A 72,089-nucleotide genomic window follows, 5' to 3' on the forward strand; every position below is an offset into this window, starting at 1 on the left:
AGTTGACATATTGCATTACCCAGTTTGTCGAAAAGGATTACAAGCTGGCAGATACTGTTATTAGAGGATTATTGAAGTATTGGCCACTGACGAATTGTCAGAAAGAGGTTCTTTTTCTAGGGGAACTAGAGGAAGTGCTGGAAGCAACACAATCTTCAGAGTTTCAACGCTGCACAGGTCCTCTATTCAGACAAATTGGTCGCTGCCTCAATAGTTCGCATTTCCAGGTTTGATACCAACTTATGCTGTCGTACTGCTCGTACGGTATCATGTACTTTTATGCACCATACCTTGGATATTTAGCGTTCACAGTACTCTATAGTCAATACGCGTTGTCATCTAACCAGTAACTTTGAGGTCTCTTTCCGTAGATTACATTTCCTGTCAGTAAATTAGCCAATGGATGAGCTCTTGTTTTTGAAATTGTGCTACCTCGCTGTTATAACGCGGCAGTAGTTTTTAGATTTATGTGCTTCCGCAGTTGTGAATGATCCCGTTTTCTAGTCTTGTGTGCTTGGCTGCCTTCAATTTTTCTAATATAGGATTTTATTAAGTATGAACTTGAATCAGACATGATTAATGGTTGTTCTACTTTTTGTCTGAGGGATCTACATTTTCATCATTTTGGCTTCTGTATCTTGAAAAGTAGAAAATGGTCTCAATCCAGCTCGGTTGCAAGGAAGAGGCAGCCACAGAGGCCACTAAATTTAGATACTCTAGGGAATAGTGCTTATAAAATTGAACCCGCTATATACATTCCAGTTATTGAAGCTAATCTTGTGCACACATGGTTGACTAGGACGTATATGGTTGGTGCCCAAAACCTTTAGATATGCTTAGGATTACGTGACCTTTTCAAAACTTAAGCTACCTTAGGTTTTTCCTCATCACCCTTCAGAGATACCAATGACTTCTGTCAATAACCACTGCACAGTAATTCCGTTTTCATATATTCCTTGGTTCCATCTAGCTTCTGCTGCATATAATGAATAAATTGCCTCGTACATATCATATTATCTCTAAAATTATTCATTTCGTTAAACTTAGCAAATATAACTGACAGTACTTCTACAGCGTTCAATAAATTCCCGAAACATTATGAAGGGGGCGTATAGGAAGTTGTAGTTTCTTAAGGAAATAAGGAAATGAAGAAATTACAGACTTCTATCTGAACATTACCTTTTTCATATTTTCTGTCAACCAGTAGCTAATCTGAAGCTATCCTTGTGTAGGTTGCAGAACGTGCACTCTTTCTTTGGAACAACGACCATATTGTGGGATTGATTGCACAGAATCGAAGAGCAGTGCTGCCAATTATCTTTGAAGCACTGGAGAGAAACATACAGGGGCACTGGAACCAAGCTGTCCACGGGTTGAGTGGAAATGTCAGGAAGATGTTCCTGGAGATGGACTCGGAGCTGTTTGAAGAGTGTCAGAGGCAGTACCAAGAGAAAGAAGATCAAGCAGAAGGATTAGAAGAGCAACGTGAATTAACATGGAAGAGACTGGAAGAGATGGCAGGAATCGAGGTAGAGGAGGTAGAAGATGATGATGACGTTGATAATTGTGTTAATGATGATGAGAGTGATGGTGATGTCGATGTTGATATGGTTAACTGATTAAAATCATGGCTATGGTTTAATTAGTTGGTCGGGTAGGTTCAGCCATCCGAGTAATGTAGGATGATGAGGAGGCCTATTTTGTATCTCCATGACCGAATCATTGCCGAGTCTTACTCTGCTTTTTGATGGTAGTTCTTTTGTTTCCTTCTTTTTATCTGCCCGTCCACATCATGGAAGACGAGAAACTCGAAAGGCGGATGAAAAGATAGATCCCGAGAGAGACAGAGACAGAGGAAATCAAAGATGTAATCTAGAATTATCTGAAAATCAGAAAATCATGTGGATAATTATGTTTGCTTGTGAAGATTATTTTTTCCTGCTAAAGAAAAAAGCGTTAATTTGTTTATTCTGTGCCTCTCTCTTTTTTTTCCTTCGAACAACCGAAACAGCCTAAGCACTCAAGCAGGCAGGTAAAGAAGGTTGCATGACTTGTACAAGTTGTACTATCTTGTGTGCATGTAATGTAGCTAGAAATTTGGATTTATACATAAAAATGTAAGCCGATGTCTCCCAATAAATCCTATTATCAACCAATGAAGAACTTTTTGTACTTGGACTTTGAATTTATACATAAAAATGTAAGCCGATGTCTCCCAATAAATACTATTATCAACCAATGAAGAACTTTTTGTACTTGGACTCCTTGCCAGTAGTGGATTAAATCAACAAGAAAATAAAATTCCAAGCAACGAGAAAAAGAAAAGAGTCAAAGTAATGTTTTCGTTGCTCAGATTCATAGCACCTGAGGTGAGGTGCCGTAGCATTAAAAATATATATAAAAAAATGCGGTGAGCGTGGATCGAACACGCGAACTTCAGATCTTCAGTCTGACGCTCTCCCAACTGAGCTATCCCGGCTTAGTTGCTGTGATTTGTAGACTAAGAGAAAACATCAAGTTGTTCCTTTATAAACCGGACTGCGGAAACTCGGAACGAAACGGAAAACTCAACAAACACAAAATCCGGTTAGGGATTAGGAAATTCAAACTTTCTCAGCCTCTAAAATCACCCCCCTCCCACCCCACCCCCCTCACTATTAAAGATTAGAAATTAAGATTTGTGAACAATATTATAATTTTGAGATATAGAGAGAGTAACTAGAGAGCAGATAGAGTTAAGAGATGTCAAAGAAAGGAGCACTACAGAAAGATGTACCATGGAGAGCAAACCCAAATGGTGGAAAACCAATTCCTAAAATCCATCACTCCCCACTTCTTCGTATTCAACAAAACCCTAATTCTTATTATGCTCTTGCTGTCATGAAGCATCCTGACCCAATTGGGAAAGGTTTTGCAAGTGAAGCTACAGTTGAAGCTGCTGGTCCTGATTGTCTTGTTCCTGGTCAGATTACTCCGATCAGATTACTTGGTCTCAAGGTATATCTCTAACTTTCTCTCTTTAGAATTTTTGTATATTCATTGTAAAAATTCTCACGGCCTTTTGATATTAACAGGTTTGGCCTATTGAAATTAACATGAAGTTTATGGAACCTGTGGATAAAGAACTTAAAAACCTCGGCAGGGTATGTATATTCTTTTGTCTTTCTCTATTTTTCACTACTACTTCAGTTCTTATGCTATGGTTGAACTGAATTGCATGTTTAAATTTGAATGTATGTTGAGAACGCCCGGTGTACATTAACATGGTTTGTTTTGGAATAGTGAAGTTGTTTAAAGTAGCTAAATCCATTTTGTTCTGGTCAATTGAAATGATAATCATGATAGTGTTATTTACTGATTAGGGGCAAGAATAAACAGAACCCTTGTTTTTTTGGGGGATCTTTTTGTTAACGTTAGTCCTGATTGGGAATGAAAATGCGGGGTTTTCCCCTATGGTAATTGCACTAGTAGATTTAGTGAATGACAGATCTTACTTGCTTCTTGTGGAGTGGACTAGTTAATGGTAATCCTTTGCTAACCGGTGAAGGAAAAAGTGGTTTCTTGTGCTCTTGGTAGTAACATACTAGTGGAGGGTATAATCGTTGTTGGAGACAAGCTGTTTGCTGTGAAACTTATCAATCTTTGTGATTTCTATCGACAAAACACTAGTGCCATCTGCATTTGAAATTCTGGTTTCAACTTGTACAACTCTTGCTAGTAGGGTTATTTAACTTCGCAGTTTTCACCATTATTTTTTTCTATATAATGTGAAGCAACCTTCCAAGTTCAATAGCATCGTCAATCTTCTTCATCGCAATTTTTGACCAGTTCTCTATTTATGTGACCTGTAAACTTTTGTTCTTGTTGCAGTTTATGGATTCAGCTCTCAACCTTATGAATGCATCATTTCAAGATCGTTAGGATCTTATGTCTTTCTTCTGTCAAAAAGCCGGAGCCTCATCAATAACTTGTTCATATAAGAAGAGTAATACTTATCGAGAAGATCTCCTTGTAGTGTTGTTTTTTGGCCCCAAAACTTTATACATCCATGACGGCCTTGAAATCTGAATGTTAGTTCTGCTGCGTAATTCGATGTTCTGCACAACTTTTCTATAAAGCTTTTTTTTCCTAATAATGAACTTCTACTCTCTTTCATGTGAAATACTCTGTCATTCCTGGTTGACTACTGCAATTGTTTGCTTAAATTATAGATGTTATGCTACTCCACATTCATATTGAAGATTAATCGTGAATACGAGTCTGGACGGTATCCTTGTGTTGCTCATAACTTGGTCAAGTTCTCTTTACCGGATAATCGCTTGGTATTTGCAGAGGGAGTCAGGAGAAGTGCAGCTGGCATCATTTTTAGAGGTCACTTGGGTGCTGTGCTGCGTGCTGTATAGGTAAGGAAGCCCAGTTACTAACTTCACAGCTAAAAATAATGCCTATCATATTGAGTCTGGATTGGGTAATCCTGCAAGGATGGAGAAACGCGAGTCCTAGATTGAAATGGTGAAGGGTATTACCAATATCTTATATTTTCAGAGGTCAGGAGAAGTGCAGCTGGCATCATTTTCAGAGGTCACTTGGGTGCTGTGCTGCGTGCTGTATAGGTACGGAAGCCCAGTTACTAACTTCACAGCTAAAAATAATGCCTATCATATTGAGTCTGGATTGGGTAATCCTGTAAGGATTGAGAAACGCGAGTCCTAGATTGAAATGGTGAAGGGTATTCGCAGAGGGATAGGAGTCAGGAGAAGTGCAGCTGGCATCATTTTCAGAGGTCACTTGGGTGCTGTGCTCCGTGCTGTATAGGTACGGAAGCCCAGTTACTAACTTCACAGCTAAAAATAATGCCTATCATATTGAGTCTGGATTGGGTAATCCTGCAAGGATGGAGAAACGCGAGTCCTGGATTGAAATGGTGAAGGGTATCACCAATATCTTATATTTTCATTTCGTTTTCTTCTCAACCTAGTGTAGAGAAGCTGATTTCCCTGATGACTGCAAATTGAGGCAGCTCTTCGAAGTTGGAGAATGTTGAAAAAGAATACTTAACGTATAGTCCTTTCCCTTTTAACCATTATAAAGTTACTGGTATAAGCTTATGATTTGTTGCTTCCCTTTTTTGCCACAAAAAGAGGTTGTTTTAGGCCAATTCCAGTGGGAGTGAAAATTAAATCTAATGAGTTACATGAATAGGCAATACTGGTTTAGCTAAGCCAAATGGAGAAAATATATCCCATCATTACAATCTTCATATCATGAGCTTTGCTTCGTTATCCTGACGTAATCACTCTTTCTCCCTTTCATGTTCCCTGAGTTTCAAATTCTGAGTATACAGATTGCTAGCATTCATCAACTAGTTCTTCTCCTTGTAATCATCATTGGATGTTTTTCAGTACATCTTTCATTCAAAAGAAGTTCACATACAAGTTTCAACTCACTAAGTTCAGTTACACAGAGACATTCAACAACTTCCAGATCAACAGTAAACAGTTCATTAAATTCTACTCAAAAAGTTTCAAAACAAGCATCCATCATTACATCTCAATTTACTCGGACCAAAAAACACTGGACTACTTTCCCAATTTCCTGTACCACCTTAAACATCTTCTTCAACACCAAAATACTAAAACTGAAACCAATAGTACCACTTATCAAATTAACACACAGAACATCACTGTCTATTCACATCAACATCACCACCAAACTAGAAAAGAAACCGGCCGAAAAAGGGAGAAGGAAAACAAAATACTCACCAACATCTGCAACAAAACAAAGAAGAGAATAAGCAAGATCAAGCACCGGAAAAGCTGTTTTGCTAAAAACTTGTTGATCGTTTTCAGAATCTATTCGAAATATGAAAATCTAGCTTTTTCCGACGCCTGCGAAGAGACTACCAAAAGTCTTCCTCATCAGTGCCCCATTCGTCCTCTTCAAATCTCTCACTATCATCACTGTCAGATGATGCTGGTGAAGTATCACTTGATGATGCAGAACTCCCATCTTCTGTATCCTCGTCAGTCCCTCCATCCATAATCTCAGCATCTCCATATCCCTCTCCTCGGGATCACCCTCTTGCATGGTCCTTGCTAGAATCTTTGGATTGGAAAGTTCATACTCAAAACGGCTTCTCAACCTGCGCTCATGATATTTCTCCATTACCCTCTGATCCTCAGCACCATCAGAATCATGATCACTGGTGTCGTCCTCCTCCACAGCATACTCATAACCTTCATCATCAGAAGCTTCAGAATCACTCTGTCGCACTCCCATACTTTGGTTCCTTGGAATGCTTCTCAGCCCATTCCTCATCCTTTCTGTTTCTCCTCTCTAAGTACTTTGGTTTCCATGCGGCATACAAGTTCTCGATCCTTTCCTCTCTATCTGACGTAACCTCTCTTGCTCTTCTCTCTGTCGGATTATTTCGAGTGCACGACGATCAATCTATGCTTGAATTTCAGTTCTCAATTTCTGAAGATCTTCTGTGCTTAATCCTAGAACAAGGGATTTGGCTTGCTCATATTCTGATGATGATGGATTAATTGGCGGTCTATTCTCACCGACATTTGGAGGATTTTGATCAACCATTTCCTAAAATTTTTCTTTCTCTCTTAATTCTTTCCTTTTCTGTGAAAAAGCCTAAAGAAAATTACCCTGGCTATGATAATCTCTCGGCTAAACACCCATTTAAAGACCCAATTGTACCCATTAAATCCCATTTATAGCGCTTGGTTAACCGTCATGTCACTTTTTTTACTACGCCCATTCAAAACCATGCGTATTCTTTTCACCCTAACGATCATAATTACCTTATCAAGACCTATTTTCAACACCTAATCTTTACTATTACCATTACTCCATTTGGAACTGCCATTAAGGGAGGTCTTGGCAGGTCACCAAACTTTGATGTCTTCTTTTGGGGTTTAATTAAAATTTTATGTTTTATGCAGATTAGAAGAATGCAACACCAGTTGAGAGGCACCATTGTGGTCTAGGGCATGTCTGCCAGATGGGTTACTAGCTCTACCATCAAACCTATGCGTATCACCCAAATACAATCTCAAAATCAAAACCATCTACCTCCACAGAATTTTTCCCTCCATTTCTATATCCACCACCTATTTTGCAATTTCACTACAATTATTACCTTTGGAAGTTTGTACTATCCTACCCATGTCAATCTAGCAAAACACAAACCCATTAAATATCCACCAACCCCAAATTGCGCCATGCTTACGTATCAAACTCTTACATCCCAGGAAAGACTACAATAGGTCATTGGATTTACCCTTACTAGGACCTCTTATCGTCAAAAACACGTGAATGTTGATATCTCCAGACTGATGTTAGGCATAAAGTACGAGAGTATCCTTATGATAAACCATACGCCCAAAACAGAAATAGCAGAATAGCAACAGCTACCTTACACCAAATTTCTCCTGAAAATTTTCCTATCTTTATTCAACAGTCTACTCATTTCTTTTTTAAGGTTCAAAAACATAAACAAATAAAACCCCATGCCATCTCACCATCCACATAGGCCATGCACAATATCAGTGTAGTACAAAAAAGAGATTCCTCTCTATACACCTACATATTATATTGGTTTTCAGTAACCCTCTTTTATATCAGTCTCAATTCATATACATCCAGTCTCTCTACCTAATTGAGCTACCAAATTCCACAGAAAACCATCAAAAATTAAATCAAAATATTCAAAATCTGTCTGCTCAAATGGCTAACAATTTAACTTTACCATCCACCCTTTCAGAACCTGTGTTCATAGACAAAAAATTAATTCTAGCTGAGTCTGATAATAATTGGAAATGGTGCATGGCAGGATATTTATGTTGTGAAACCCTGGTTCCCACCTCCTCTATTCGTTTCTACATCTGTAACCATTGGCCTCTAGTCCAATCACTTACTGTCACAACTTTTAATGGATTATGCAACAAAGTCCTTATTCGTTTTTTAGCTGAAGATGATTTCAACATAATAAACTCTCAGAGACCTTGGTTTGTTTGTGGTTATCTGATGGTGTTAAAAGTTGTTCCAGCTGAGGGATGGCCAGCAAATCATCAGCTCTACTTTACTGAAGAACTAATGTGGTTTATCATATGCAACATTCCAAAAGAATGTACTAAGTTTTAAGACCTTCATAGACTTCCTTTCAATATGGAAGAACTCATTGAAGCTCTAGATCCTCATGGAAATCATCCTCTTAAGAAGAATGTCAAGGTGTGTGTTAGAATTCCAGTGCAGAAGGCGTTACCAGTAGGAATACCCCTTTTCACTAGTGGATAAACTCACCATTCTTGATTGAATGCATAAATGTCAAAGTTCCAAGATACTTTTGTGCTTTCTGCCGTGTGCTTGATCATAAAGACAAAAAGTGTCCAGCTTGGAAATTAAAATAGAAAGCTATAAAAGAAGCTGCGTCCTCTAGTAGTACCCATGTTCTTCCTGCTGTCTCAAGGTTGATGATGCCATCAGTACCAGAAAACAAACAAGCTGTCTCCACTGCCAACTGCTATTTTGGATACTATTATGCAACAAAATGAGATGGTTCCAAATACTCAAGTAGAGTCTATTGATGCTCCTGTGTGCGATAAAGGAAAATCCAAAGATAATGATCAAAAGATGGATAACATCATTCAGAAGGGTTTATCTAATACTTTTCAAATGGGTCCGTTTGTCAACCGATCCACTGCATTGAAGATTTTTGATGTTGGACTAATTCAACAAAACTCGACTCAGCAGAACAACGGATTACCAATCATTTTCAAATAGGTTACCACTCAAAATGTCATAGTTGAAGCTTCTATCTCTGGAAATGAACCAACTATTAGTGGTCCGATTCGAACATCTAACTCTTCAAGAAGATTCAAAACAGCTGCTGTCCCCAGTACTACCCAATTTTCACCAGTGAAACTTTTATCTCAGCTGAGCAAGAGGCTCTATCAAACCTCAAACGGAAAATTAGTCCTAGAGATGATCTAGGTAAAAGAACCAGAGCCAGTTCTAGCTTAACTAGTCTAGTTGTCATTCCAGAAGATCAGGTTAACACTGAACCTGATTATGCTCAACTATGTCCTCCTATTACCAAATTAGGGGACTTACCTTCTATCAACCTCTCCAACTGTTCTCTCAACACCCAATCTCTGATTGATTCTTATGGGAGCTAAAATGTACATGCCGATACTACTCCAAACAACAATGGTGTCCGCAATAATTCTCATCTCAATGCTGCTACTTCTAATATCGATTCAACCCAAAATTATTCTCAAAGTGGTGATTCTACCAGTGCTGCTCTTGGTGGTGGATCTGACTCCACCACTCAGGTAAATTCAACTCCCTCACCCCCCTTTAATCAATAATACCAATAATGCTAGTAATCAATCCCATGTCAATAACATCAACCTGATTGCTTGGAACATTAGAGGACTGGAAAAAAAATCTGCTAATAAGGAGCTTAGCTTATTATGTAGGAATGTTAATCCGGATATTATCTTTCTCTATGAAACAAAAATGAACAAAGATTTGGCTGCTAGGAAGTTAAAAAACATGGGATTCCCTTGCACTTTTAATGTTTCTAGTGTTGGTAGAAGTGGTGGTCTTATTCTGGCTTGAAAAAGGAAATTCAACTCAACATTATTTCATCCAGTATGAGGGGCATCTATGTTACATCTCCTGACATCATTCACTCCAAAACCTTTCATATCCATTTTATGTATGGTGAACCTAATAGTAGTTTGAGAAATGCTTTATGGGAACAACAATATAATGAACCAGTCTTCTTTATATGTGATTTTAATGCTAAGAACTGAAGATAAAAATGAGGGCTAGAGGTTGATGATTCTGATTTCTTAAATATTAGAAATTTATGTTATGTTTTCAAGTTACATGATCCTGGTTTTCCTTGTCCTAGATTTACTTTGTCTAATATGCAACAAGGTCCTGATTTAATTCTTGAAAGATTAGATAGATGTCTTTTAAACCAAATTGCTAAAGACCTCTGCCCCAAACTGTGTGTCAAAAATCTACCTAGAGATTCTTCTTATCATTTCCCCATGCATATTGGTTTCAGCTATGAGAAGTCTGCATACCTAGGCATTTCCACTTTATGGCCATGTGGATTGAAGATCCTACCGGTAGAGATATCATTGTTAACTCTTCATCTGTGAATGTTGTAGGCTCTCCTTCCTATAAATTAAAAGCTAAGCTTTTAAATAGTAAAAGAGGTCTTAGAGACTGGAATAAATCTTCTTTTGGTAATATTCAAAATAATATATCTGCCATTAGGAAATATTTGGCCGAGGTTCAGGTCTCTAATCCTACTGATACCAGTACCACCTCTAGACTCAAAGCTAGACTAGAGTACCTCTACAATTTAGAGGAACTTTATTGGAAGGATAAGTCCAGGGAGGTCTGGCTCATGTAAGGTGACAAAAATTCACCCTATTTTCATAGAGTCACTCTCTTTAGGAGAAAAATAAATGCTATTAGCTGGATAAAAGACTCTACTAATACTATTCTAACTGATAGAGATAGTATTGGAACTTCTCTTAAAAATCTGTATTCTTCTCATTCTCAACAATTTCAAGATGAAATTCTTGCTGATCTCCCCATTCAATTCTCTCTTGAAGACAACTCCCTTCTGAATTTACCTCTAACTGCAGAGGAAATAAAGAATGTTGTTTTCCAAATGGGGGAAAAAAAGGCTTCAGGCCCTGATGGTTTTACTGGTTTGTTTTACCAAAACAATTGAGATATTGTGGGTGAAGTTGTTATTGACATGACCCAAACTTGTTTTAGGACAGGTCACATTGCTAAAGTCTTTAATCATACTAATATATCTCTTATTCCTAAAGTGCCTCTGGCTGAACTTGTTTCCCAGTATAGGCCAATAGGACTTTGCAACTTCATTTACAAAATCCTTTCCAAAACTCTGGATAATATACTAAAACCTTTTATGAATAACATTATTTCTCAAAACCAAAGTGCCTTTATTCCTAAGAGGAGTATTTCTGATAATATTATTCTAGCTAATGAGGCTATATTTGCTATCAATCACTGTGGAAAAATTGAAGGCATTGCTGCCATTAAACTTGACATGTCCAAAGCTTATGATAAGCTTGAGTGGTCTTTTCTTGAAAGGGCTCTGACTAGAATGGGTCTCTCTAACCACTGTATCAAACTCATTAACCAGTGTGTTTCCAGAGTTTCATATTCTGTTCTTCTCAATGCTAGCCCAACTGGTTATTTCCATCCTGAAAGAGGCCTCAGATAGGGGGACCCTCTTTCCCTCTATCTCTACATTATCTTCTCTAAAGCCCTTTCTTCTTACATTGATAGTCTTCAAAAGAAAGGAATCTTAGAAGGTATCAAGGTATGTAAAGATGCTCCTGAAATGACAAATCCGTTATTTGCTGATGATTCCCTTTTTTTTTCTAAAGCCACTACCCAAAATTTTCAAGTTATCAAAGATTGTCTTCAAAAATATTGTTTAGCCTCTGGGCAAGAAATAAATTTTGATAAGTCAGGTATTTTTTCAGTAGGAAAATTCCTGAATATAGGAAAGCTCTTTTAGCTAATATTCTACAGATTAGTAGCAGAGATTTGGGAGAAAAATATCTTGGCACTCCTACTGTGTTTCAAGCCTCTAAAATTCAAACCCATATGGGTATTCTCCAAGATGTGGATGCTATAATTACTATCTGGCTTCATAAGCTCCTATCTCAAGCTGATATAACTACTTTGATTAAACACATTGGCCAGGCTATCCCCCTATTCCAAATGGGTGCCTTTCTTATTCCGAAACATATGTGTAAACAGGTGGACTCCCATCTCTGTAAATTCTGGTGGGGAGAAACCTTGGATCCTAAAGACAGGAAACTACATCTTTTAGGATGGGATATTCTTTGTTCCCCTAAGGCTGAAAGTGGTCTAGGATTTAGAAAGGCTGAGCTAAATAATATTGCTATGCTAGCTATAAATGCATGGAGAAATCTTGATAATCCCTCTTGCATGCTAGCTACTGTGCTCAAAGCTAAGTATTTCCCTAAAACTGGTTTCTTGAATGCTAAATGCACTGGTAAATGCTCTTGGACTTGGAAGTGCTTGCATGCTATTAAAGATCTTATCAAGCCTTTTATCTCCTGGATTGTAGGGGATGGTTAATTTATTGACCCATGGTGTGATAAATGGATCCCGTCCTTGGGTTCTGCTACACCCAACCCTCTAGTCACACCTGATCCTAGCATTAAAGTTTCTTATTTCATTGACACTCATACCAGATCCTGGAATTTGTCAAGACTTAACACCCACTTTGATAATGCTTCTGTTGAGAAGATTATCACTATTCCCTTAATCCAGATTTGCACTCCTGACAGGAGAGCTTGGGATCTTTCAAAGGATGGCAAGTTTTCCTCAAAATCTGCCTACATGGGGCTCTGAGGTTTTAGACCCTCCCATTCTAAAAATATTTGGAAGCGCATTTGTAAAATTAGAATTCCTTACAGAATTCAAGTTTTTGCTTGGAGAGCAGCTAAAAATGCTTTCCCTTCTAGAACTGTATTACACACCACAATTCCTAAGTGTAATGACCCTCATGAAACCATTTTGCATACTTTGGTTCTCTGCCCTTTTGCTAGCAGAGTCTGGTTTCTTTATGATTTTAACATAAACACTCAGTTTTTTCAAAATAAATCTTTCATTGACTGGCTACTGTTCTGGTTAACTAATCCTCTGTCAAAACTTGCTGATGAAGCTCAAAGTCTTTTTGTAGCCATCTTGTGGTCTATTTGGACTAGTAAAATCAATCTCATTTTCCAAAACCAAAATGAAAACCATACTATTGTCTTAGGTAGGGCTAGAGATATGCTCCTCACTAGGAAAACTAGCATTACTTTTTCCACTACTACTCCTGTCAGTATTTGTGATAAATGGATGCCCCCTCCTTGGGATGAATTAAATGTAATATTGATGGTGCTTTTGATGAAACTATTGGAGCTAATGGTGCAGGGTATGTGATGAGAGACTTCTCTAAGAAAGCTACCTTTTGTGCCTCCCTGGTCTTTGATGTTCAATCTGCTGAAGAAGCTGAAGACAGAGCCATCTGGGCTGTCTTGAAGAAAGCCTTGGAGCAGCAGTTAACCCATCTCATTGTTGAAAGTGATGTGAAGTCTCTCATTGATCAATTTTCTACTATAAAGTTCGATGGAGACCCACCCGCGTACGGATGCTATTTTCAAGGATATTCAGTTTTTCTCTTCTAAATTAGTAGCTTGTATTTTTAATTTCCAACCCCGTACTTGTAATTTTGTTGCTCATGAGTTAGCTCAATGGGCTAAGACAAACAAAACCTCTATGTACTGGTTTGTTCCTCCTGTTTGGCTCATACCAACAATTGAGGGGGATCATTAGCCTTTTTGAAGGTCGTTGCTTATTAAAAAAAAAACTGGTTTATTATACTGTCACATGTCCAATTCACGAATTTCATTTTTTTTTTTTGGGATATGACAGGAAATGCTTTGTGGTTAGGTGAATTAACTTCAAGCATAAATATTCAGCCTTGCACACTTACATTAAAATATGCATATGCCTTCACTCATTTCACTACAGAGTCTTTATTCCTTTCTCTTAATCTCTTAATGTGTCCCATACCATATTGGAAGCCTACCATGCATTAAACTAACCGACAAACTCACCAGAACAATAACATAATGAACACATAAAAGTAGCACAATAATTATCTTATTGCAAGGAAGATTACATAAACCAGTTCATCACATGAACTATACAAGCAATTCACGCTCTTTGGTGAATGCTAACTCTCTCTAGTAATAGTGGGTTTTATACAATCCAACACCACCAAACTTATTGATCTCTAGCTTATTTATACTTGCTAGGATCAGGTTAAAGTCGTGTGCAACCGTTTTCATAGCTTATGGGCAGCCATCTGTCCATAAGTAGTTTTCCTAACTGTCAATATCCTTTTCAACTGGCGAGTTTTGTGCTTTCATGCCAATTGATGCATCACCTGTACTTGGTGGTTAGGCTTTGCCAAACAAGGTTATAAACCCATTTATTCCCATTTCAATCCGTCTGGCATCTGTGTGATGCGCATAACTAACTTGTAACCACTTTCATAAGCCAATATGGCGCCACCCTGCACAATAACCATCTTGACCCTGCATATTACTCATTTGGGTAAAGTCATGCCACTGATCACATCTAATGATGCTTCACTCCGCTACATCTTCCATATGCATCACTTGCACTCTTTCGTCCGAGTAACTAACTACAATGGCGTGTTTGGCGATGCCACTGCTGCACTTGCATTAGCCAGGCCTTGGCCAAGCCTTAAACCTATCTATCATCCTTAGTACATTCCTTGAGCTAGGCTAACTCTGGATCATGTTTATGCAACGCTGTCGCATAAATGTTGCATGGTCAAATGGTATTGTCTTGCCTTTTGCTAGGAAGCTTCATTTTTCCGAACAATGCGCTTCATAGTTGTGTCACTGTCTTACCAATATTTCACCATTATTTTGCATCATTGACTAGGCTGGTTATAGACCTCCCCCACTCATCCTGTTCAACATGGTTGTTGAACGCACCAGAAGTTGTAAACTCTTATCTTTCTTTTTTTCTTTTTTTTTTCCCCGGTTTTGATGTATACATCAGCAACAGTAGGTCAGGACCTCCTAACCCACTTGGCTTCGAATGCTTCTGAAATTCAAAAACTTAGATGGCTCTTGTAAACATCCTTAGCCAAATTCTATAATTTATCATCAGCATCATTTAGCTTACTGACTTGCGGTTGTCATGTTGGTATACGCTCCGATTCGAACTTCATTTGTATATCAATACCCAAATACAAACTAAAATTTTTATTGCAAATTCCCTGAATTAGACTTGAATTTCGCATAAATCAATTGCGCCTAAGTGTATGCAATAAATGATTCGTCCCAACTGATCTCACTGATCATTGTCATTGTTTTTTTCCTTCATTTTCCGATGACATGACTTATATAAGACTTGACATACTTCTTCAATTATGTTGTGCCATCAACGGTTTGTTGCATTCCTGTAATTAGCGAACAAACTTTTTCCAAATCATGCGATGCCTTAAGGTATACATGTTATGATTTCATACCACTGTGGTATGCGTCACAACCCACATACTTTGCTGACTTCAACAATACAACAAGACTTACACTAGATTTGGCCTCTGAATTATATTGCAATCTTTACCTTTTGGACTTGTATTATTTGCATGCCAAAGAACCAACACCTTGTTCGTTGGTTGCGTTATCGCAACATCGTGATTGAAATGCATAACTTATGTTCAATCATGACTTAGGACACCTTCGACATCCCAGTTTATTCAAACATGTCCTCTTCACACGCCTTTGAAATTAACATGCCTCACTTGTTTTTTCAAACTGTTGTGCTTTAATGTATTAGAAAACAACATGGTGGTTAATCTTAACTCATTTATCTTGATGTGCTTACTTCTGTTAGATCACCAAGCGTGGTTGTTAATGTTAGTGATCAAAACTATAAGTCTTGATTTCTAGCATATTTATAGATGTCTCGGACTAGGACATAGATTGTGTAGTTGAGCACTAGACTTCACGACGCTCATCATTTGAAGACTAAGAACTACTAAGGGGAAGTGGAACTTCATCAACAAAAGGTATGTGGAGACTGAAACTCATCTATCACTTGGAAAGTCTATTTCTACTCTATCTCCTATATTGAGACATAAGTCGTGTTACGATATAGTTTTCAATTATATACATTTGAGATTTCGAGCTGAGTTTAACTCGCTTACATATTTATCGGAATATGTGTTGGCAAGCTTTCGCTTCGACCAAGCTCATCTTACATTCTTAAAGAAAGTCAGAATATGATCATGTGAAAATTGCCGAGTAACATCTTATATGGTTTGTGTGATACAATCATTTGGTAAAACTTGGAATGTTTCATTATTATAATTTCAATAACTTGAAAATCTCTTTGATGCTAATAGTATGTGAAAACGACTATTGTCATCCTCTAAGAAAGTTTCAATGATTGAAATAAATAGTTTAGAATCAAGTAACCATGTTCGGATATAAACATAGTGTGTTATCACACTTGTGTGTAAGTTCAAAACCGGGAGCCTGAAGTATACGTACCCATACGCATACTGGCGGAAGTCTCACGTCCGTGAATTTCTGCTGGAGTTTGGAAGTGTGAATTAGTTTTCGCACCCGTACGCATACTGGTGTAACCAAACTCGGCCCGGATACTTAAGTATGCATACCCGTTTGCGTACTTGAGTGGGTTACTTTCTAAAATCGGTTGTGTACATGAACTTAAACATTTATATAATAAGGAACGCAATCTTTGCAAACCGTGGTTATAATGTTCATGAATTGATACGAGTGAATCAATCCGATTTTGTTTCAATTGTGTTCTTGTATACTTCTATTAGAATATAACAATTTAACGACTCTTTAACTAGTTTTATTTGAGTCATTTGAACTAGTTATGGTTAAGATGAATAAGGTTGATATGAGAGTAATCATATGGTTAAATTCGGTTAACTATAATTGAGTCAACATGGTGTACATGTTTGGGTACGGTTACACAAACCTAAATGAGGGTATATTTCATTTGTGTAACAAGCTAAGTTCGATCGGTTGAAACATATTATCATGGTTGAATTAGGTATTTCATCTAACGGTGAGTATTGAATGATTTTTTACCAAGATAACTTGGATTGCAAACCCTGGTTTGAAAAATATATAATGGAGAACTCTAGCAACTGAGAAATATAATCCCCACACCTCCTGTGTGTTAATAGTTGAATCAACTAAGTCGATTCTGCTTTAACCTTAGGTTTCTATCGGGACCCTGTAGGTTAACGACTTGAAAGACTTCATTGGGATTGTGAAGCCAGATCCAACTATTTTCTTTGTAGTTGCGTGTTCTGATCTTTCCCGATTCTATCGTTTGAGTACTATCTTCTCTAAGATTTGATCGAGATTAATTTCTCTGATAGACAAGATAAAAAGTAATCATAAACATCTTCGTCTCATCGTTTGTGATTCCAAAATATCCACTTTCGCCATCAAACGATTTAGATTATTGTGAGGTGATTGATAATACTAGGCTGTTCTTCGAGAATATAAGTCTGGTTTATGAATTGGTTCCTGTTCACCTTGATTTATCCAAAGACGGAACAAAAACTCATAGGTATTTCCATGGGAGACAGATTTATCTATTCCAATAGACTTTTCTGTGTTAGACAGATTTATTTATCAAGTCTCCGACTTTGGGTCGTAGCAACTCTTAGTTGTGGGTGAGATCAGCTATGAGAATCAAGTAGTATCCTGCTAGGATCAGAGACGTAAGGAGCGCAACTGTACCTTGCATCAATGTGAGATTTATTAGGGTTCAACTACAGTCCATTCCGAAGTTCATTGGTAGTAGGCTAGTGTCTGTAGCGGGTTAATACAGTATGGTGTTCAAACTGGATTAGGTCTCGGGGTTTTTCTGAATTTGCGGTTTTCTCATTAACAAAACTTCTGGTGTCTGTGTTATTTGTTTTCCGCATTATATTTTGTTATATAATTGAAATATCACAGGTTGTGCGTTGAATCGATCAATTGGGAAATCCAAACTTTAGTTGTTGATTGAAATTGATTAATCCTTGAACATTGGTCTTTGGTATCGTTGAAGTTACTCCTCTTATATTTAATCGGGCTCGCAGATTTCTATTTGCTGATTGCGGATTGAATTAAGAGTTAGAGATATAAAACTCTTGTATATACTTTCCTCTAGATTGAGTCTGACTGTCTAGTTGATTCTCTAGAAAGTATATTAGAGTAAGTCCTCTCAGATTAACAAACGAATTGTTGGGTGTGGTTGTTAGACCCTCACATTTTCAATTGGTATCAGAGCATGCAAACAGTTTAGGACCTCATAAGTCTGTGTTTGTAGAAATCTGATTCCTGTGGACCTACGTAGTATCTCTCAAACTATGCACACTTATATGTCTTCCAAAGTTTCTGATCGTGTCAAAAATCTTGGGTTTCCCTCAAAGGATAATTCCTTAACAGATTCTTCCGAATCCAGAAGAAAAAACAAGAAGATTGACGTCGTTTTAGAATCAGAAGTGGAACTCACCAGATCATTACAAAATTATGCTGAAATCATCAAGACTCTTGAAGAAAAGAATGATCGGCTTATTGATGAATTTTAGAAATATCTTGAAAGGGAACGTGAACTCGACAGCTTCATTGAATCTCTCTCTAACAGTATCGAAAAACTGGTTCAATATACTACTCTACAGCTCGAAAAGGTTAGTATGCTTGAAAATACTGTTAAAGAATACTCAATTAGAGAAGAATGTCTTGTCATGTCTCATTCATCATAAATAAACAGTTATCGTGTTGAAAAAGAGAAACTCATTGCATCCCTTCTTTCTGCCAGAGAATAGTGTAACACCTTGAAAAAGGAAAACTTTATTTTGATACTCACAAGGCTTTACCTAGCGTGAAGAAAAGTTCTTCCAAACAATTACCCTCTGTGAATCACTTGCAAAATTTGCATGTGCCGGAAGAAGTTATTGGTCAAGGCAAGCAGACCTCTATTCCACGATGTTGTTTCTTTTGCGGGAAAAAGAATCACTACGCTCTTCATTGCTTTGTTAGAAAGAAACAAATCTCACATCTTCGTAAGTTACTTATTTCCACCGTCAATGGAGTAAGTCGTCCGACATCCTCTTCAGTGAATTTCTTCCATACAGAAAACCATAATTCTTTTAAGGATGATCGCTCTTCTAGAAATAATCAGAGGATGGAAGTTCCTCTGTTTTGTATAAACTCTTGTGCCACTAATGAACGTAGTTCCCGCGCTTATAAGAATGTGTTTGGCAAGTCTAAGTCAAGAATATGGAAACCTTTTTTCTTTTCTCCTCTGGAACCTGTTTCTAGAGGACCTAGACTTAGTCCTCAGAAAAATCCTTCTGGTGGATATCTAAAAAGGTTTATGAAAAATTCTCCTGGAATAAGTTATAACCGATGGAAAGAAGGGAATACACGTTTTAAACACTCTAAAGACTTGTACAACTATTCCCATAATTCATAGTGAGATTACTTCTCACACCATTACCTGATTCCAGGTAATCTCATTCTTGCATCCTTCTTGAGAGTTGCAAGGATGATAATCGTGGGAGTCTCAAGATATGTTGTATGTCTTTGTGCGTTTTTATGTTAACATTCTGAGTTTTCAGTTCTGCTATCGGTCTCAGGATCTAATTCGAGGCTTTATCTCTAAATTATTGAGCTATGTTAACTAATTTAGTGTTTTCTCTTATTGGATTTTCTTTTAATCCATATTTTTCATGTAACCGTTCCACGAACGTCTGTGACCCTCTTGTGTAAGTTCATAGGGTTTTCTTAAAGAGAAGTCTATTCTCTTATTCACAACCACATATATATGTTCTATATTGTAGTAATCCATTCCTAACTAAAATTTATATGGAGAACTCTGCAAAATCTCAACAGATTGTGCATCTTGATATAGAGGAAGATACTCAAGGACGTGATTCGGTTCAAGAACAGGTTCTGAAGAAGATTCTTGCAAAGAAAGATAACAACTCCTGTATTGATGAATTTGTTAACGATTTAACTCGTTTTCAGGATGATTCCAAACGAGTTTGCAAATCTTCAACTGCAAATAAACCAACTCTTAGATGGCCAGGGCAGAATCCTTGCTAATCAAAATATGCTGATACGAAATCAGAAGAAGCTCATCGTGGACTTTTTCAAGGCTAGAAAACTTGCTCGGGTTGTTGATCGTAAGGTTTGTGTTCTAAATCATGAACATGGAGTATCTACGGTCAAGAGAATCAAGTAAATCAGTTATACCTTCTACGATGGCTTCATTGAAAGGTATGAGGTTCTCAAAGAGCTTTGATTTTGTCTAAGAAACTTCTTATGAGAATTTATTTCTTGCGTTTTTAGAAGAATTACTAGGGTTTGGAATAGCCATTATTGTGAGTACACGTATCTATTTCCAACGTTTTCATATTGAATGTTTTTAGATTTATTAGTTTAGATTCTAAGCATTTAGAAGATGATTTTTGCAGTATTAATCTTTATGATTTCATATATTGCAATTCGTTATGTGATATGTTGTTTACGTACGTGAACCTTGATTGTCCCATACTTGTTCAAAAGTTATCTCTATTATATGTCGATATGAAAGTGTTGATAAAATATAGAATAGACTTTTGACAAAACAAAAGTTAAGCCTTTGATGTCATTATGCAAATATTGATGGAAGAAAGGATGCACTCGTGTTTACAAGGATTAAGTCTATTATATGTCATTATGCAAATAGTGATGAAAAATAGAATGAATCCTTGTTTATTCCGCAGTATTGGTCAATCTCCGATCTGCATCTTTGTGTATATACTGTGTTGCTCCGTAAGTTTTCTTATGTCGAGCATGACTAATTGAATTGATCATTTTTGTGGTTGATTCAATTGAGATTTTTGGATACAAATTCATGTTCTCATGTGATTTGAGCATATCCAAAGAAATCCTTCTTTTCTTGTAAGAGTAAGGTCTCCTTTGTTGTTATTTCGGGAATGACATTTTATGGGGGAGAGTTCTTTTTGAACTTATGCTTAATCACCATATATTTGTGGGGAGTGCGGCCGTGGAATATTATAGGGGTTATCTTGTACTTTATGAACTCCTTTATGAATGCATTTAGCTTCGGCTTTATGATTGCATCTAAATTTGTTAATATGTTATTCTCTTTTGGTCATGAAGAATCTCTATGGAAATTTCATGAGGATCCCACTAGTTTTCGTACCTTTGCCAATTTTTATTGACAAAAAGGGGGAGAATTAATGTGTAGTTTCATACTACAAATATATATGGTTTACGGATCATTATGTAAGGGGGAGTGGTTTTCATATTGGGATGAAGTATTGACCAAGGGGGAGTGATACATATCACCATACTATTGTTGTCAAAGTTGTGATATAATTTAACTTTGATGATGTGTAATAATACTATGACACTGTATAACAATGATTGAGAGCACCTATTTTCTCATTGTTATCGCTAAGGATCTTCAACAACTATGGTGCTGAGTTGAACACGTTTAGAATCATGGAGTACTTGGAAGTGACGAAGATTTCGAGTTATGTTGAAGATGCCAAGGAGATCAAGCATTTGGATGAGAAGCTACAAAGTTTCAATTATTTTGTAATCCATATGTATTAATAGTTTTGTCACTAAAATTGACAAAGGGGGAGATTAGTAGAGCACTGCTTGGTCGAACTTGCATGCGTTGCTATCTCAAGCATGTTTGTTAATGTTAGTGATCAAAACTATAAGTCTTTATTTCTAGCCTATTTATAGATATCTCGGACTAGGACATAGATTGTGTAGTTGAGAATTAGACTTCATGGCGTTTATTATTTGAAGACGAAGAACTACTAAGGGGAGCTTGTGGAACTTCATCAACAAAAGGTATATGCAGACTGAAACTCATCTATCACTTGGAAAGTCTATTTCTACTCTATCTCCTATATTGAGACATAAGTCGTGTTACGATATAGTTTTCAATTATACACATTTGTGATTTCGAGCTGAGTTTAACTCGCTTACATATTTCTCAGAATATGTGTCGGCAAGCTTTCGCTTCAACCAAGTTCATCTTACATTCTTGATGAAAGTCAGAATATGATCATGTGAAAATTGCCGAGTAACATCTCACGTGGTTTGTGTGATACAATCATTTGGTGTAAACTTGGAATGTTTCATTATGATAATTTCAATAACTTGAAAATCGTTTTGATGCTAATAGTATGTGAAAACGACTATTGTCATCCTCTAAGAAAGTTTCAATGATTGAAATAAAGAGTTTAGAATCAAGTAACCATGTTTGGATATAACCATGTTTCAATAATTGATATAAACATAGTGTGAAAAGAGTTCACATTTGTGTGTAAGTCCAAAACCGAGAGCCTGAAGTATGCGTACCCGTACACGTACTGGTGGTTGCTGATGTCTGGGCAAATATGCGTACCCGTGCGCATACTGGCGGAAGTCTCACGTCCGTGAATTTCTGCCGGAGTTTGGAAGTGTGAATTAGTTTGCGCACCCGTACGCGTACTGGCGTAACCAAACTCGGTCCGGCTACTTAAGTATGCATACCCGTTTGCGTACTTGAGTGGGTTACTTTCTAAAATCGGTTCTGTACATGAACTTAAACATTTATATAATAAGGAATCCAATCTTTGCAAACCGTGGCTATTAATGTTCATGAATTGATTCGAGTGAATCAAACCGATTTTGTTTCGGTTGTGTTCTTGTATACTTTTATGAGAATATAGCAATTGAACGACTCTTTAACTAGTTTTATTTGAGTCGTTTGAAATAGTTATGGTTAAGATGAATAAGGTTGGTATGAGATTAATCATATGGCTAACTTCGGTTAACTATTATTGAGTCAACATGGTGTACACATTTGGGTACGGTTACACAAACCTAAATGAGGGTACATTTCATTTGTGTAACAAGCTAAGTTTGATCTAACGGTTGAAAGATATTAGCTTGGTTGAATCAGGTTTTTCATCTAACGATGATTATTGAATGCTTTTGTTATCAAGGTAACTTGGATTGCAAACCCTGGTTAGAAAACTATATAAAGGAGAACTCTAGCAACTGGGAAATCTAATCCCTACACCTCCTGTGCGTTACTAGTTGCATCAACTAGAGTCGATTCTCCTTTAACCTTATATTTCTGTCGAGACCCTGTAGGTTAACGACTTGAAAGACTTATTAATTTCTCCGATAGGAAAGATAAAAAGTAATCACAAACATCTTCGTCTCATCATTTGTGATTCCACAATATCTAGTTTCGCCATCATACGATTTAGATTATTTTGAGGTGATTGATAATACTAGGATGTTCTTCGGGAATATAAGTTCGGTTTATCAATTGGTTCATGTTCACCTTGATTTATAAAAAGACGAAACAAAAACTCATAGGTATTTTTGTGGGATACATATTTATCTATTCCAATAGACTTTTCTGTGTGAGACAGATTTTTTTATTAAGTTTTCGACTTTGAGTCGTAGCAACTCTTAGTTGTGGGTGAGATCAGCTAAGAGAATCAAGTGCGCAGTATCCTGCTTGGATCAGAGACGTAAGGAGCGTGACTGTACCTTGAATCAGTGTGAGATTGATTAGGATTCAACTATAGTCCAGTCCGAAGTTCATTGGTAGTAGGCTAGTGTCTGTAGCGGATTAATACAATGTGGTGTTCAAACTGGACTAGGTCCCGGGGTTTTTCTGCATTTGCGGTTTCCTAGTTAACAAAACTTCTGGTGTCTGTGTTATTTCTTATCCGCATTATATTTTGTCATGTAATTGAAATATCACAGGTTGTGCGTTGAATCAATCAATTGGGAAATCCAACCTTTGGTTGTTGATTGAAATTGATTGATACTTGAACATTTTTCTTTGGTACTGTTCAAGTTACTCTTCTTATATTTAACCGGCTCGCAGATTTCTATTTGATGATTGCGGATTGAATAAATAGTTAGAGATATAAAACTCTTGTATATACTTTTCTCTAGATTGAGTCTGACTGTCTAGTTGATTATCTAGAAAGTATATTAGAGTAAGTCCTCTCAGATTTCCAAACGAATTGTTGGGTGTGGTTGTTAGACCCCCGCATTTTCAACTTCTACACTCTTGATGCGTTACTTCATGCCGTCGTTTCCAATATGTTGTCGCAGTTCAACAGAACTCTCAATAGAAAACTCTTCTATGCCACCAATGCTTTTTTTTTTTTTTGACTTTCAGCGTCTTCTATTACATATTTTGGCTTTATTATGCTATGTAGCATTTTTTTCACATGAACTAGCTTTACTTTGAACGAAAGAGACAAGAACTCTCGTCCCAAATACCCTCATTCACAATATAGAGAGACAATTCTTAACACCAAGGTCCGCACGACCCTGAACCGAAAGTATACTCAAACTTAAGTATATACTCATTAACTGATTGCAAACTCATAAAACCCAACAATTCTTAGAATACTGACTTAAGCTTTGCAATTAAGCAACAAACAAGGAAAAGAGACAATACCTACTGCCTTCAATTTTGCAATTCACTTTTCCACATCTACTTTTTAAGAACCAACGTTCTTATGCTGTTCCCATAACGAAGCACAATATAATTGGCACAGTTGAATACTCCTTCAAACTGGGGCACCTTATGACGATTGCAGAAAAATTTCCTAACTTGGACAGTTCTAAACAAGGCAAAAAATCCTGCAAACGAGACACCACTGCCTCCGTTCCATGAAGCAAGAATAACGCATTCTTCTTCAAACTTATAACTCACTTTACTACCATGCACTATCTGAGATCTCTTGTTTCCCCCTTCTCCAAAATCAGCTTTAGTAGCAACAATTGTTGATTTGCAGTCGACAAAAACATCTGTTGTGGTTATGATCGAATGCATGTATTTAAACACCCTTATCCTAACATATCGATCCCACTCTTACAAACCAAGTGCAAGCACAATCCTTATGCGCATCTAACATTAACGAAGAACACTTTGGTGAATGCCTAACTCTCTTTACAAACATTAGTTCTTATACAGTATAAAAACACCAAATTTATTAGCCTCTAACCTATTTGTAATTGCTAGGATCATGAGAAAATCATTTGCAACCGTGTGCAAATCCTATGGGAAGCCATATGTCCATAAGAAGCTTCCCTAACCATCACTATGCTTTTTAAGTGCCGAATTTTGTATTGTCATGCAAATTTATTATGTACCTGTACTTGGTGGTTAGGCTTTTCCAAACGAGATCATCAACCCACTTTACAACCATTCCAATTCATCCCTTTACTCTGGCATGTGTTTGACGCGCATAACTAACTTATAACCGCTTGCATAAGCCAGTTATGGCGCCACTTTGCACTATAACCGTCTTGGCCATGCCATTTAATCCTTTGGATGTTAACAATTAAGTAAATTCGTGCCACTGATCACATCCAATGATGCTTGGCTTTGTTGCATCTTCTATGTGCATCACTTGCATTCTTTTGGCCGAGTAACTCATTATGATAACGCATTTGGCGACACTACTGCTGCACTTAGGCCAATGCATAAGCCATCTCATGACCTAGATAGCATGATTAATCCATTTCTCGATCTTGGCTAACTCTGAATCATGAATATGCAACACTTTCGCATCAATGCTGCCTGGTAAAATGACACCATGTTGCCTTTATCTATGAAGTATCATTTTTCCGGCCAACAGGCTTCATTGTTGTGCCACTGGTTTACGAATGTTGCACCATTATTGTACATCACGACTAGACCAGTTATATTTACCATCATGGGTAAATAAGCAAACTAGTCAAAGGATGATCGTGCAGTCATCTTATGACCGCCAAGCTTTATAAAGACTATTTTTGAATGTTTACCCCCTTAAAAATATAGGGTGGTGGGACTCTTTAACCACCATTCCCAATCCAAATGTCAGAACTTTTTTCTATTTGTACTATTAGAATCGCATTCCTTACTATACATTGTGTCTCTTACGATACTTGGTTGCAGTGTCAGCCGTAAAGTGATGGTTTTTACTTAGATAATCAACTCTAGTAAATTAAAACGAATCCAAGATAAAATTACAATCATCTAAAATTGATCTACTAAACCAACACAACTGATTGTTTTTATTCTTAAAGATATGTAATAATATTTCTCTGCGTAGCTATAGGGACAAATTATGTAAATGTTCTTATCTTTTCATCCATTTGGTAGTTTGTAGAACAGTAAGACGTTGTGCCTCCAGCTAACTCCATTGTATTCATGTGCTAAGTTAGTCATGAAGAGACCAAACCAATTTGTTTAATAATATCATCGGAAGAAGCATCATAATGACAACATATAATTATTGAATCAGATCCATAGTGCTAAACTGATTGGCATCCTGGTAAACAGTATCATGAATGTTTATATATCTTAATTGATGGAGAGTTCAAAATCAGCAACCAACTTTAAGGCAAATCTGACAGTATATTGAGGAATTAAGCTTTTCTCTTGAAAAACCTGAAAACACCTACCTCTCTAAATATTCATTGCAATAGAAAAGATTGCACTGGATTGAGTCGACTTTTGATTGTTTAAAAGCTAATTCTTGATCCAATCTTGAATAGTTATATTTTTTCCTGAATTTTGAAGTACAACATATCCAAAAGAAGTGGCAGCCTATACTTCTCTAGAAAAGGGACAAAGCAAAATTAAATGCTATGAAGTTTCCATGCTACCATCGTCACACATACAACAAGAAGATTCATGATTGCTAATATATTGGGATAGCCTATTTTTGTTGGCAGAATGTTTTCCAAGCATCCATATGAACAACTAGACTATAGATATTGGACTTCTACGATGATCTGTAGGTAAGAAACATACTGTGGATTTGGGGAATGAGGATCCTCACATGAAAAAAATGCTTGCATATATATGATATCTTGACAGAAAAAGGCTAACTTGACTTCTTTACTATAACCTTTTCCCTTCGGATATTTTTTTGGGACAATATTCTTCTCGTTGCTAACTGCACTTTCATATTAAAAAGAAGTACGTGTCAAGATATATAATAAGTATCTACCGTTCATAACTGATAGTTGAAATTCGACCAGGTAGATGATGGAATTGTATGTAGCAAAATCCACTCAGTTTTTATGGAAATATAGTATATCTTTCAAAGAACATTACACAAAAATTAACATTAATGCCAAAATTGTAAGATAATTTTATTAGAGCACCGCTCGGTCGAACTTACAAGTTTTGCTATCTCAAGCTTGTTGTCAATGTTAATTGAACAAAACTATATATTTATTTCTAGTCTACTAAGTCAAATCTCAGACTAGGTACAAAAGTTGGTAGTTGAGTATCAAACATCACTGAATAACCCTCGAGGACTGAAGATCGACGAAGACGTTTGGAGAACTTCATCAACAAGATATGTGAAGACTGAACAATTCTATTTACCCACAAGCTTTGCTATTCTATCTATATGAGACTATGTCGTATGACTTAGTAGATTTATTCAAAGAAGAAATTTCGAGTTAAGCTTGTCTTGTTAAACATCTCTAAATATGATTCAAGCAATGGATGTTCATTGGTCCTTAACAATATTAGTTTGAAATAATTTATTGTTCAAGAATTAATGTTGTGGATCATTTGAAAATTTCCCAAGCAATGATATTTATATCATGTGGGAAGCTTTCAAACATCAAAGAGAGAAATTTAGAACTACTGTAATTTGGACTCAGGGTAGGTTGGAGAACCATCTCGCAAACCATACATATCTGAGTATATGGAATATAGAAAGGTCCGCGAACTAGTTCTCAAACCGTAAGTTCAGAATGACACAGTTCACCAACCAGGTTCACGAACTGTGCTGATCTGAAACTGGTGAAGGGCCAATGGTTGGCAAACCCAGTTCACGAACCATTGATATCTGAGTTCACGAGTCGCTTAACGGTTGGCGAACCCGGTTCACGAACAGTTTAACGGACGTTCCCAGTGAATATTTAACAGATGCTTGGAGAGTTATTTCTTAAATATGTTTAACATTGCTATGACTCTCATAAACACCTCTAAGACATCATTGATCACTAGAACACCTTGTGTATGTTCATCATGATTAAAGTCTTAAGTGTTTAAATGTACATGATTATGCCTTTTGAACTATTATCGGTTTTAAGTGCATATTTGCCAGAACGGTCATTATACACGGTTCCGTAACCGAAACACTGCGTATATTTTTCTATGTGATTTCAAGACAAACTTCTCACATGCTTACATGAAACAATAATTGGAGTTTCAATAGAGAAAGTGTTTACTTGAATCTCAAGTTATCTTACCTTAAAATTTAATTAACCCTCAGTCGTGAGCATCTATAAGTAGAGACACTCTTTCAACTGGGAAATTCAATCCCTGACACTTACTGTCCTAGTTGATTGCTAGAGTCGTCCTATATTGACCTAGGTTTCCTATGAGAAACATAATTAGGTCTACGACTTAAAGACTTCACTTGGGGATTCGTGAATCCAGGTCCGACTATGTGACGGATCGAGAAAGTACGCATAGCACGCCTGGGCGTGCAGACCATAACTTCCCCGAAGCGCCATGATGATGCTACATACCAGCCCTTAAAACTAGGCTAATGCACTTTCATCTGTCCTTGCAAGCATGTTCGTGGAGCATGATGCAGCCAAACTTAGATTCCATACTATTCTAACTTACCCTTGTTATGCAAAAGGTTTTAAACCCATTGAGGCTGATGCTGATGCATTATTTCATGCATCACTAGCATTCAAGTCCTCTTTTAGGCATAGAGCATGCCTTGAACCTGAGGCCATTTGAGCCTATTCCCACCTCTTTACTAGCTTAGGCATTGCTGAGAGCATGCACTTGTATTGCTTGTGCCAATGGTACATCAATCAGACTCATGCCATAATTTCATTAAGCTTATGCAAGCTCTGCTAACTTGCATACCAATATAGTTTACTTTCTTGGCCATGCCCAATTTACAATTGGTGCATATGCCAACTCAGTGTAGCTTGATAGGCAGTATTGATTGATGATTTTCTGGGGTTGTATTAAATAGGATTTGTTTCAGACTTGTGAAGGAAATGGAATTTTTAGATTTGATAAAAATATATATACAAAAATATTAACAATGGTGAGAGGTACCGGGACTAATGATTCGGCCAATCTTCATAATATAGGGCTCAATGATTTATTTTCAACAATAATCGCTCAAAACATATATGGACTCTTATTTTGCCAAAGTAGATTCTCAAAACATTGATTGTAAATGTTAAGCATGGAACATCAAATCACCTAAGCTAAGCATGACCCATCTAATCAAATAACACTCAATTTAATCAAATCATATTTCAATTAATTTTTAATGCAAAAGTCTTAAAAATAATTAATAAAATTACCCATGTATGAAGCTCGGCCTCCTCCGTCGTCCCAGTGTTGGGGTTTAACTCATCATAGTAAAAATGCTCTCAAAATAATTTATTATGGCTCAAAAATGGTTTACAAATGATGAGAATATGAGAAATACAATAAAACCAGAGAACTACGACCCTCAGTGACAAAATAAGACTGTTGAAGCCCTGTCGCAAACGCTGTGGAAAATAAGACTTCCTGATTACGACCCACAGGTGTTAGTCGTTACTACTGTAGAAAAACGACTGCTGTTGCAGGTCCGTTCTTCGCGTTCTTCATGTTCATCATCATCAACAGCAGCAGAAACCGAGTTTGGGAAAACTCGAATTTCTTCTTCTCTGGCTCTCCTCAGCCCCCCCAGACTCTCGACACCGCTTCTACATCACCCTAAGAGACTATTTATACCCATATCACGCATTGAATCTCGTCATAACTCCAAATAATCTTGATTGAACACAAATATTTTCCACGGGCAATAATTTCTATATTTTCTTTCTCCACGCGTTTCTGAGATGTTTCGATCATTCCAATATCTTCTAAATATGTATATGAATCCTCAGAATTATTTTTCTTGCCTTTAGTCTCCTTTAATTTCCATAAATCAACTTGAAACCCTATTTTCTTTTTTAACTGTTGTGAAAAATATCCGGCGATTGGGCCCAACTCAGGCCATTCCAACAATCAAAATATATTCATATACCCATAAGGAGTCCCTTGAATTTCAGCTCTTTAGTCTACTCATAACCCTTTCAAATCATGCCCGTAAAATCTGCCAATGTATGAAATAATTTTCCCGCCAAAAATATTTTCAAATTCTGGGAAGAAAGTGACCTCCCCCTAATCCATTCCTGGGGTCCCTTTAGCAATTGGGGCGGAAATAGTAATTTTTGGGGATGAAACAATAATTTTCTGGGGTTCCTCCGGGACATTTCTGGGGTTCTTCCGGTGCATTTCTGGAGTGTCTTTATTACTTTATCCTAGGGTGTAAAACACCACTTTTTGAGTCAATTTTTGCCGCAAGAGCTTATTTCTCTAAAAATACCTATAAAGACATAAAATAACAAAATAAATAGAAAATCGAGTACTAACAATACATACAATTGAGACATATTAGACACATAAATGTGTCTATCAACACCCCCAAACTTATTATTTGCTAGTCCTCGAGCAAAACTAATATTGAAAATAAAATCTTAACTCACTAGGTGTCCCTAGTGACCGAGTTAATCTCGGGAGGGTTTACCAGAGGTGTACCCACAAAACCAATACTCCAGACCCTAGCTATCTACAACGAACCTTGTAAGGCACTAAAGAATCTCCTTGGTTGGCATACTTATTGACTACAAGAGGAAGTACCCTGATGCGAAATTCCAATTGATGTACACGAGTTTGCACTCAAGCATACTAAAATTCATATATAAGTGACAGAGCTCTACTCAGATAGTTGCATTATGGACATCATATTCGGAGTCAGACTAATCACATGGAAAGATTAAGAGATGGATATAGAAAAACATAGATGGTTTTGATGTTTACTAAGTGAACGGCGTTTCCCATATCTGTCTGAAGGCCTCCGCCAAAATGAACCTATCCTAATGGATTGAGATACTAGTCTGACTAATATCAACACACTGGCATATACAAGGGTACCAGTGGTCGATAACCTAACTCTAGGTCAACACAACTGGCATATACAAGGGTACCAGTGGTCGAATTTATTGAATTTTCCTTTTGGTCGAATGGTCTGGTCTCAATTTTATTTATTTTTTTTCAACTTTTTTTTTTCAACTTTTTTTTTTTCAACTTTTTTTTGTAACTCAATCACTCTAATTCATCATAGCATTGGTAACAACTTGAATCGTGGGCCCCACTTATCACTTAGAGAAACATGGTTTAAAAACAAAATAAAATAAAAATAGAAGTGAAAAGGACTCAACGAGATATGGTGAAACTATCATGTTATTTCTAACACCTGAGCTCTGTGCTTTTATGAATAGACTCTTTAGATGTTTCCATCTATTCATATTGGTTCCTCAACTCCTACAACCAAAATGCTTCCATCCACTTAGATTGGTTAGTGCCATCCTAAATACGCATAAATTTCTAGGCTCTGGAGTTTATTTATTCATACTGCAACTAAAAAGTTTCTCCCATACCCCCAAACTTAAATCTAACATTGTCCTCAATATTCTAAAGATGAAATTAAAAGCATGAACAAGGAGAAACTGTTACCATTTGAAGCAAAAGAGATAAGGAAAGATATTACCGTGTTGCATGAGATTGGGTTACCTCCCAAGAAGTGCTAAGTTTAAAGTCTTCATCCAGACATCGGAAGGAATTAGTCACCTCATAGAATCAAAAAGTAACAGCCGAAATAACTGTGGGTCTTCAAAACCAAAAAGAACTGACCAAAGGAAACTACAATAACCCAAGAAAGTGAACAAGGATAACATGCCCTTATCTAGTTTCCTGATTAAGATATTTATATCTAATTTTGGTTCAGGTTCTAAGAAAGGGTCTAATAAAATATTTTCATAGGTTGCGTTTCTTCATAGGTGGGATCCGAATCATTAGGTCCTAGAGTCTGGAAAAACTCAGATATGATCTTAGAAGCGCACAATAATAACCTAAATAACTGAGGATCCTCTAAGTCAATAAGATTTGACTTACAATATTGACCAAAATGAGAGTAGTGGTCATTCTTAAGCAAATGTGTCGATTCTAATTTCCTAAAGCATTTAGGTTTAGTCTCACAACTTAATATTCGACACATTTGAAATATAAACGTTCCCACATTTGGAAGAAAACTATTTGGTGGGAAAACAAAATCAATCTGGGTATCATAGCCTGGGCAAACCACATCAACCATAGGATGGGTTTCTAACGACTGAACTTCTTCCTGGACATCATTAGGTTCGGGAAAACGAGTATGAAGGTAATCTTGCAAAATGGTCGAGGCAGAGATATCAAGTCCTAAGTGTGGGGACTTTCTGAGAGTTAAAGGTAAGGCACTAGGAAAGTGATAATCACCCCCAAACTTAGAGTTTTCAGTGTCTCTAGATAGACCTCTAATTATTTCTTGAATTTCCGTATCTTCAGAGTCCTTAAAATATTCAAGAGATTCTTCTAAGTTATTATCAGGTAGTGCATCTTTACTCATCTCTACGGGTCTATCTTCTTCTTCCAAGACTATTGTTTCTAAGTCGCTAGACTCTAAAACAGTATTTTCGAAATGAACCCGTTCCTCTAAACCACTATCGGCTTCGTAATCAAAAGGAAAAACTGTATCGTCTAAAACGGTGGTATCCCTAATAAAATCCTCGTCCTTTTGAATAGGTGAATAATCATAAAAATTATTTGGATTTGAACTAGAAATAATATAATCACTATACATCTCAATTGGATTACTAGACTCCTGATCACTATGCCTACATATTTCAGATTCTTCATTACTGCTATCCTCATCATAGTACGAAGATGATTGAACCTTATCTAAATAAGTAGTGTCTTTTATTCTAACCTCGTCCTCTAGATTAGGCAAATATTCACTATTTACATCAAGGGTAAAATTGGAAGCACTATTTTGGAAATTTAGATCTTTTAAAGAAGTTCTATTCTGGGTCTCTAACAAAAGCTTTTGGGCCGACTCACATGAATTCCTGACGTAATCTAGGAAATCAGGTAAAGAAAGTTCACTCATTGCATTATTTTCGTCCATAACTAAGTTATTCATTTCAGCGAACTTACGTGTTGTCTCAGCTAACTTACGTGTCGACTCAAGTAAAGAGGAATTAGCAGAATTTTTCTCGTATGACTGATGGTTGTGAGGATAGTGATTGGGCTCACCATGGTATGAACCATAACCTTGAAAAGTTTGGCGTTCCCATTTACTATTCCCACCATGGTAATAAAACTGATGATGTCCATATTCAAATTCAGGTCGATATTCATTGTATTGGCTTCTATCATACCAGCTCGACATTCTTAATTGCAAGGGAATTCTACACAATCACAAACAAGGCTGACTCGACCAAATCAAACCTATAAAATCTAGCAAACAAAAAGCATGATGGCTCCACTTAGATTGTTTCTAGACCAGCTTCTATCTTTCGAAAGGGAATTCGTTACAATTTAAGCAAACCCATCTGGAATCAATCTGAGTCAAAGTAAGTTTAATTGAGGCGAGGGAAGCTCAGTGGAGCTTTGATACCCAAGGCCTCACCGCTATCACAAGGCGGCGCAGTCACGCGTTCAACTCACACAAACCATCATGAACTTTGGAGTGTGCTTAAAGAGCAACCAATATTTTTCGAACGAGTTTCCTATTAAGCTCGTTACCCTATCGGTCTCGTTCTATTCCAAATTTTAAGCTTGGGTTCGCGTTAGGTTTCGTTTTCCTAAGGCGGGCAAGAAGGGAGCGGTGATGAAATCCGAACCCTTATCTTGTATTGGCCAGGACTTGGCCTTTACTAGGAATTTAAAAACAGTCCAAATTCGTCCCCAATCAATGAATCACCTTAAGGAATACAGTAAACCCACTGACAGGAGATTCGCGAGTGTTTCGATGGACTTACCTCCCGTACCAGACGGGGGATGAACCGTTGAAGTCGACTCGGGCCACGACTCCTATGTCATGTACGAACCCGAGGGGCCGAGATGATATAGTAATCGTCGTCCTTCCCTGCACACAATTTATATAATTTTTTTTTTTAATAATAATACCCTTCCGTAGGGTTAAAAAAAAGAATAAAGTCCAATTGTCCAGAATAAAGTCCAAATAAAAAGTCCAAAAATTATGAAAAAGAAAGCCTATTTACAAATCCTAAAAAAAAATTATGTCTTTTTTTTCTTCTCTTTTAGCTTTTAGCTTTAAGCTTTTTGTTCCCAAGTCCTTAGTATTCCACTTCGAACCTGTAAATCAAAGACACAAAAAGAAACGTAAAAAGGAACAAATAATAGTAAAAAAAATAATAAAAACCTAAAAATTCTACCTAAGCACAAATCCGCGTCGGCGGCGCCAAAATGATTGATGATTTTCTGGGGTTGTAGTAAATAGGATTCGTTTCAGACTTGTGAAGGAAATGGAATTTTTAGATTTAATAAAAATATATATACAAAAATATTAACAATTGTGAGAGGTACTGGGACTAATGATTCGGCCAATCTTCATAACATAGGGCTCAATGATTTATTCTCAACAATCATCGCTCAAAACATATATGGACTCTTATTTTGCCAAAGTAGATTCTCAAAACATTGATTGTAAATGTTAAGCATGGAACATCAAATCACCTAAGCTAAGCATGACTCATCTAATCAAATAACACCCAATTTAATCAAATCATATTTCAATTAATTTTTAATGCAAAAGTCTTAAAAAGAATTAATAAAATTACCCATGTATGAAGCTCGGCCTCCTCCGTCGTCCCAGTGTTGGGGTTTAACTCATCATAGTAAAAATGCTCTCAAAATAATTTATTATGGCTCAAAAATGGTTTACAAATGATGAGAATATGAGAAATACAATAAAACCAGAGAACTACGACCCTCAGTGACAAAATAAGACTGTTGAAGCCCTGTCGCAAACGCTGTGGAAAATAAGACTTCCTGATTACGACCCACAGGTGTTAGTCGTTACTACTGTAGAAAAACGACTGCTGTTGCAGGTCCGTTCTTCGCGTTCTTCATGTTCATCATCATCAACAGCAGCAGAAACCGAGTTTGGGAAAACTCGAATTTCTTCTTCTCTGGCTCTCCTCAGCCCCCCCAGACTCTCGACACCGCTTCTACATCACCCTAAGAGACTATTTATACCCATATCACGCATTGAATCTCGTCATAACTCCAAATAATCTTCATTGAACACAAATATTTTCCATGGGCAATAATTTTTATATTTTCTTTCTCCATGCGTTTCTGAGATGTTTCGATCATTCCAATATCTTCTAAATATGTATATGAATCCTCAGAATTATTTTTCTTGCCTTTAGTCTCCTTTAATTTCCATAAATCAACTTGAAACCCTATTTTCCTTTTTTAACTGTTGTGAAAAATATCCGGCGATTGGGCCCAACTCATGCCATTCCAACACTCAAAATATATTCATATACCCATAAGGAGTCTATCCCTTGAATTTCATCTCTTTAGTCTACTCATAACCCTTTCAAATCATGCCCGTAAAATCTGCCAGTGTATGAAATAATTTTCCCGCCAAAAATATTTTCAAATTCTGGGAAGAAAGTGACCTCCCCCTAATCCATTCCTGGGGTCCCTTTAGCAATTGGGGCGGAAATAGTAATTTTTGGGGCTGAAACAGTAATTTTTCTGGGGTTCCTCCGGAACATTTCTGGGGTTCTTCCGGCGCATTTCTGGAGTGTCTTTAGTACTTTATCCTAGGGTGTAAAACACCACTTTTTGAGCCAATTTTTGCCGCAAGAGCTTATTTCTCTAAAAATACTTATAAAGACATAAAATAACAAAATAAATAGAAAATCTAGTACTAACAATACATACAATTGAGACATATTAGACACATAAATGTGTCTATCAAGTATGAGAATCCAGTGAATGGCATGCAACTAGCCTCATCAAGTGTGTCCACAATCATCTCTTTCATCGCAATACCGAGCTATATGATATGAGAGGCCAATATACGCAATCATCTCTCAGTTAGATGATATGAGCGACGAAGTGCTAGACCGGAAATGATGCAACTCATTGCGGATGCCTAGTACTCTTCCCTACTCTAAAACGATCAAGTACATATCGTATTTCATCCTCGAAGGGACATCAACTTAAGCCAACTCGTTTGTAAGGCCGTGGCCAAGCAATAATGGCACTGGCCTAGTCCGTGTAGGACGTTTCATCAAAATGCAAAGGTTGCACATTACTGAGTCCGCGGCATGACATAATAATGCCCATGCTTAATATGTTCCATTGGAAAATCTATGAAGCTATAAATGAGGCCTAAGCATCATTTATTCCCTTCCGTCTACGCTATGAAGCTTAATTGGCGCATAGTCCATATATGCACCTTCAAACAACTACTCCTCCCTATATATGTTTACTTGACATTTCTAAAACTTAGAAAAGGGGAGTGGATTGACATTCACCAAGTATCATTTTTGAGGTGCTTTCTTCACTACTCATGGTCGTTTCCATGTAATCCTGAACAACCGACAATGATTGCTGAGTTATTGTTTTGGCCCTTAGGCCAGTTTCAATATTCACTCGGTCAGGATGCTCTGGCATATTGCACAATTTTTGTGTGATATTTCCTCTAGGACAATAGCCTACATAATGTGCAATGGTTGCGATGCAACGCCCAAGGACATCTACCTAACTGGTCTAATGTACCATTTAATGCGAGACTTGACCTTTGGCCAGTATAGGTTACCCAATGCGCCATAATGTGTCGTTGTTGACAATGTAGCTTCCACTTGGTGCTGTAGTGTCCTTGGCTAATATTCCCAACATAATGCGCCACTATTAGCGCAATATTGGCCTTTGGTCAAATGTCTCTTACTACGCAAGGAAGATTTAGATGAAGCTTCATCATAAGCCATGACACATCTTTGCACATGCGCCATGCTAAAAACATGGGGTGTTACAGACTATCTTTACCTTGATAGTTTGTGTATCCCGATCTTGCTTTTATGTTATCGAGGTTTTCCTAATTTGTTTCAGGAAAGATAGATACAAATCACAAATTTCCTTTCGTCTCAGACTTTGTGATTCCTCAAGATAGATATCTGAAAATTATTCTTAATTGATTAGTTCACGATTGTTCTTAAGAGGTGGTTAAGAATCCAGGCTTCTCAGCTAGCTAATGTAAGTGTTCCAGATTTGTGAGGCTTGCGAGCTTTTTCTATTGCAAACATATTTCCAAGCTTTGATCTTTGATCTAAAGGGAAATCAAATAGGGTTATCTGTTAGAGGCAGATTGGTATCAAAAATCTTCACTTAAGTTGAAGTAACTCTTAGGCTGTAAAGGACGTCATCTAAGGGAATCAATTGCCTAGAACCTCGCGAGGTTCAAGAGGTACGTAAGGAGCGCGATTGTAACTGAACCGTTTGGAGGGTGGATTCAGTCTCAACTATTCCAGTCCGAAGTATGATAATAGGCTAGTGTCTGTAGAGGCTTAATACAGTTTGGTGTTCAAATGTGGACGAGGTCCCAGGATATTTCTGTTGGGGTTTTATTCCGTATACAAAACCATATAGCTGAAAACAGACTTTAGGTAACAGTTTTGCAGCAGAAAAAAACTGATCTATTGCTGTCAAAACCGTGGCTAAAGGGCAGTTTCGGGTTTGGAATGTCTACAAGGTTTACTTGGATTAGGAAACTTGTATGATGGTTTGGTAGAGTGTTTTCCAAGTTTAGAGTTTCCTAATTAAGGTTTAAGACCATTCTTAGAAGTTCTAGAAGACTTGGGGAGCAAGGATTTGTTTACTATATAAGAGGGCTTATATTGTGAGTAAAAATTCATTCTCTAGTAGAATCCTCTCTCTTTATGAGAGTGATTCGGTCACAAAATCTATGTGAGAAGATACACTTGTAGCGAGAATGGGTATGGGAGAAATCTAGGGTTTCTAAGGTTCATATGGGGGAAGCTAGAATTAATCATGTTCTTCGTGTTCTTGTCAAAATTCGAAGCAACCATGGCGGTGGAGGTTAATGGAAGAAGAAGAACAAAGGAAGAGGTAAACTCTTCGTAATATGTCTTGTTGTTTCTAACGTTTAGCGCTAGTGGGTTATATAACTAGTTGATTATATGAAGTGGATCGATGTAATTACTTGTTATGATAATGAAGATTCTCAGGATGGTTTTGGCCGTGGAAGTAGCTTTCAAAAGGTAGGTGAACCACGTAATCTTTGTGTCGTGTGTGATTGTCTATTATTGTATTGATTATATATTCACGCTAGTACTATCCGATCATGCTAATCTAAAGATGTAAGAGACGGATTCGAGCTAAGTTATCTAAGTAGGATGTTTTATGGAATTAACTTCTATGGAAACATGCCGGTTCGAGATGAACGTAACCTCGGTTTCCCGACAGTTTCTTCTATTGCGGTTTCTTCGTTAACAAAATTCTTGTGTGTATGTGCCCTTTTTACTTTTCCGCATCTTTTGATTGTTAAAAGTACTATACAGATTCATTTTCCTATTAAAACGAAAAAAAATTGGTGGTGTACTTGGTACCATCTCCTTTTCAAATTTCATCCTAATCACGTAAACGACCTCGTTATTTTTTTTCTTCAAAATTCAAGTTCCACGAGATGTAATTATTCTCAAAACGGTGTTAAACTAACTTCTATAATAACCAACCGTACTAGTTAAGAGCATCTCCAATGCAAGGGGTCAAGGTCATCCTAGGTGGAGGTCTTATCTACACCCTTTTACTTATGGGTCACTGATAAATGACAAAAAATGGTGAAGATAAAAAAAAATAGCTAAAATTCATCTCCACTCTCCAAGGTCTTATTCAATACTTTTTGTCTGAATTTAGAAACAAAATGATGATTGTGAATTTAAGACCAAGGTCATGCAGGAGGTCTAGTATAGACTTTCTCTTGTACCTCCACTAAGTTATGTCATCTCATTTTTATACCTTGACATTTATATTGGAGGTGAAATTTTTGTGGAAAAGATATTAAATCAAATGTGATATGGTTTTTTAAGACCTTGACCCCTTACATCGGAGATGCTCTAACAGAGTAATCAAACTCGGGGGTCGGGGGGTCTTATTACGACCCATTCCTTTCAAAGACATTGATTGTCATCGCAAGCCTTAACCTCGATTAGAGTTTAACGACACCTGTTTAACATAAAGGGTACAAGAAGCTAGTTAATTAATACAGTACGAAATATTTAAATTTAGTGAAACTATGACTCTGCTACTTCCAAATAATATACTCAAAAAAAAGAAAAAACTAATGGTCGCAAATCTTTCCTCATTTGGCACTCAAATAATTCTGTTATGTTTGATATACACACAGTGGAATGATTCTTAGATGTGGTTATACTCACTGTATTTACAGTGTGCCGCAATTTTATTTTGTGGCGTCATTTTTCATCGTGCTTTAACATTTCGCAAAATCAGCATATTTTGTTATCTGTATCTGTGATTCTGTATCATTTACCGGTTTGAAGTTCATCGATAGTTGAAACTAAACATGGTAGATGATAATGGTACAGGTGATTTTTTTTTTTTTTGTGAGAACCGTAGTATTCAATTCTAAGAAGCTCATTCACCGAGAAGAGCTTCTAGTTTTCTTTCGAACGATGCGAAAGATATAACGTCATCAAAATGATCCTTCCCGTCCATATATAACTAAGAGAATAAGAGAGACAAGAAATACAGCAACAGTAGAATGTAGTAGAAGAGAAAGACAACCTTTGCAAAATTTGGTGATGCAAAACAAAACAAACTAGTTCTCTCTGTCCACGGATAATAATTTTAAAGCGAACACAAAAGACATAAGAAAATGACCTTATAACAGTGATGTAAACAAAGTTGCAAACCATTGGTGGAGCTCCCACGATTTCAGTGTTGTCCACATATGGATAACCACGTATTCGCTTCTTTTAGATCCTTCTTTTCTTTCCTCTCCATTTTTTCTTATATAAGAAGGTATCACTTCTGAATTCTCTCAAGTTCATTCACTAATTAATACAGCAAACAAAATGGTGTATAGAAATGCTTCCATGCAAGACGATACAATTCGTAAAGGTCCTTGGGTTGAAGAAGAAGACGAGCGGTTAGCCATGTTCGTGACTGTTATGGGTGAACGTCGATGGGATTCTATAGCAAAAGCTTCAGGTATTGATTATAGATAGAACATGAATAAACAAGTGTGGTATTTGAAAATCTTAATTAATCATGTCTAACGTGGACTTAATGAATGTTAACTTTTCGTGCTGCAGGACTTAAGAGGAGTGGAAAAAGTTGCAGACTTCGATGGATGAATTATCTGCGCCCGGATCTTAAACACGGTCAGATGACCATCGAAGAAGAGCATATGATTCTTCAGCTTCATGAACGCTGGGGTAACAAGTAAGCATCACACTTCGTTCATCTCGTAGGTTTCATTGTTTCTCACTTGTGGAAATCTTGGCTATTGGCTCGAGCAAGACTTCATCCAAACTGTATACTCGTACTCTTCTGTTAACTAAAACGGTCGAATTTTTTTGTACTTAGGTGGTCAAGGATTGCTCGTAGGTTGCCAGGAAGAACTGATAATGAGATTAAAAACTACTGGAGAACTCATCTGAGAAAGAGAGCTCAAGAACAAGAACAAGGTAGACATAGTTACATATATACACATACACACGCATATATATAGTTTTTAACCACACACTATACTGTAAATTTTGTCTTGTTTTTCCTCAACAGAGAAGGTGCAAAGAGAGATAGAAATTGCCATGAGCAGTAAGCCAGAAAAGACTATGCTAAGACAAGATAGTGATTTAAGCTCTCAATCAACTACTAGCTATGAATCTAGTAATGGGTCCGGTGGGGACAATAAGATGATAATGTCAGAGGATGTCTTTGTTTCTTCGGATTACCCATTTACAATGTCACCTTATGAAACTCGGTTGTCAGATTGGATATCGGGATCATCCTCAAACAACCAAACAGATACGTTTAAAGATCAGAATGTGAGCAGTGTTGAGGATTCTTGGTTTCGTTACCCAGCAGCTGGAGAGACTGATGGTATATGGGGAAATTGTTCAGCCACTCTCTGGAACTGGTAGTGAAGTTGGAGTACCCCATGAGATTATTGAGAACTGAATTTGAGTGAGAACGTCAAATTTAATCATTTTTGTAATTAAAAAGAAAAAAAAAACTGAAGACGAGCTCTAAGATTCAAACATAGTAAATGATTATGAATCTCATGTTGTTGGTGACCAACTTCACTTGTAATTTATCTTAATTAACCTTCTTGAATTGACGTGTTTCATTTCAGCTGTTTGTTCTTGCAAGAATCTATTATGGTTTCATTCTTTTAATATTTAATTGGAAGCCCATAACCTGGTGTTTGCGGAGACTAGTTCCGGACATGAAAAGTAACAAACAGAAGACTATACAAACATGTTATGATAAAGACTGGTGACACGGGGGACCAAGAAGTGCCTTAAAAATAACAAGATAGAAAGAATAATGATTATCAAATCTATAAACATCTTAGAAGTTGATAAAGACAGAAATCATTTCGGAAAAGGATTGAATGAGTTGTAGTATATATAGTATTGCAGAAGAGAAAGAAAATGAAGCTCTCTTGATGCATATTAAAAACTTACATGGCCTTTCAAGTCCTATAGAGATAACTACATGGAGAAGTTTTCTGGTTTGTTTTGATTGAAGAGGTGAGCTGAACCCTGTAACTATATGCATAAATTAACAGAATATAAACCCTCACCTGACAGTTCGGCGGGTTTGTATTAAAAATAAATAAATTGTTATGACATTGTATCAGAGAATGGTCCAAAGAACTCAGTAGTATGAATCAAGCTCTAGCACTAGAAATATTTAGAAAATTCGGTGCTAGAGCTGTTCATAAGAGTGTTAAGGAGGACGATGGATTTAAGACTGAACACCAAATCCATACTGCTGAATACTGCATATGTTTGTAAAACGTTGCTAATCTTTGTTTTCTTATTTCTTCCGTTGATATATATGGCAAGATAGAATGTATATGAAAATGAAAAGACTCTAGTTGTGAATTTACACTAAAAGTCACCTATTTTGGTTCCTCATGTCCATCCAAAATTTACAGCTTTACGGCTTAAACTGATGATGGTAATAATTCGCTTTGTTACTCATGCAACAATTAAACAAACGACGTATTATTCTTTGCAATGTCGACAAAAGCTAAAATATCTCAAATGTAAGGTGACATGCACATTCAATGTACTCTTCATATATAAGAAAGTGTTGAGCTATGCAACAGTGATATAATGTTAGTAGTGATACAAGGGAAAGAAGATAATGTTTTCCATAGATCATTTTTTCTCAAGGAGCGATATAATAATATCATACTTCATGATATAGCGTAACCATTTTAGCCCAAAGAATACCAATCCACCAAAGAAGAACAAAGAGAATCTAATCTATCTAATTCCAGTTTTCAATTCTCAATTTCTTGACTTCTTAATGCATTCATTATTGGATATAAAGTTTGAGCTAAAAAGAGAAAGTTTCGAGAGAATGAGAGTGTTGTCGTCAGCTATTAAAGCATATACAAACAAGTTACACTTCAAATATTTTAAGCAAAGTTTCCTTTTTTGGTGGAAGGCAAAACTCTATCTCTAATCTCCAATCTAAAACAAAGACTTAAAAGTGAAGATTATCTAAAACTAATATATTTGCAATGTATGTGTAATGTGAAGATATGATCACTAGTTGTACTACTTGCTAGTCTCATACTTCAGTTAGATCTTGTTGAGTTCATAATCTTGCTTCGCTCATATAGATAGAATGCAAGTAGATCTCTTATAATCTCTTTTTGAGTTTTCTTAAGGCCGGAGAGAAATTGAATCAAGTGAACCTACTTAAGTCATCACAATTTTGGTTAGTGACGATCTTTTAGATAGGAAGGATAAGGCCACAATGGGCGGCTAATCAAGGGATTGATTTGCAACTTATCTATATAATTTGCTAATTATTGTACAGATGAATCCCACTATCGTAAATATCGTAAATAGAAATGACAGATTAAGAGTATGAGTGTAAGTGTAACAGTTTCAAAATGAATTTGGTAGTAGGCCGATCTTACGCTATAGAGCAACCAAAATTAGGGGTGAACCTTTGTCCCGAGATCTGTGGATCCGATATGACCCAACTGTGTATTTGCAGGTAGGTGCCCGAACCGTTCACTAGTAGATTAGAGGCAAAGGGTGAATATTTGGCCCGAAATCTGAATATCTAATCCGGCCCAACCTTATATTCGTGGATATGTGCCTGAACTGTTCACTAGTGGATTGGATGCAGATGCAATTTTGAGATCCAATGAATTTTAGATTCGGTGTGATATAACATTAAAAATCCTTTGGACATCCGGACCCATTAGATTAAGGATACTTATGGGATGTTTATAAAACATGGAGTTAGTTTAGCACTCCCCACTATTAGATGACCTAGTTGAAGTTTGCATAATTCTTAAGGCAAGGAAGGAAAAAGAGTATTTTTAAGTATTTTTTTACAATTATACCCTTATGGATAATAACTTGTAAAATTAGAAATGATTTATCTCTCAAACTATGTCACGGATATTTATAAACTTTTTACCATTAAAAAGCATTTTAAAACATCTGTGTAACAAATATAAACATGGATATCAAATTATACATATTTCTTATACTAACGATAATCACTCAAATTGATAGTTTTAGAAATATTACTTTGTTTAATGAGAATGGGACAAGATTTTAAACTAAATAGGTCATCTAATAGTGGGACTGAGGGAGTATTATATAGTAAACTTATCTCCTCGTTATTTTCTTCCACTAAACTTTTATGAATTGAGCTTCGGACGAATACTCAAAACCTTTCTTCTTTCATCTTTCTTGACCTGTCAATATTTTAGTAATTTTCGTTAGTTTTGGTTTTCTATTTAAAGTTTTAATTATAAAAGAAATTTATTGGATCATTTGCATCTAAACCGCCCATCCGTGTATGCATTAGATTTGATATTGGATCAGATGCGGATACCAAATTAAAATTCATCATGTATTGGATCGGATGCGGATGGGCGGAAACCGGCTTATTCCAGACCATGCTCACCCCGAAAATCACATGCCTAGGCTTTAAAATTGACAACATTACATATCATATACTAGTAGAAGGCATGTGCATTGCACGAGTTATATCTGAATTCTTTGTATATAGTTTTATGATTTTGGCCTTTAATGTTCTAAGTATCGAACTCCTGTCAATGTAGTGGATTCTATTTTTGATGCTACGCCTCAAGTAGTTATAGAATATGACAATAAGAAGCTTGAAATTATCCCTTTTGATCTTAAGATTAAGAATGTTGTTTTTGAGTTAAATCCTGAAGGTGCTCCTGATCTTGATGGCTTCTCTGGAGATTTCTATAAAGCTGCTTGGAAACTTATACATGATGATTTGATTGCTGCTATAAGGTATTGTTGGGAAAATAAATTCATTTTAGTGGTCTAAATTCAAATTTCTTATTTTTTTACTTCCCAAAGTGTCAGGTGCAAAAAAATGCTAATCATTTTAGACCTATTGGGCTTAGTAACTTTTGTTTCAAAATTTTCACCAAAATCATTATAACTGGATAAGTAGTATTATTCATAAGATTTTTTATACTAAACAATGTGCATTTATTGAAGGAAGATGCATACAAGAACAAATTCTACTTCTTTCTGAGTAAGATAATGAAATGTAAATTAAAATAAGAGGGGAAAATGATGGATTAAAACTTTATATCTCAAGATTATGTCACCATGAGTTGGGATTTCTTATGTCAAGCTCTTAGGAAATATGGTTTTTTTTGTGGGGTTTCTGTCCCTGGATCATGATTCTTATTAGTACTTCGAAAATTTATATCTTAATCAATGGTGTACCTGTTAGTTATTTTGGTCTGGGAAGAGGATTGACGCAAGGAGATCCTCTTTCTCTAATCTTATATATCATTGTTGAGGATGTCCTAAGTGAAAAAGCGGGGGTCTAACAACCTCAACCCAATATTTCGCTTAACAATCTGTATGGACTAAGTCCAATATACTTACAAAAGAATCAACTAGACAGTTAGACTCAATCTTATAAAAAGTATATCAAAGAGTTAATATCTCTATCTCTCAATTCAATCTGCAATCAGCAAATAGAAATCTGCGAGACCGATTGAATATAGGAGATATAATTTGAAGGATACCAAAGACCAATGTTCAAAGATCAATAAATTTCAATCAACAACCAAAGGTTGGATTTACCAATTGATTGATTCAACGCAAAACCTGTGATATTTCAATTATATAACAAAATATAATGCGGAAAAGAAATAACACAAATACCAGAAGTTTTGTTAACGAGGAAACCGCAAATGCAGAAAAAACCCCGGGACCTAGTCCAGTTTGAACACCACACTGTATTAAGCCGCTACAGACACTAGCCTACTACAAACTAACTTCGGTCTGGACTGTAGTTGAACCCCAATCAATCTCACACTGATTCAAGGTACAGTTTCGCTCCTTAGGTCTCTTATCCCAGCAGGATACTACGCACTTGATTCCCTTAGCTGATCTCATCCACAACTAAGAGTTGCTACCCTAAAGTCATGGACTTGATAAACAAATCTGTATCACACAGAAAAGTCTATAGGAATAGATAAATTTGTCTCCTATAGAAATACTTACGGGTTTTGTTTGGTATTTTGATAAATCAAGGTGAACAGGAACCAATTGATATACTAGACTTATATTCCCGAAGAACAGCCTATAAATATCAATCACCTCACAGTAATCTTAATCGAATAACGAAACAAGATATTGTGGAATCACAAACGATGAGACGAAGGTGTTTGTGACTACTTCTCTATCTTGGCTATCAGAGATATAAATCTCAAGATTACGATTGTACTCAATCACGATAGAAATAGCAAGATCAGATCACGCAACTACATATAAAATAGTTGGGTCTGGCTTCACAATCCCAATGAAGTCTTTAAGTCGTTAACCTACAGGGTTTCGTAAAAAACCTAAGGTTAATGGAGAATCGACTCTAGCTTATACAACTAGTATCACACAGGAAGTGTGGGGATTAGGTTTCCCAGTTGCTAGAGTTCTCCTTTATATAGTCTCCAAATCAGGGTTTGCAATCTAAGTTACCTTGGTAACAAAGCATTCAATATTCACTGTTAGATGAAAACCTGATTAGATTCAAGCTGATATCTTTCAACCGTTAGATCGAACTTAGCTTGTTATACACATACGAAATGTAACTTCACTTAGGTTTGAGTAACCGTACCTAAACGTGTACACTTAGTTGGTTCAACAATAGCTAACCAATGGTTAGCCATATGAGCACTTTCATATCAACCTTATTCATCTTTACTATAACTAGTTCAAATGAACTAGTTGGAGAGTTGTTTAATTGCTTAGATCTTATATAAGTATACAAGACACAATCGAAGCAAAATCGGTTTTGATTCCCTCGAATCGATTCATGAACATTATAGCCACAGTTTGCAAAGATTGCATTCCTTAGTATATAAATGTTTTAGTTCATAACCGATTTTAGAAAGTAACCTACTTAAGTATGCATACGGGTACGCGTACTTAAGTAACCAGATTGAGTTTGTTTTTCACTTTCAAACTCCAGCATATATTCACGGACGTGAACTTTCCTCCAGTATTCGTACGGGTATCCATACTTACCCGGATTTCCAACAACCGCCAGTACCCATACGAGTACGCATACTTTGGGTTCCCGATTTTGGACTTTTACACAAATGTGAGAACACACTATATTTATATCCAAAGATGGTTACATGTTTCTAAACTCTCATTTCGATCATTGAAACTTTCTTAGAGGATGTTCTATAGTTGTTATTCACAAACTATTTTTCATCAAAGAGATTTTCAAGTTATTGAAAAAATCAACATGACTTTCGTCACTAGTAAAGATGAACTTGGCCAAAATGAAAGCTTACCAAAACATATTTCGAGAAATAGATAAACGAGATAAACTCGTCTCGAAATAGCAGATGTGTATAATCGAAGTCTATATAGCAATACGACTTTTGTCTCAAGATAGGATAGAATAGATAGACTCTTGAGTAATAGATAAGTTCAAGTCTCCACATACCTTTTTGTCGATGAAGTTCCACAAGTTCCTTGAGTATTTCTTCGTATTTTCATGATGAACGCCGTGGAGTCTAGAGCTCAACTACACTTATTATCCTAGTCTGAGACTTAGCTATAAGTAGACTAGAAATCAAAACTTATAGTTAAGACAACTAAACTTGACAAACAAGCTTGAGATAGCAACGCTTGCGAGTTATACCAAGCAATGCTCTAAAAATCTCTCCCTTTGTCAATTTTAGTGATAAAACTATCTATACATATCGAATATTAAATAAATAAAATTTGTAGCTTCTCATCCAAATGCTTGATCTCCTTGGTTCTTCAACATTACTCGAAATCCTCGTCACTTCCAAGTACTCCAATGATTTTAAAGGTGTTCAGTTCAGCATCATCGTTGTTGAAGATCCGTAGCCGTAACAATGAGAAAACAATAGCTCTCAATCATTGTTATACAGTGTCATAGTATTATTACACAGCATCAAAGTTCAATTGTATCACAAATTTGACAACAATACTATGGTGATATGTATCACTTCCCCTTAGTCAATACTTCATCTCACATGAAAACCACTCCTCCTTACATAATGATCTGAAAACCATATATATTTGTAGTGTGAACTACACGTTAATTCTCCATTTTTTTGTCAATAAATTTGGCAAAGGTACGAAAATTAGGGAGATCCTAATGAAATTTCCATAGAGATACTTCATGACAAAAAGAAAAGCACATATCAACCTTTTTAGATGCAATCACATAGTCGAAACTAAATGAATTCGTCAAGGAGTTTATAAAGATACAAGATAACCCCTATAATATTCCACAACCGCACTCCCCACAAATATTTGGCAATTAAGCACAAGTTGAATTAAGAACTCTCCCCATTAAAATGTCATTCCCGAAAGAACAATAAGAGCGACCTTACTTTCACAAGAAAAGAAGGATTTCTTTGGACACTACCAAATCTCACAAGTATATGAATTTGTATCCAAAAAATTTCAATTAAATTAACCACAAGAGATACCATGATTCATTTAATCGGAAATGCTCACATAAGAAAACTTAGGGAGCCGCACAGTATTTTACATAAAATATGGATCTGGGAAGATCAATAGTGCGGAATAAACAAAGATTCATTCTATTCTTCATCACTATTTGCACAATGACATATAATAGACTTAATCTCTGTAAACAAAAGCTCATCCTATCTTCCATCAATTTTTGCATAGTGGCATAATATGCTTAACTTTTGTTTGTCAAAAGTTCATTCAATCTTTTATCAATACTTGCATATCGACATATGAAAGACTTAACTTTGAACCACGTATTGGACAATTGTAGTTCACGATCGCAAACACACATATCCCATAACAAGTTGCAATATATGAAACCATAAAGATTAATACTACAAAATCATCTTCCAAATAAACTTTAGAATTTAAATAAATCTAAAAACATTGCAAGATGAAAATCGTTGGAAATAGCTATGTGTAGTCACAATAATGGCTATTCCAACCCCTAGTTATCCTTCTTAAAACATAAGAATAAATTCTCATAAGAAGTTTCCTAGACATAAACAAGAATCAAGTTTCTTTGATAACATCATACCTTTGAAAGGGTCCATCATAAAAGGTATCACTGATATCCTCGATTCTTTTGACCGTAGAGACCCCATGTTCATGAGTGAGAACATTAACTTTCCGATCAACAATGCGGGATAGATGCCTAGCTTTGACACAGTCCATGGTGAGTTTCTTCTGATTCCTGATCAAGGAGTTTTGATTTTCAAGGATTTTGGCCTGACCATCAATAAGCTGATTTATTTGCAGTTGAAGATTTGCAAACTCGACCCTAGAAACATTCTGAAAGAGAATTAAATCCTTGATAGATTCTCCAACCCATGAGTTGTATTCTTTCCTTTCAGTCATCCTTTTCAAGACAAGTTCTTGAACAGAGTCGCATCCTTTAGAGTCTTCTTCCATATCAAGATTCAAAACTTCTTGAGGTCTTGAGGAGTTTTCCATACCCCTTTTTTTATTAGGGAAGGCAAAAACAATATAGGATATATATATATATTCAAGCAAGAGATTGACACCCTTGTTGTGGAAACCCTAAACTCCCAAGAGAGACACAGACGTTCGTGGACTGGTTGAAAGAAAACAGAACAGAAGAGATTCAAAAAGAATACCTCTATTTTCATATATCCCACATTATCATGACTCAATAATTAAAAAAATTTAATCAGAGCATAAGAGTGAGATACATAGAAACAAGGAGTCAAGTTACTCTACTTTCATACCAAAAGAAAACAGCATAGTCAAACATAATACAAATGGAAAACTACAGTAGACTTGAGTATCTCTCAAATGTCATTCTTACATCTCTCAAGTTAGATACAAGAATGAAATTGCCTATGGTTAGGTAGTCAAGAGAGATGTAATACCACTATGAGTTTTGAGAGATGAGTTGTAAATTGCATCTGAAAGTTTGACCCCAGGTATTCCTTACCTTCTTTCAGTTATTTTTTATTCCAGAAGAATTCAACATAACCTTGTTAGGTGATCCATCAGATATATTTTTCTAAGGATTAAGTCTAAGACCTCTAGAAATTGGTTCCAGAGGTTTAGAAGATACATGTCTCCACCGTCTAGACTTAGATCTACCATACTGATTATCATAAATACTGAGAACGTGTATTTTTGTGGTGTTAGAATTTGCACCATTCGTAGGAACACGATTCCTATGGGGATTTCGAGATGAGTGACAATTGAAATCCATTTTATGAGAATCATGTTTTTCTACAGCAATGAACTCCATTTTAGTGGTCATTAGAGAGTTTACTCTGTCGACAGTGAAAAGAAGTAGACTTTAAAGATCAGAAATATGTTTCTTTCTAGAAATACAATGATGTACATAATGATTCTTTTTCCACAAAAGGAACAGGTACGTGGAAGAGAAACATTGGAAGGAACCTGTTATAAATTCATAGCCTTATTAGAAGATTGCAATTTATGTAAACACTTCTTAGTAGGAACTTCCTTCAGAGAACATTTCTTCATGTACTGTAATTCTTTCTGAGAATTGGTGATCGGTACAGAGGAATTTCTCATTAAAACAGAGTTTTCCTTTTTCAAAGATTTGCACTGTTCTTGGGCTAGAATAAGGGACATACCAAATTTTTATTCTTCAAAACGAAGTCTGTTTAGATCAGATTAATGTGTCTCGATCAAACGTTTTTATCTTATTGAGTCTTATTTAACAATATCCTCAAGAACACTGATCTTTTCAAGTTGTAGAGTAGTTTCTTGAATCAGTTTTTCGATATTGTTGGAGAAGGACTCAATGATACTATAGTGTTCCCGTTCTCGGCAAGAGACTTTTCAAATTCATCAATGAGCTGAGCATGATTATGAAAATCAATAAACTCACTAGTTTTTTTCTGAGATTCTAGTGAGATCCATTTCAGCTTTTGACAAAGTGTCAAATGTCTCATTTGAGGAAATGTTATCAGAATCTGATAAAACAACCTTTCTACTTCGGGATTCGGAAGAATCAGCTAAGGAGTTATCCTTTGAGGTAATCCAAAGACATTCGGCATAATTAAAAGCTTTAAAGACATTTTGGTGTGCGTAAATGCAAGAGATGAACTTTTGTCCACAGAGTCAGATCGCTACAAACACAGACTTATAAGGTCTTAAACGGCCTGATCTGATACCAATTGAAAAAGCGGGGTCAAACAACCTCACCCAATATACTTACAAAAGAATCAACTAGACAGTTAGACTCAATCTTATAAAAAGTATATCAAAGAGTTAATATCTCTATCTCTCAATTCAATATGCAATCAGCAAATAGAAATCTGCGAGACCGATTGAATATAGGAGATATAACTTGAAGGATACCAAAGACCAATGTTCAAAGATCAATCAATTTCAATCAACAACCAAAGGTTGGATTTACTAATTGATTGATTTAACGCACAACCTGTGATATTTCAATTATATAACAAAATATAATGCGGAAAAGAAATAACACAAATACCAGAAGTTTTGTTAATGAGGAAACCGCAAATGCAGAAAAAACCCCGGGACCTAGTCCAGATTGAACACTACACTGTATTAAGCCGCTACAAACACTAGCCTACTACAAACTAACTTCGGTCTGGACTATAGTTAAAACCCAATCACTCTCACACTGATTCAAGGTAAAGTTGCGCTCCTTACGTCTCTGATCCTAGCAGAATACTACGCACTTGATTCCCTTAGCTGATCTCACCCACAACTAAGAGTTGCTATGACCCAAAGTCGAAGACTTGATAAACAAATCTCTATCACACAGAAAAGTCTATAGGAATAGATAAATCTGTCTCCCACAGAAATACCTACGGTTTTTGTTCCGTCTTTTGATAAATCAAGGTGAACAGGAACCAATTGATATACCGGACTTATATTCCCGAAGAACAGCCTAGAAATATCAACCACCTCACAATAATCTTAATCGACTATCGAAACAAGATATTGTGGAATCATAAACGATGAGACGAAGGTGTTTGTGAATACTTTTCTATCTTTCTTATCAGAGATATAAATCTCAAGCCAATCTTACGATTTTACTCAATCACGATAGAAACAGCAAGATCAGATCATGCAACTACAAAAAAAAATAGTTGGGTCTGGCTTCACAATCCCAATGAAGTCTTTAAGTCGTTCACCTACAGGGTCTCGTGAAAAACCTAAGGTTAGATGAGAATCGACTTTAGCTTATACAACTAGTATCACACAAGAGGCGTGGGTATTAGGTTTCCCAGTTGCTAGAGTTCTCCTTTATATAGTCTCCAAATCAGGGTTTGAATCTAAGTTACCTTGGTAACAAAGCATTCAATATTCACTGTTAGATGAAAACCTGATTAGATTCAAGCTAATATCTTTCAACTGTTAGATCGAACTTAGCTTGTTATACACAAATGAAATGTAACTTTGTTTAGGTTTAAGTAACTGTACCTAAACGTGTACACTTTGTTGGTTCAACAATAGTTAACCATGGTTAGCCGTATGAGCACTTTCATATCAACCTTATTCATCTTCACCATAACTAGTTCAAATGACTCAAATGAACTAGTTTGAGAGTTGTTTAATTGCTTAGATCTTATAGAAGTATACAATACACAACCGAAGAAAAATCGGTTTTGATTCACTCGTATCGATTCATGAACATTATAGCCACAGTTTACAAAGATTGCATTCCTTAATATATAAATGTTTTAGTTCATGAACAAACTGATTTTAGAAAGTAACCTACTTAAGTATGCATACGGGTACGCGTACTTAAGTAACCAGTTTGAGTTTGTTTTTCACTTTCAAAATCCAGCAGAAATTCACGGACGTGAAGTTTTTGCCAGTACGCGTAACAGGTACGCATACTTACCCGGATTTCCAACAACCGCCAGTACGCGTACGGGTACGCATACTTTGGGTTCCCGGTTTTGGAATTTTATACAAATGTGAGAACACACCATGTTTATATCCAAAGATGGTTACATGTTTCTAAACTCTCAGTTCAATCATTGAAACTTCCTTAGAGGATGTTATATAGTTGTTATTCACAAACTATTTTTCATCAAAGCGATCTTCAAGTTATTGAAATAATCAACATGACTTTCGTCCCTAGTAAATATAAACTTGGCCAAAGCGAAAGCTTACCAACACATATTTCAAGAAATAGATAAGCGAGATAAACTCGGCTCGAAGTAGCAAATGGGTATAATCGAAGTCTATATAGAAATACGATTTTTGTCTCAAGATAGGAGAGATAGAATAGATAGAATCTTGATTGATATATAAGTTCAAGTATCAACATACATTTTTGTCGATGAAGTTCCACAAGTTCCTTGGTTAGTTCTTCGTCTTTGCATGATGAACGTCGTGGAATCTAGAGCTCAACTACACTTACTATCCTAGTCCGAGACTTAGCTATAAGTAGACTAGAAATCAAGACTTGTAGTTTTGGCAACTAAAGTTTACAAACAAGCTTGAGATAGCAACGCTTGCGAGTTCGACCAAGCAGTGCTCTAACACTAAGTACACAAATTACTTAAATGGTTCATAGTAATATATTTCTTCCTATGGTTATAAGGAAGGCATTCATCTAACCCATTTATTATATGCTGATGACATCTTCATATTTTGTAATGGCGGAAAGAAGACATTGAATAATCTCAAAAACCTTGTTACTTAACTATCAAGCTTCTTCTAGGAAAGTGGTTAGCACAACAAAAAGCAAGTGTTTTGTGGGGTGGTACTTCAGATAATAGAAGAAAGAAAATTGCTGAGAATATGAATATGGATTTGGCTTATTTTCTTGATAAATACTTGGAAGTGAGTTTGTTTGCAGGGAAAGTTACTTCTGCTCATCTGTGGCCTTTTGTTGAAATGCTTCAAAAACGATTAGCCAATTAGATCGGCAAGTTACTAAATTTTCAAGCTAAAATTACTCTCATTAATTATGTTCTTAGCAGCATCCCCATTTAAAACATGTCCATCTATAAATGGACAAAAAAATTTATATTGGAGTGTGGGAAAATTATTAGAAATTTTTTATGTTCAGGAAATGCATATGATAGAATATGTGTTACTCTGGTATGGGATAAAGTTTGTACTCCCCTTGATGAGGGTTGATAAACTTCTACTTGTCATTATGGTGATGATCTTCTCTGTTGAAGGTGCCCTTATCCAACAGTTTTAATGATGGATCTCTTCTATGTTGATAAACTTCCTACTTATCATTATGGTGATGATCTTTTGATTTGGAGTGGTAGTCAAGTTGGTCTCTTTTTTTTTTGTTCTAATGTTATTGACAAAATCAGGATGAAAATGCCTAAATTCAAATGGTATAAGAAAATTTGGAGTCCTTGTGTTCTTCCTTGCACTACTAGTAATGTTTGGAAAATTACAAGAGGTGCTTGTACAACTGATGAGAACTTGGAGAATAGATGTTTCAATTTGGCTTCTCGATTTTTCATCTTTCATAGAGATCAGGATTTTATGGACCATCTTCTATGGCATTGTGATTTTTATCATCACATTTGGAAGTGGCTTGGAGGTATTCTATCTTTTATAAACCCTTCTTCTTTTGAAATTTTATTAACTATGTATAAGCATAAAAGTCATGTTGTTCAAGAACTTTGGTTGATTGTTAGCTTCGGTATTATGGTCAATTTGTGGTTCATGAAGAATGAAATTTTCTATAAAGATATAAAACTGAAATTGAGAGTTTTAAAAGAATGATTATTCATAAAGTTCATGAGTGTGAAATTAGGCTTAAAGGTGATATGTGGAACATAAGTTATAATCTCCAGATCCTAAAATTCTTTGACATAACTTGCAGAAAAGTTAAAATGGTCTCTGTTGTTGAATGTTCTTTTAGACTGCCAATTGCTCCGGATATTTTAAATGTTGTGATGGTGCATCAAGAGAAAACCCATGTCTTTCTGATTTTGGTTTTGTGGTTAGGAATCATTTTGGATAATTCATTATTGGGTTGTCAAGTGGTTTGGGAGCTATAACTAACTTCACTGCGGAAGTTATGGCTACCATTTGTGTTTTGGAATGGGCTTTGGATCATCTGTTCCTCGGAATTATTTTATTGTCAGATTCCTATGCAACTACATTAACATCCATGAAAAACAAACTTCCTTGGACTGTGTGGTCAAGGTGGAAAAGGATTTGTTCTAAACTCCAGGCTATTCAGTTTAGGCATGCATGTATATAAGTGAATTTCTCTGCTGATTTCTTCGCGAAAAAAGGGTTCATCTTGCTAAAGGTCAAGTTTACAGTTCAACTCTCGGCCTAATAATTTGTATAAGATTGAACACCCTGATCGTACCTATTTTAAGTTTACCTGATGTAACTTTAGTTTTTTCCTTTTTGCTTTCTTTTCTTCGGGTTATCGGCTTCTGGATCGGTTTTCTTTAGTTTTTTCTAGACCATTGTGTCCTGCAACTTTTGTAATATTCTTTCACTTTTTCAATAAAGCTTTGGTTTTTTTTTAAACAAAAATTAAAGTATCGAACCAGATGAAATAACCTCATATTATTTTAATTTTTCCTATATATGTGGGATATCTTAATAAAAAATGCTAGGAAACCTCATTGCCTCTATATACAATAGTGCTGCAACAATTGCTACAAAAAAAAAAAAAACTTATTAAATTTTCCCAGTAAGTCATGAAACTCAGCACAACAAAATAATCTATTCTTAATCATATTCCCAAAATGCATATGCTCTAACTTATGTTGACAAAATCTTTTATCGTTTGAAAAATAATAAAATGTAGCTCCACCACAACTAATACATGTGTTGACAAAATCATTTGGCGTTTGAAAAATAACTAGATGACCACTCTCACGGTGGGGAAGCTGACCGAAGAAAAAAGGAAACACTGTTGCAATTAGACTGTAAAAGAAAATTTGTGCCTAAAATGAATGTATCACTTTTCTTGAAACGGATGGAGTACATTGTTTTATTAGTTGCAAAGGAAAATTAATTTATGCATAAACCAAAATCTGGTTACATAAAGTTTATGTATCCTATGTGGTAGTTTGCATAATGGATACACATTTATTTTCGAAAATTGTGCCTGAAAGGATAAATACATTTAATATTTTTCGTAAAAACTTTAAATTTGATATTTTTGACTGTACTCATTGAGTGAATTTTTTAAAAACCTTTCCAACGAGATAAAATTTGTAAAACTCCAAGGCACAGACTTTTAGATATGTTATATTAAAGTTTGGTTACCAATTATACCCCTAAAAAACAGGATACATAAGGATTTATAATACAATTTGACTCTTATATATTTTTTTCCATCCTCTTTGGTTTATTTACGAAAATGTCTAATACCTTATTACCCTTCCTCTTTGGTTTATTTACGAAAATGTCTAATACCTATTTTTCCTTCATTTTTGGTTAATTTATGAAAATGTCTAAAGGAAAAAAAGAAAAATTTGATTTAGAGGGGCAGTGTCATCCTTTCATCGTTGAACCAAATCCAATCTTTTGTGTTAAATTGAAAAAAATGTCACGCTTCACATTGTCACAAAGTCACCATATATAGTCCTCCCTCGCTTCGCTTGGTCGGCCTAATAAATCGTATCTCCTCGTATGAAGTCCAAAAATACTGTGTTTCACCAAAAAATACATCCTAGTTCAATTTACTTCTACCCACACGCAACAAGTAGTACAAACGAAATTAAACCCTACTAAACTGGAACATGTCCAACCTAGTTAACGGTCAACAATTTCCAAAATAAAATCTTTAAACAATATTTCACCAATCTTCACTGCTTTCTTTAATTGAAGCCACGCCAAATTCACCAAGGATAACTACGTCTTTCATAACATTTGACTTTTTAGGTAAAAATATTAACATGATCCAATTAATGACCACCCACATCAAATTTTTTCTCTTGATTTGGAACAATTATAAGAATATGACATATTAATATTATCATCTTTACTTGAATCAGAAAATGCATTTGAGCTTGTATTTTGGCCATAACACTTTTATTTTCTCAAAATGTTACTTGCTTATCTAACACATCCTGAACAAACACCAGCTTTTCTAGGTTTTCAAAAATAATTCACAAGAACGTCTAAAGAACACAATCAACTAACCAAACTAGAATTGTTAATATAGTAACACGAATACTTTTTAGAAGTTATTTGGAGTGTGTAAAGCTATATGCTTTAAGAAGTATTAACGTCAAATCCTTCAACGTAGAGCATCGTTAAAGCGAATACGAAAAACTTCAAATAATCGCATTCCTCCCATAGTGTTTTAACTTGCTTCATAAACAAAATTTATATCATTGAATCCTCTAGAAAATTTGAGCCTCTAACTAAACAATTTATTATCTCTAAAACTACCAACAATGTGTAGAGAATTATGCACCACATCCTTCACAAAAAATATCCTCTTATCTCTCTACTATAACGTGCAAAAGGGGATTAAGTATTCAAAGCTATGGCCTCTGGTGTGAAATGTGTTATATAAAATTGAAAAAATCGAGAAAAACACATGTATTAACCTTTGCATGCATATCACACCAACCAAACAAATTCCGTAAAGAAAATATCAACCACACTAGTGTTTTTGGGTGAAAAAGTATATACTGTAAAAGTACTTCTTTAGGTTTGAGAAATCAAAATCGCACAAGACGATCCTAAACCAAAACATGACTGTTCATGTCTTGCTTCAGTCACAAAGATGGAGACAATAGGTTGATCTTACAGAAGAGATGTATAAAAGATTGAGAAATCATTGTGCGACGAAATTTATAGTATGGGGTTGTTGAAATATGGTCAAGTTTAGATTTATGAATGTGAATCTAATTATCTATGAGATATCCTTCTGAATATATGATGTCATCTATTTATAGTTCTAGTGAATGTATAAACATTGATTTCTTGTAAGTTGTAAAAGTTGTGAAGATATGGAGAAAGTGATGATCACGTAGGTTGTGATGAAGTCGTGTCCGCTAGGTCAGGAAGAATGTATGACCACTACTCCCTCATCCTATCAATTCCTCTTAACCGTCTCACTACTTAATACCTTCTCTTCATGGATGTGTTTCCATACCAAATGTTGTTGTAAACCGCTATACCCGTACCCCAATGAGAACCCCCAATGTGATGTATATGATGTCTCAAAGGAAATAATGAAGTCATATACTGCTACCATTTTGGTGAAGTCACGGTGATGACTTGTTGAGACCAAACACTCTCAATTCTATATTTAGTTAAGAAGACTGATTAGTGTGAAGTCTAATACTGAGTTATATATTTAGTGTTTGTGCACTTCTCGGTCAAACTCACAAGCGTTTCTATCTCAAGCTTGTTTGTCAAGTTTGGTTTTCAAAACCATAAGTCTTGATTTCTAGTCTACTTATAGCTAAGTCTCGGATTAGGATAGAAAGTGTAGTTGAGCTTTAGACTTCACGGCGTTCATCGATTGAAGACGAAGAACTACTAAGGGGTGATTGTGGAACTTCATCAACAAAAGGTATGTGGAGACTTGAACTCATCTATCACTCAAAAGTCTATCTACTCTATCTCCTATTTGAGACAAAAGTCGTATACCTATATAGACTTCGATTATACACATTTGATATTTCGAGCTGAGTTTAACTCGCTTACATATTTCTTGAAATATGTGTTGGTAAGCATTCACTTTAACCAAGTTTATCATATATTCTTGACGAAACTCAAAATATGATCATGTGAAAATCTCCTGGTAACATCTTACATGATTTATGTGAGACAGTCATTTGGTGTAGACTCGGAATGTTTCTTATTGATCTATCGATCACTTGAAAATTGCTTTGAAGCTAATAGTTTGTCTGAGAAAGCTATTGTCTTCTATCAAGAATTTTTGGATGATTGAAATGGGAGTTTAGAACAATTAACCATGATGGGATATAACACAGTATGCGTACTTGTATGCTAACTGTTGCAAGTTATTCCAAGTCCGGGAACCATAGTATGCATACCCGTATGCGTACTGGTTGGTTTAATGAAAGTCCGGGAACTTAGTATGCATACCCGTATGCGTACTGGCGTAAGTTCATGTCCGGAAATTCAACTGAGTTTGGAAGGTATGAGTACCCATTCGCATACTGACGAACCCAAACTAAGTTCGGCGACTTAGGTATGCGTACCCGTTTGCATACTTGAGTAGGTTATGTTCTAAAATCGGTTTGTTCATGAACTAATATATTTATATAATAAGGAATGCAATTTTTTGCAAACCATGGCTATAATGTTCATGAATTGATTCGAGTGAATAAAAATCGATTTTGCTTCAATTATGTCTTGTATACTTTTATGAGAATATAAATAATTGAACAACTCTATAACTAGTTTCATTTGAGTCATTTGAACTATATGTGTTAAGATGAACAAGGTTGATATGAAAGTGTTCATATGGCTAACTTCGGTTAACTATTGTTGAGCCAACAAGGTGTACACATTTAGGTACGGTTACCCATATCTAAATGAATTCACTTTTCACTTGTGTGTAATAATCTAAGTTCGATCCAACGGTTGAAAGATATTAGCTTGAGTATAATCAAGTTTTATCTAATGGTGATTATTAAATACGTTATTACAAGGTAACATTGATTGCAAACCCTGATTTGAAGACTACATAAGGGAGAACCCTAGCAACTGGGAAACCTAATACCCATGCCTCTGGTAGGATATTAGTTGCGACTAGAGTCGATTCTCCTTTAACCTAGGTTTTTCTAAAAACATTATAGGTTAACGACTTAAAGACTTCATTGGGATTCTGAAGCCAGACCCAACTATTTTCTCTGTAGTTGCGTGTTCTGATCTTGTTGTTTTCTATCATATTGAGTATTATCTTCTTTAAGATTTGATCGAGATTTAATCTCCGATAGGCAAGATAAAAAGTAGTCACAAACATCTTCGTCTCGTCGTTTGTGATTCCACAATTTCTTGTTTCGCTACCATACGATTAAGATTATTGTGAGGTGATTGATATTACTAGGTTGTTCTTCGGGAATATTATCTAGTATATCAATTGGTTCCTGTTCACCTTGATTTATCAAAGGACGAAACAAAATTCATAGGTATTTATGTGGGAGACAGATTTATCTATTCAATAGACTTTTCTGTGTGAGACAGATTAGTTTATCAAGTCTTCGACTTCGGGTCGTAGTAAATCTTAGTTGTGGGTGAGATCAGCTAAGGGAATCAAGTGCGTAGAGTCATGCTGGGATTTAGAGGCGTAAGGAACGCGATTGTACCTTGATCAGTGTGAGATTGGTTAGGTCTCAACTACATTCCAGTCCGAACTTAACTTGAAGTAGGCTAGTGTCTGTAGCGGCTTAATATAGTGTGGTGTTTAAATCTGGACTAGGTCTCGTGGTTTTTCTGCATTTGCGGTATCCTCGTTAACAAAATTTCTGGTGTCTGTGTTATTTCTTTTCTGTATTATATTTTCCATGTAATTGAAATATCACAGGTTGTGCGTAGTTCAATAAATTAGATACTCCAACATTTGGTTGTTGATATAAATTGATTGACACTTGAACACTAGTCTTTGGTACCGTTCAAGTTGTTTCACATAATAATCAGGCTCGCGGATTTCTATCTGTTTGATTTGCTGATTACATTCTGAAACAGAGATACAACTCTTGGATATATTTCCATTGATTGAGTCTGACTATTTAGTTGATTCTCTTGGAATTATATTGTAGTTTGTCCATAAATATTTCCTAAACGAAATATTGGGTGAGGTTGTTAGACCCCCAGTTTTTCAATTGGTATCAGAGCAGACAAGCACGTTTAATACCTCATAAGTCCGTGTTTGTAGCAATATGAATTTATGGACAGAAGTGCCATCTCTGACAAACACATCAAGATACAAAAATTTGTTTCGATGAAATCTATTAAAGAAAAAGACTTGTCGATCTCACATATAGATGAACATTCTGTTCCTACGAAACAGACATGTATTGATATGTGATACCTTGATGCTCTTACTGACGAATCTAATTCTGAAATAGAAAGGGGAGATGCCCGAGAGAGTGCAGCGATTCTAAATCTTGTTGGAATCCATGTAGTTGAAATCAATAGGCTGAAACACAAGGTTAATACAATGGTTGGTATGATAAAAGATCGTGATTACAAACTAAAGGTTCTTCGAGAGGAAAATGTTGTAGTTTGTTCATCACGAACCTTATTCGAGGCTAAACTCAAAGGATATGCCTGTGAAAATGAACGGATATTGAGTAATCTCTTTATTCAAGAAAAAAGTCGTTCTGGGAAGTTTGTCATACCAAATACTTCTGACTCTGCTGTGATATTAGAATACGTGACTAACTCCAATCATGTATCTCTAATGAAAACAGCTTCAGAAGCTAAACTGAAAACCCTTCCTATTGATAAAGAAGTGCTTGGTTCTTCCACTAATCATGGATTTACCACATCTCGTGGAAGGAGGAAATCTTATAACGATGGTTCTAATGCTAAACACTCTAATCACTCTGGTGATCAGAAAGTATGTCTTTTTTTTGTGATTCAAAAGGACATGTTCAACAGAAGAGCAAACTGAAGCTAAATGACCATTACTTTGGTCGACTTCAGCACACCTTAGATTTAATTCTCAAAGGTATAAATAACATTCGGATGTATAAACCTATTGGTTTTAGTACTCACTTTGTGAATTCTTCCAAGAAAGTCAGTTCAATATGCTCATTGAACGTTCGAACCAATTGTAGCATTAATACAAATCGTTCAAGGAGAATTCAGAAAGGTTCTTCTCAACCTAATGTGAATAATGATGTTCAAAATGTGAAAAAGGTACCTGTAGATGGAAGCAACGGTGGAGACTCGAACTCCTTAATATGAAGGATAACCTTAATGTGAAAAATATGAAGGATAACCTTAATATGATAATTGAAGGATACAAGGATCTTACCAACAGGCTTTCAAAATCCTCCATACAAACTTCTTCTGGTAAGGACTCGAACTTAGTCTCATATTTTCATGACAGTTTTATGATAATTTTTCACATCAAAAAGGATTCTCTCCTAGAATTGAAAGGAAAAAGAGACTCAACCGTGAACATTATTCATTTAATGAGCTTAAGGCTCATACTTGTGCCAATTAATCACAAGGGCTGAATGCTTACTCATAAAAATCATGTTGAGTAAGATTTGTTAATAATCAGGTATACTTTTGGTAATATTCTTTCTAATTAGTCGAGCTATTTTCTTATCGTCCATAGCTAAACTATTGTCTACTGACAGCTTTGCCTAAGTATTGTTCGTGTCTCGTGAATCTCTTCGTCTTTTCATTTTAGTTTCGAAGAAGTCTTTTTTGTTGCAACTAAGTTGCATGATGTTCTTATGCTCTAAATTTTCCTCTTGAAAGAATATAAAATTTATTGAGATAAGATTTGTGAAAATATTCACTTTGCAATATTTTGATGTGCAACAGTTTTCCTGGTTTGCCTTTTTCAGTAGTTTTTTTTGTGTTTGGGTTCTGGTCGTGTTCGTATGGGTACCTATGACTTAATTATTACGAACTTTATTTAGAAACCCTAAAAGTTACCGTCCATAAGAAACCATTTAAATACCAAACCTATTGAATCATGTACCCGTACTATAGGATTTTTTTTTGTCAAGAATGTTTTCACCTTCTCGCACCTGTGTTTTTGCAGGAGGTTTTCTTGATAAAGGTATTGGTTTCGAGTCCAAAGGAATGAAGAAGAGAACCTTAGTAGATATTGATGGTCAAAATCCGGATGCCTCATGCTACTATGACTATTCTCATCAAGATGTTGAGAATGAGGAGATGGTTTCGGCCGAAGTGGTTCATGATTTTCTTAAATACTTTGAGAAAACAAAACTGCAGCTCGTTGATACTATGAAGGGTCTCGATGTGTTAAGAACTGAGTTGAAAAATGTTAACTCTGACCTTGTTCTCATGAAAACACATGTTAAAGATCTTCTCAATGAGGATATATTCTCAGAAGAAGTAGTGGATGCTGTCAATCACAAGCTCAAAGGTCTCAAGACTCGTGAGGGTTCCGGAAAAGCTCTTTGAGTTCAGTTCTTGATCGGTTTAGGAGTTTTTTTGTTTTTAGCTTGTGATTGGTCTTTGTTTTTAGTGTTGTTTTCTTGATGTCTAGGAAACTTCTTATGAGAATTTAATCTTGTTTTTTAAGAAGGATAACTAGGGTTTGAAATAACAATTATTGTGAGTACACATAGCTATTGCCAACGATTTTCATCTAACAATGTTTTTAGATTTATTTATTTTAAATTCTAAAGTTTATTTGGAAGATGATTTTGCAGTATTAATCTTTATTGGTTTTATATATTGCAAAAATTGTTATCGGATATGTGTGTTTGCATGAACTATGATAGTCCATATATGTCAAAAGTTAAGTCTATTATATGTCTTTATGCAAATATTGATGGAAAATAGATTGAACTTTTGATAAGAAAGATTAAGTCTATGATATCATTATGCAAATATTGATGAAAATAGAACGAATCTTTGAATATTCCGCAGTATTGATCTTTCCCTGATCCACTTCTATGTGAAAGTACTGTGCGGCTCCATAAGTTCTCTTATGTTGAGCATCTCCGATTAAATTAATCATGGGTTCTCTTGTGGTTAATTTAATTGAGTTTTCTGTATACAAATTCATGTTTCGTGTAATTTGTTAATGTCCAAAGAAATCCTTCTTTTCTCGTAAAAATAAGGTCGCTCTTGTTGTTCTCCCGAGAATGACATTTTATGGGGAAGAGTTCTTAATTGAACCTGTGCTTAATTGAAAAATCTTTGTGGGGAGTGCGGCTATGGAATATTATAGGAATTTTCTTGTATTTTTATAAACTCCTTGATGAATACACTAAGTTTCGACTATGTAAAATCATCGAAACAAAGTTGATATGTTCTCTTTTAGTCATGAAGTATCTCTATGAGAATTTCATTATGATCCCACTAGTTTGCGTACCTTTGCTAATTTATATTGACAACAAGAGGGAGAATTAATGTGTATTTCACACTACAAATACATGTGGTTTACGGATCATTATGTAATGGGGAGTGGTTTTCATTGTGAGATGAAGTATTGACTAAGGGGGAGTTATATATATCACCATAGTATTGTTGTCAAAGTTGTGATACAATTGGACTTTGATGTTGTGTAATGATACTATGACACTATATAACAATGAGAGTTATTGTTTTCTTATTGTTATAGCTACAGATCTTCAACAACTATGATGCTGAGTTGAACACGTTCAGAATCACTGGAGTACTTGGAAGGGACGAAGATTTCAAGTAATGTTGAAGAACCAAGGAAATCAAGCATTTGGATGAGAAGCTACAAAGTTTATTTATTTTGTAACCCATATGTATTGATAGTTTTGTCACTAAAATTGGCAAAAGGGGAGATTGTTAGAGCACTACTCGGTCAAACTCGCAAGCGTTGTTATCTCAAGCTTGTTTTTCAAGTTTAGTTGCCAAAACTATAAGTATTGATTTCTAGTCTACTTATAGCTAAGTCTTGGATTAGGATAGAAAGTATAGTTGAGCTTTAGACTTCACGGCGTTCATCGATTGAAGACGAAGAACTACTAAGGGGAGCTTGTGGAACTTCATCAACAAAAAGTATGTGGAGACTTGAACTCATTTATCACTTAAAAGTATATTTACTGTATATCCTATTTGAGACAAAACTCGTATAGTTATATAGACTTCGATTATACAAACTTGATATTTCGAGCTAAGTTTAACTTATGTGCTGGTAAGCTTTCGCTTTAACCAAGTTCATTTTATATTCTTGACGAAAGTCAAAAGATGATCATGTGAAAATCTCCTGGTAACATCTTACATGATTTGTGTGAGACAGTCATTTGATGTAGACTCGGAATATTTCGTATTGATCTATCGATCACTTGAAAATTGCTTCGAAGCTAATAGTTTGTGTGAGACATCTATTGTCTTCTTCCAAGAATGTTTCGATGATTGAAATGGGAGTTTAGAATGGGACATAGCACAGTATGCGTACTTTTATGCTAACTGCTGCAAGTTATTCCAAGTCCGGGAACCATGGTATGCATACTCGTATGCGTACTGGTTGGTTTAATGAAAGTCCGGGAACTTAATATGCTTACCCATATGCATACTGGCGTAAGTTCATGTCCGCAAATTCAACTGAGTTTGGAAGGTATGCGTACTCGTTCACATACTGCCGAACCCAAACTAAGTTCGACCACTTAGGTATGCGTACCCATTTGCATACTTGAGTAGGTTATGTTCTAAAATCGGTTTGTTCATGAACTAATATATTTATATTATAAGGAATGCAATATTTTTCAAACCGTGGCTATAATGTTCATGGATTGATTCGAGTGAATCAAAATCGATTTTGCTTCAATTGTGTCTTGTATACTTTTACGAGAATATAAACAATTGAATAACTCTATAACTAGTTTCATTTGAGTAATTTGAACTAGTTGCGTTAAGATGAACAAGTTTGATATGAAATTGTTCATATGGATAACTTCAGTTAACTATTGTTGAGCCAACAAGGTGTACACGTTTAGGTACGGTTACCCGTATCTAAATGAATTCACTTTTCATTTGTGTGTAATAAGCTAAGTTCGATCTAACGGTTGAAAGATATTAGCTTGAGTCTAATCAGGTTTTCATCTAAAGGTGATTATTGAATGCTTTGTTACCAAGGTAACATTGATTGCAAACCCTGATTTAAAGATTATATAAAGGAGAACTCTAGCAACTGGGAAACCTAATACCCACACCTCATGTGTGCTACTAGTTGCGACTAAAGTCGATTCTTCTTTAACCTAGGTTTTTCTAAAACCATTATAGGTTAGTAACTTAAATATTTCATTGGGATTCGGAATCCAGACCCAACTATTTTATCTGTAATTGCGTGTTATGATCGTGTTGCTTTCTATCGTATTGAGTACTATCTTCTTTAAGATTTGCTCGACATTCAATATCCGATAGGCAAGATAAAAAGTAGTCACAAACATATTCGTCCCATCGTTTGTGATTCCACAATATCTTGTTTCTCTACCATACGATTAAGATTATTGTGAGGTGATTGATATTACTAGGATGTTCTTCGGAAATATAAGTTCGGTGTGTCAATTGGTTCTTGTTCACCTTGATTTATCAAATGACGGGACAAAACCCATAGGTATTTCTGTGGGAGACAGATTTATCTATTCGATATACTTTATTGTGTGAAACAGATTGGTTTATCAAGTCTTCGACTTTGGGTTGTAGCAACTCTTAGTTGTGGGTGAGATAATCTAAGGGAATCAAGTGCGTAGAGTCCTGCTGGGATTCAGAGGGGTAAGGAACGCGATTGTATCTTGATCAGTGTGAGATTGGTTAGGGCTCAACTACATTCCAGTCCGAAGTTAAATTGGAGTAGGCTAGTGTCTGTAGCGGTTTAATACAGTGTGATGTTCAAATCTGGACTAGGTCCTAGGGCTTTTCTGCATTTGTGGTTTCCTCGTTAACAAAATTTCTGGTATCTGTGTTATTTCTTTTCCGCATTATATTTTCTATATAATTGAAATATCACAGGTTGTATGTAGTTCAATCAATTAGATAATCCAACCTTCGGTTGTTGATATAAATTGATTGACACTTAAACATTGGTCTTTGGTACCGTTCAAGTTGTTTTACATAATACTCGGGCTCGCGGATTTCTATCTGTTTGATTTGCTGATTACATTGTGAAACAGAGATACGACTCTTGGATATATTTTCATTGATTGAGTCTGACTGTCTTGTTGATTATCTTGAAATTATATTGGAGTTTGTCCATACAGATTGCCTAAACGAAATATTGGTTGTGGTCGTTAGACCCCCACTTTTTCATTTAGTATGTCTAGGAATATGCTTTATTATCATGGCTAAAGTTTGAACTTTAATAATGCCATGAGCATCTGACCACTATAATACTAAGTGATGAGACGACTGACCTAGGATAATATTTTAAGCAATCTCGGCCATGTGCCTTACATTTCCACTTTGTAAAATATTTGTGGCTTAGAGAAGTAAATAGCTTATACTCAAAGTACTTGTGAGCGCGACGAAAGAATTAGCATTGCACCGAATGAAAAGCACTAGTTAGGGTAGTACTAGAGGAGTATAATGTTATTGTGATGACATTAGGCCAATGATGTGAGGGCAACGGGCGCTAGCACTATAGGAATTGCTTTACGCTGGCCTATTAGCATTAGGCTAGCACCTAAGAAGTTGATGGCGGTGGCAATAGGCCAGCACCATAAGGTCAGTTGGCGCTGGAACCAGACTAGCGTCGTAGGGACATTCATCTCTGGAAATAGGCCAGCATTGCATTAAGTTTAGTCTATTTCGATGGGGTTTGGCGCTGGCTTGTACCAGCATCGTATATAGCTTGGCGCTGGAATCATCCCAGCACTGTGTTTGGGCACGTTTAGAGCCTCCACGACAGACTTTGTCGCAGTTTTTGTTGTCATTCTGAGGGTAAATGGGCATTACTCTTCCACATTTGGATACTATTTTTGATACGAGTTCGGTATTGAACTGAAAATGTTCAAATAAAAATTTGAATATCGCTGCGCATACAGAACAAGTTTATGGAATTAAGTCTTGGAAGTTCTGTGACTTGCATAGATGTTTATTCATTTTAGAGAGGCTACATGATCAGTATAGAGTACATGTAGCTATTAGCGGAGTTTGTATTCTTAATTCTCTTTCGGAATATGGGATATAAATATAAAAATTATATTTTTAGTACAAGGTCGGAAATATATGTGAATATTTTTATTTTTCTACCACCGGGCAGAAGAGAGTTTTACAATTTTCCCTTCGTCGAAAACCTAACTTCAACATTAAGTCCTCTGCTTAGTGCGTAACAGTTAAGCACTAGATTGTGATCAGTGAGACCATAAAAAATTTAGAATTTTAATTTCGAGTAAAGAAGCAATTACTTAGCTTCACCACTATGATGTCGCTATAGATTTGATTTTCTGATGTAAATGTAGATGGTGAAATTTGGACTAAAGGCAAAATAGTCATTTCATACAAAATTTCGGACTAGCGGCATAATGATAATTTTACAACTAGGGGTGAATTTATATTTTCACAGTATTCCGAGCTAGAGGAAAAATATTCATTTTCGGGGTTCGGCAGAACTAAAATCAAAGACGTTCGGAGACTAATGCGTAAAAGAATGGAGTTCTGAAGGAGAAGCTTAGCCCTCATTGCCAAAAGACGAGATCAGCCCTAGTTCATCCCTCATTTCCAAAAGACAAGCTCATCCCTAGTTCATCTCATTTCTAAAAGAGAAGCTCATCCCTAGTTTCACCTCTTGGCTCGAAGAGACGAACTCAGCGGCCAAAATTAACACTCACGAGAGAGACTCATCCCTTGGTCTTCAGGGCACTTACAACCACGATTTCTAGCATACTTCCCCAAAAGACAATGGTCGTGATAACAAGATTCCTATACGTCCCATTTTGACATGCAAGTCGTGTAGGCTCTGTAGCCTCATAAAATGTCCCCGGTTGACTTATGAGCATGACCAAAGACATCCCTATTAGAGCATAGCTTGGTTGAACCCACCAAGCATTGGTATTTCAAGTTTGGTTGTCATATTTTAGTGAATCAAAACTTATTTTAAGAGTCTGTTGATTATGTACTAGAGTCAACTTCGTATATGATCGCTTGAGAGTATTAGGATATGAGACATTACAAGTATTGCGAAGACTTGAAGAAGTGAAGAAGTAAGAAGCTACAACGACAATATCATCCTTCCACTTGAGGTTAGTGATATTTGAGTTGAATTATTTCATTCCCTAACGTATCTTTCAAGTCGTGCATATTGAAAACAAAACTGCGAAGCATGAACACTCTAGATAGACATAGTATTAAGGAATACAATACGAGGTATATTGCTTAACTATTAAACTTTGTAGATAAGACATCGACATAATCGGTTGAATGCTATTGTGATTATGTATGGGTATAAGGTGAGGATTTCATCCCAGGAAACAATGTTTTACATGTGTTTTAAGGAAGTAAGTTCATAAACTTGTTTTGTGAATCCAAAAGAAAATTGACATGCGTTATTGGTATTGTTATTCATTGCATATCTTGTGAACAACCAATATGTGTGATTTAGTATAACCGCTCATGACTTGTTTGTTTTCTTGGTAAAACTATTCACAAAGGCCTGACTTATGTATTGGTATGACTTTTATTAGTGAAACCGATCTTAAGTAATCACCTGAGATGGTACGATCGAGTTTGTGATTTTGTATATGATCGACTCTGGGTAAAGGGGAACCGATCCTAGTAAGAGGTGTAACACATCACAAAGGGGAATTGATCCTTGTATGAGGTGCAGCAAGTTTGTAGCAGAAAGGGGAACCGATCCTATGAACACGTGAACATGTTTTTAGGCAAAGGGAAACCGATCCTATGGACATGTGCAACACATACAAGTTAGATACCATAAATATATGGGAACCGATCCTATGGACATGTGCAACAAGGGGAAACCGATCCTTTGAACATGTGCAATCGTCCACAAAAAGTCTCAATCAAATCCGAGCACGTTTTGTGTTTTTAACACCAAAAATATCTTTTCGAATTTTCTATTATTATAGAGATATTAGAGATACCGAAAATATATTTGGTTAATGTGGAAAGATGTCGACATACTTTGAACACGTGCTGCGAAAGTTAATCTTTAATTGTTCAAAGTTATTCCTTAATAGCTAAGGGAAGAGAATCCCGGGATCGAAACATAAATAAGTTAAGAATCTTTTAATTAAGGTCTTAATTTTATTTTAGGAAAATGAGAAATAGTAATGTGCATTTACTAGTTAAATATTTTCCAAAGAGATTTTCGGTCAATATTTTGGACAGAGCATTTCCATGAATTATGGAAACCGAATTTGTGCTTTAATGAATATCTTGAGAATATTTTCGATTTTGGAAATTCCTTGGTGTCCAAAGTTCATAGTGAAGTTTGCATTTCTAGAAAACTAATCCTTCGTAACAGCAAACTACCTCTTGTTGTGCTGCTACTGGTAAATCCGCCTATTCGGAGAGGAGAGTAACCTAATTAGGTGAAATCTCTTACGATCACTCGTTTTAAAGTATTCTTTGGGATTGAGAAGCTCTATCAGTACCGTTGGTGGGAAACTACATAATTGCGGTTATCTTTTGTATTCATTGGTTTTATTGACTAACGGTGGTTGAAATTTGATTGCACCTAGTTTTTTTATGCTTGAGGATATACTCTTCTGATATAAGATTCACTCAAACTAGTTCAGAGTTTCGGTAAAATACTTATTTCGGTAAAAAGATTTCTGATTTGTGAGTTCATAATCTTTGGTGTGAACAATACTTATTTCGGTAAAAAGAGGATCCGATTAATAATCGGTTTTATCCTTATGATAGAATTGGATTGATTAATTGAGTAGATCGGCATCAACACAATTCTTTGGATTAAGAGTGTTGATTGCTAAATCTTAACAATTACTTTGGTAATTGAACATAAGATAGATCTAAGGACATGACGAAGGAGTTTATGTTAAGATAAACAGAAGAGTCTTGTCCGACTCATATCACTTGGTTGAAGAGAGTTGATACCAAACAGATTTGTTGTTCCTTTACTGTTTAGAATACGAACCAAAGGAATTGATCCAAGTACGTGACTTATTTATAAGTTGGAGGCGTGGGAATACAGACGGTACTAGGTGAACTATAGGTTTAGTTACTTGGTCTCAACTATACGAAGTTGGTGTAATTTTGTGTAGCGGCTTAATCCTGAGAGTATTCAATTCTGGACTAGGTCCCAGGGTTTTTCTGCATTTGCGGTTTCCTCGTTAATAAAATCTTGCTGTGTCATTTACTTTTATTTTCCGCATTATAATTTTTGTATTATAGTTAAAGTAAATCACACAAACGTTAATTCCTATTTACTTGATAAGTGAATCCTATTGGGTTTGGTTAAGTCCGAACCCTTTTATCAAGTAAACATACTTCGTTGTTGTATTGTTTCGATCTCGTATCCACATACGATCACACGAAGTGTGAACCGATTAGTTGTATTGTCTCGACTCAATCCATAGACAATCACTTTCGGATAAAGGACTTATAGGTAGGAAAAGTTTTAGATTGAGGTATATTTGGGTACCCTCGTCTTTTCAATTGGTATCACAGCGGGAAAAAATGAAAATATCTAACAATCTGTGTTTGATGCGATCCAACCTATAAGACACGAGTCAAAGTAAAGTTAAACGGGAGAGAAAACTAAAGAAAGACTCAGTTAACGTATCGCAAGACGTTGAAAGTTTTGATTTTAAGAAATGTTTAAAAGGGGCTTCTTCTTCAAGTTTTACTTGCTCTTCTGAGAATAATTATGAATGTTCTCATGACGAGATTAAGTTAAGTCATGTATTTGTAATCAATGATTCAGACTCTGACAGAACTCTTCTTGATGACGAGAAAAATATTGATTCATAGAATATAGAAACATTTCATCAAAATGAATTAAGCGAAAAGTTTCTCTCATGTTCAACTGAACTGATTCTTGCATTAGAAAGCGAAAAGAAGCATCTAAATGATATAAATTGTCTGCAAGTTATGATTAATCAACTTGTCATTGGTCTTGACTCCTCAAAGTCTGAATTTGTTTCTCTAAAATGATAAGCTTCATTAGAGATTCATTCTCTGAAACAAAGGCTTAACAATTTCCTTGAGGAAGCAAAGAAAACTGATTCTAAATGTATACGGAATCTTGAGGAAAAAGCAAGTGCTAGTCTTTCTCGAGCAGAACTTTTAGAGAAATATCGTGATGCTACTCTTGAAAAAGTACATTTATTGGGAGAGAAACTTGCTGATTATGATACAAGGATTAACTCTCAACAAAAGAGTTTTTAAGAGAAAGAAGGTGAATATCTCTCCCGAGAAAAACACCTTGAGGCTGATCTAGCTAGTTCTCTTGATAAAATCAAGATGTTGGAAGAAGAAAATTTGGACTTTAAAAAGTTCAATGCTAGCTAAAACAATTTAACCTCAATGTTAGAAGCAAGTAGAAATCATCGTGATACACGAGGATTGGGATATAAGGGAATAGATGCTTCAAATATTAGCAAAGAGGTAAAATTTGTTAAAGCTAAAAATTCTTCTAAACCAGAGGCTTCCACTGATGCAAAAAATGCTCGTATTTCTTGTAAAGAAGTAAAAACAGTCAAGCCTAAAAATTATGTTAAATCATTCTATTTAAGTACGCAGTCAAAGAGAGCACTTCTGCTAATGTCAAGAAAGCAACAAAGTTGAACAAAGATAAGAAGAAGAAGAGGAGGAAGAGAAATCATCAAGCTCCAATGCAAGGGGATCCACAAAAAGGTAACATTAAAACTCACATTGTGTATGTTACTAAGCATTGTAGTTATTGTGGAAATAAAGGGCATGTGGAATGGGGATGCAATATTCGTAAGTTAAAAGACACACTTTCTTATGTATCAAACGAATTGGCTAAGATTGCTCCCCAGAGGAACTCAGATCAGTATTGTCCTAACTTTAGGAAAA

General features: G+C 35.9%; 3 protein-coding genes and 1 non-coding gene across 4 annotated transcripts in view; 3 read left to right on the top strand and 1 right to left on the bottom strand.

The window, feature by feature from the left end:
* The window catches only part of LOC113298685 (serine/threonine protein phosphatase 2A 57 kDa regulatory subunit B' beta isoform-like), a 3,425-nt gene extending 1,454 nt beyond the window's left edge, over nucleotides 1-1,971 (top strand). The window contains exons 2-3 of the mRNA XM_026547495.1: nucleotides 1-227; nucleotides 1,233-1,971. The exon at nucleotides 1-227 is cut by the window's left edge and continues 1,002 nt beyond it. Of these exons, the coding sequence (XP_026403280.1) occupies nucleotides 1-227; nucleotides 1,233-1,619 (614 nt within the window). The 3' untranslated portion in view covers nucleotides 1,620-1,971. The remainder of the gene's footprint in view (nucleotides 228-1,232) is intronic.
* Nucleotides 1,972-2,406: 435 nt separating this feature from the next.
* TRNAF-GAA lies at nucleotides 2,407-2,479 on the bottom strand. The gene has a single exon. It is a non-coding gene; the product is annotated as a tRNA-Phe (tRNA).
* Nucleotides 2,480-2,644: 165 nt separating this feature from the next.
* LOC113298686 lies at nucleotides 2,645-4,233 on the top strand. Its single transcript, XM_026547496.1, has 3 exons — nucleotides 2,645-2,997; nucleotides 3,075-3,143; nucleotides 3,871-4,233. The coding sequence occupies exons 1-3, from the start codon at nucleotides 2,743-2,745 to the stop codon at nucleotides 3,919-3,921; spliced, it is 375 nt and encodes a 124-aa protein (XP_026403281.1). The 5' UTR covers nucleotides 2,645-2,742; the 3' UTR covers nucleotides 3,922-4,233.
* A 35,543-nt stretch (nucleotides 4,234-39,776) lies between these two features.
* LOC113295347 (transcription factor MYB27-like) lies at nucleotides 39,777-53,794 on the top strand. The gene is made up of 7 exons (XM_026543687.1): nucleotides 39,777-39,912; nucleotides 40,017-40,146; nucleotides 40,291-40,391; nucleotides 40,486-40,806; nucleotides 44,033-44,234; nucleotides 53,636-53,735; nucleotides 53,780-53,794. The coding sequence occupies exons 1-7, from the start codon at nucleotides 39,777-39,779 to the stop codon at nucleotides 53,792-53,794; spliced, it is 1,005 nt and encodes a 334-aa protein (XP_026399472.1).
* The last annotated feature ends 18,295 nt before the right edge of the window (nucleotides 53,795-72,089 follow it).

This window comes from Papaver somniferum, chromosome 7, assembly GCF_003573695.1.
Source record: "Papaver somniferum cultivar HN1 chromosome 7, ASM357369v1, whole genome shotgun sequence".
NCBI lineage: Eukaryota > Viridiplantae > Streptophyta > Magnoliopsida > Ranunculales > Papaveraceae > Papaver > Papaver somniferum.

Bases quoted from the DNA above. Each gene is read 5' to 3' on its own strand.
- LOC113298686 (XM_026547496.1), top strand. From the start codon at position 2,743: ATGTCAAAGAAAGGAGCACTACAGAAAGATGTACCATGGAGAGCAAAC. The intron at 2,998-3,074 runs GTATATCTCTAA...TGATATTAACAG, and splicing joins TCAGATTACTTGGTCTCAAG to GTTTGGCCTATTGAAATTAA. The intron at 3,144-3,870 runs GTATGTATATTC...TTCTTGTTGCAG, and splicing joins AACTTAAAAACCTCGGCAGG to TTTATGGATTCAGCTCTCAA.
- LOC113295347 (XM_026543687.1), top strand. From the start codon at position 39,777: ATGGTGTATAGAAATGCTTCCATGCAAGACGATACAATTCGTAAAGGT. The intron at 39,913-40,016 runs GTATTGATTATA...TTCGTGCTGCAG, and splicing joins TTCTATAGCAAAAGCTTCAG to GACTTAAGAGGAGTGGAAAA. The intron at 40,807-44,032 runs GTATATGGGGAA...CTGTCAATGTAG, and splicing joins AGCAGCTGGAGAGACTGATG to TGGATTCTATTTTTGATGCT.